Genomic DNA, 71,398 nt, shown 5'->3' with positions numbered 1-71,398 from the left:
CACAGTGGCTCACACCTGTAATCCCAGCACTTTGGGAGGTTGAAGTGGGTGGATCGCCTGAAGTCAGGAGTTTGAGACCAGCCTGGTCAATGTGGCAAAACCCCATCTCCACTAAAAATACAAAAATTAGCCAGGCATAATGGTTCGTGCCAATAGTCCCAGCTACTCAGGAGGCTGAAGCAGGAGAATCACTTGTACCTGGGAAGCGGAGGTTGCAGCAAGCCAAGATCACACACTGTACTCCAGTCCGGGTGACAGAGCGAGACGCCGTCTCAAAAAACAAAAAACAGAAAACAAGCCAAAAAAACTTCATTAAAGAAAGAAAAACATATCCAGGCCAGATTCAGTATGCAACTTCTGCCTTACATATAAAAGGACCCCATGATTAAATGTTGTAGGAAATGCTGGTTTCAAAAAATAAAATGGAAAAAGATAGATTTTTGTTGTTTTTTAATCATGGAAATTCTGAGGGCCTTTCACAGAGCGATGTGTGTTTGAAGCTCCAATTCAGTCTCACTGGCTTCACTCAGCCACAGCATCTTGTCAGGTCAGTATCTGGAGACTGCCATGTGCAGTCATTTCCAGGTGATCCTTTGGCTTTACGTCGGCCAGTGACATTTTCTGGCCCTTTCCACTAAGTCAAGGGATGCATTCTCTAAGGACTCAGAGCCCTGCACACCCGATGCTAACAGCAGAGGAACGCTGGAGCAGAAGCAACCTGCCCTGGCTCTGGAGGGATATTCACATTTTTTTTTGTGCAGCTCACTTGTCTAGATTCTAGAACAGTCTGGGCTGAGTTCAACTTTACCCAGAAGCTGCAGGCCCTCTACCCCTGTCAGCCTCATCTCCTGTCAGTGTCTTCCCCCTTCTTTTTTTCATTCCATATTCAACACCCCGTGTGAAATCTGGTTTAAAGCTCACCACCACCAACCCCTCCCAAAGTATCCCCTGACTTATTTCACCTACTCTGCCTCCCTAGCTAGTCCTGACTACTCCATAGGAAGACTAGGTCCATATTTAGGGCCCAGCAAAGCAGCGAAATTAAAAAAAAAAAAAAAATAGAAAAGGGCAGCTTCAGTAAATTTATCCAGAATATTGCAACTGGAATATCTAGAGAGAAGCTTATAAAATTTCAGTATGCATATGAGCTTTCAGTATTGCCTTTTTTTTGAGACAGAGTCTCACTCTGTCCCCCAGGCTGGAGTACAGTGGTGCGATCTTGGCTTACTCCAACCTCTGCCTCCTGGGTTCAAGCGATTCTCCTGCTCACTTTCCAAATCCTGTTAATTCTTCATGTTACTGGTTTAACCATCTCTTCCTTTCTGCCTTCCAGACCTTACCGCCAGGGCCTTACCTCTATCTCCCTGGAGCTTATTAGGTCTTTTCCTAAGCAAAGGCAATTCTTTTCTGAGAAATCCTAGTGTTAGTTTTATGAACAGCAATTTTTCTAGGAACCTCACCTACTTGGCCTAGCCTGTGCCCCCAAGGGAGCCCCTGGAGCACCTTTGGGGTACTCTTGGGTTCCATTTTGAAAACTGATGGGCTAGATTACTTTTTTTTTTTTTTTTGAAACAAGGGGCTTTCTCTGTCACCTAGGTTGGAGTGCAGTGGCATGGCCAAGGCTAATTGCAGCCTCAATCTCCCAGGCTCAAGCGATCCCCACTGCTCAAGTGATCCTCTGGCCTCAGCCTCCCAGGGAGCTGGACTGTAAGTGTGCACCACTATCTCCCGCTAATTTTTTTTGGTAGAAATGGGTTTCACTATGTTGTCTATGCTGGTCTCGAACTCCTGAGTTCAAGCGATTCTCCCACCTCAGCTTCCCAAAGACCTGGGATTACAGGCATAAGCCACTGTGCCCAGCCAGGCTAGATCATTTTTGAGAGCCTTTCCATGTTTCCAGGTCTATGAGTCTACGATTCTTGCATTTCAAGTCTGTGTGACTGATAAAAAACAGGCAGAAATGCAAAGCTGAGAAGAAGGCTTGGCTTGGAACGGTGATTCTCAAGATTTTTACACTCAGAATCCCTTTATACTCCCTAGGAGAACTTCAAAGGATTTTTGTTCTTGTCCCTTATATCAGTCTTTAAGTGCTGTGTGATCTTGGTGTAGTAATTAGCTCCTCTGAACCTCAATGTCTTTCTTAAAATTAGGACTGAAATATCCACTAGGAAGGACTATGGTGAAAATTAAATGAGATAATGTAAGATCGAAGCAATTTTTCAATTCTGAAGGGTTATGTAAATATTAGCTGTTATTAGTATTATTGGTTCTATTAAGGAGATAATGGAGATGCTGCAGCTGTATGTCACCTTCTCTAAGTACCCAGGAGCAGCAAGAAAGACTGAATTTTGGAGTCTTATCTGGAAAAGACTTGGAATTGTAATACCCCACTTCCTGACCGTAAGAGCCTTGGGTAAGTCACTCAACCTTTCTGAATCATCTCAATTTACTCACCATTGTGGGGGGAAAAAGGAAAATAATACAGGGTTTATTTTCCAGGCTTATAGCAAGAATTTGGAATCATGCCTTGATAGAGCTGGCACCAGGTAGATACTAAAAAGCAAACAAAATCTAGTCTGTGCTTCTCTCCAACGTACTGGTTCACTTAAATCTGCCCTCCTATGCAGTATTTTGTCAGGAATTTTTTTTTTTTTTTTTTTGAGACGGAGTCTCGCTCTGTTGCCCAGGCTGAAGTACAGTGGTGCGATCTCCACTCACTGCAAGCTCCGCCTCCCGGGTTCACCCCATTCTCCTGCCTCAGTCTCCCGAGTAGCTGGGACTACAGGCGCCCGACACCACGCCCGGCTAATTTTTTGTATTTTTAGTAGAGACGGGGTTTCACCGTGTTAGCCAGGATGGTCTCAATCTCCAGACCTCGTGATCCGCCCACCTCGGCCTCCCAAAGTGCTGGGATTACAGGCTTGAGCCACCGCGCCCGGCCAGGAATATCTTTATTTCATCAAAAGTTCACTATAGAAATGTACCAGCAATTCCATTTTAGACATGTCCTTTAAAAATATGTTTTTGGCTATACAATGACTTTTTTTTTTTTCATTGAGGGGATCAGGATACCAGATTCTGAAGGTGGAAATATGTTAAAGACCAGACTTGAATTTAAGCCAGATCACAGGAAGGGAACATGGCATGGACCAGTATGGGAGGCATCTCAGAGAGGGACATTATCTCTCTGAATGAGATTGCTCACCTTCGATCCCACCGCCCTGAAGCCCAGCCTGCTGTACGACACTCAGACATCCTCTGTCCAGTCAGTTGCCTATCCTGGTTGTTGAGTGGGACTCTGACTCGGAATCTGTGCCCACAAATCTGGCCCAAGACTTCCCCCTTTAGCTCTGAATTTTCAGAATTCGAGTCCCTCCTTGGGTTGGGTGCTGTTTTTCAGAAGGCCTGTTTTAAACACTGGTATCACCCGAGAAGAATAACAGCTCAGCATCTGTTCCTCAGCACGCAGCCCTAACAGCTCAGCATGGGTCAGGATATTGTGGAATTGTACCATCATAGAACCCTAAAAGAGGTACTGCAAGGACCTTGGTGATCAACCAATCTAACTACCTTGTTTCACATAAGAGAAAACTGAGGCCAGAGTGATGAAGTGACATTATCAAGGGTATACTGAGTCATTGGCAGTACCGAGAGGAGAACTCAGGTTTCCCCATTTCAGGTCCAGTGTTTTTTCCCCCATATCTGCCATTCATCCCCCCTTCCTATAAAGGGCTATTGAGAACCCATTATGTGCCAGGAATTATGGAGAGAGCTGGGGATACAGAGGTGCCTAATAGACGACTCGGTCTTCATGCTGCCTACCTGTGCACATTGGCCACATGGATTAATGAACTCCCCTGCCCTCTGCCACCATCAGTGGGCACAGAATTGGTAAGTGTTGATGGGAAGATAAATGAAGAAGGATGTCCCTAATACAGGCTGCCATTTACCCATCCACCAATCCAACCTGAGCAGTAACACTTGCTGTGGGGGAATGCACATGAGAATATTGGGAACATGGCAGGAGTGTGTGTGGCGGGGGTGGGGGTGGGGCAGGAAGTAGAAGGAAAAAAGAAGCACAGATCTCTGAAAGCAGGCTTAGGGAGACACCGAAGCCAAACCTCCCTCCTCCTGTTGTAGCTGAAGGAGAGGAAGCAGATGTGTACTTGGGCCAGCTTAATGATGAGTCTTGCTTAAGACTCTACTTCTCTAGAGGATCAAGGAAGCTCTGGCACTGAATACAAGAATAGGAGGAAGCTGGACTCGGCAGCCATTCCCAGCCTCCCACCTCTTGGGTTCAGCAGCTGTACACCTCCCCGCTCCTGCACCCTGGACCCCTCTCTCCACAGGGCTCCCAGCCTCAAACAGTCAAGCCCACAAGTTGGCTGGGGGATAGCTTTCCCAGAAACTAGAAAGCTATGCTTTGCATCTATCCGCTGTGAGTCACTGCCCTCATGTCATTAAGGAAGCTTATTGGAGTCTGATAGCTACAATGAGCTTAAAAGAAAAACTAAAACTTTTTCATGAAATGACAATCACTAGTTGAAAGTTTCAACTGCTTTCCCAAAGCAGTCAAGGGTGGTGTTATTTGAGCATAGCAAGATCGCCTCCTCTTCTAAGAAGCCGTGTCAGAGAGCTAAGTATGTAACCCTGGAGACTCTAGCCCCATTGCCAATGAAACTACGTCACACTAACTCTGCCTCTCCCCGCTCTTGGAGCTGAGGTCTGCGGAGGGGCTTCCAGGGGAGAGAGTTCCTATTCTATAAAAGGCTACCCCTCTCTAGATGCCAGGATGCCTAGACACTAGAGAGGGAAAGCCCTTTATAGAATCCCTCTGTGTTTCTGGCTGCCAGGATGCCTAGGCACTAGATCCCCTCACAGGCCTGAGAGCCTCCCAAAACCACTGTGCACACATATACCCCTGATCCAGTGGGGCGACTGAACTTCTTACCACCATTAGAGTCATTTCTCTGATCTACTCTCTAAAAAGCCCCTGTAAAAATGCAGATCATATACTATACAAAGTATTATACTAGCCTCTCTACTTTTGTGAATTTTAGAAATTCTACAATCCAGTTGAAAAACAATAAGGCAATATTAGCTGGGAAGGGTAATCATTTACTCATTCATGCCTGTTACATTCTGAATTAACATTCAATAAAAGTTTATTGAGCTTCTGCAATGTGCCAAGTCCATCGTACAAGCTTAGTTGGCTTTATTGGGTCCAGGGCTGAATCTTTTGCCTTAAGGCAGTGAATCAGATTCTCTATGGGTGAGGCTTAGGCATTTTACAGTTTGCCCTGGAGATCTGAATGTGCAACCAGGGTGGGGAACTGCTGCCCTCAGGGAGCGATGCACAGAAGGGGAAAAAAGAGCTCCTGGGTAGACTTGGGTCCCAGCCCTCCCCTGCTCCAGGTTGGACCATCTCTGTGCAATGTTAAGAATGCCATTTGTAGGCTGGGCATGGTGTCTCAAGCCTGTAATCCCAGCACTTTGGGAGGCCGAGGTGGGCGGATCACCTGAGGTCAGGAGTTCGAGACCAGCCTGACCAACATGGAGAAAACTCATCTCTACTAAAAATACCAAAATTAGCTGGGTCTGATGGCACATGCCTGTAATCCCAGCTACTTGGGAGACTGAGGCAGAAGAATCGCTTGAACCCGGGAGGCAGAAGTTGTGGTGAGCCGAGACTGCACCATTGCACTCCAGTCTGGGAGACAAGAGTGAAACTCCGTCTCAAAAAAAAAAAAACAAAAAACACCACTTGTCTCTTTGGCTTTCAGTTTGGACTTTCTTCTGGAAAATGAGAGAATGGGACTTGATAATCTTTGAGGTCCTTTCCATAGTCCTCAGCCTCTTGGCCAGAACCAAAAGATAAGTCTCTTTCAACTGCAACATTTTGTGACTGTACAAGTTATCTTGTGATTAGAAGAGCAAAATGGAGACTTTCTGGGAGTCCCTGAAATCAAAACCGGCCAGGCTAACCTTCCTGTCATTCACACAATTCCTTTTACCTGTTTACTGTCCATCAAACTCAGTGTTAAACCACCTTAACAGAAGACGGTGGCAACATCAAGCAAGGGCTGCTCCTAGCTATAAAAGGTGCATAAATCTTCGTAAAGGTCCATATTCCCCAGACCACTTCCTCCACCCGGACATTTATGGAATGGTGAATCAAGGGTTGCCCGGGAAGATCTCTGTGCAGTACTGGCACAATGCAGGTCACAATGTTCTGAGAGGGTTCTGAGCCCTAACCAAGAAGAGGCTTCTGCAGGCCAACCTCCCAAAGGCTTCAGGGAGAAAAATGTCCTTATTCACTTTCTTCTGTCCAGATCATGGTGTGGTAGAAGAGGGACACGTGTCCCCACTCCTCTTTGGCAAATGATAATGCTGGAAGAATTCTGAATTCACCCTTTGGCTAAAATGGGAGATTGTTAATTGAAGAGACATTGATAAATATGTATTCTGAGAAAGAAATTTTATTTTTCATGATAGATCTGTTCCTGAAAACATGGTGTTCAAGTTGAACATATGAAAACAGAACTTCTTTCTTCTTCAATGGAAGTGACACCTAACAATTTGGGTTTAGATTTCTCTGCCTCTTACGTCCACTACTTGATAATGTAGAAACCAGCATTCAAATCCAGGGAAGCAAATCCTTTTTTAAACGATTTGATTAAATTATCTGAGGATAAATTGTGCCTTATTTTTTATTTTTAACTTTAATTTTGGGAGGGAGCTTCACAAACTCTTTATTTTCCCCTTAAGATCCAACTTTTGGTTCTTATGACATCAGTTTCAGATGAGGATGCACAAGTCACTATTCCCATTACTATATTGGGAGGGTGGGGTACTGAAAATGTGCAATGTGGGTGTTGAGTCTTTGCTGGAAGGGTACTATCTGCTAATCCACCAAAGGGAAGGTGAATAGAAAATTCCTAAAACTAAAAAATCAAGAAGTGGCAGTATGTATTTGTTATTTAAAAAATCAAGGTTAATAGCAAATAAATCTACTAAATTGAATTTAAAATGGTGACCTACATCAAGAAATACCACAAGTCAAGTAAAAAGATCAGTGACAAAATGGGAAAAAATATTTGCAACTTAAATGTCAGACAAAGGTTAATTTCCATGGTATATAAAGTTTATCAACAAGGATAATTAAAAAGGTCAACAATCAAAGAAGAATCAGCTAGACATATCAATAATTATTAGAAAAAGAAATGGAAATGACCCTTAATATTATGAAAAGATATTCAACCTCACTTAAAAGACATTCAAATCAAAGCTAAACTGAGATATTATTTTTGACATATCAGACTGGCAAAAATCCAAAATTTAAGAATACACTGTTGGCAAGACTGGGAAAACAGACACTCATGCATTCCTAGTCAGAATGCAAATTGGTTCAATCCCTACAGAGGAAAATTTGGCAATATATAGCAGAATTGTTTGTGCATATACCCTTAACCCAGTAATCTCACTTCTAGGAGCCTATTACAAAGATTGTACTAGTGAAATATGAAACGATACACACACACACACACACATATATACATGTTTATCTTTATACATGGATCTATTTATCTATCTATAGAAAGAGGCAATTTGTTATAGCACTATTTGTAATAGCAAGACCGGATACAATCAGAATGCCTATCAAAGGTGACTGGATAAATAAAGTATGGTATTTCCATACACTGAAGTATTAAAAAACTGCAAAAAGGGAAGAGAAACCTCTCTCAATTCTCCCATGAAGTGATCTGCAGGATATGTTAAGTGAAAAAAAAATTACAAAAAATATACAGTATGCCACTTACATGTTTGCCATGCCAGAAAGCAATAGAGCTATCAAAGAATACTAAGACTTATAAAAAGGACTCAGGATAAAATGGTACAGCCAATTTTGAAAAAGTTTGGCAGTTCCTCAAAAATGTGAACAGAGTTACCACATAACCCAGCAATTCCATTCCTAGGTATATACCCCCAAAATTAACAATGTATGTCCACACGAAAACTCATACATGAATGTTCATTAGCAGCATTATTTGTAATCTGTCCAAGGTGGAAACAATCCAAATGTCTATTGACTGATAAAAGATAAAATGTGGTGTATCCATACAAGGGAATATTATTTATCCATAGAAAAGAAGTACTGCTACATGTTATAATATGGATGAACCTCGAAAACACTGTGCTAAGTGAAAGAAGCCAGTCACAAAAGGCCACATATTGTATGATTCCATTTGCATGAAACGCCCAGAACAGGAAAATCTGTAGAGACAGAAAGTAGATTGGTGGTTGTTAGGAGCTGGGAGTGGGAGGGGGAATGGGTAGTGACTGCTAATGGGCATGTGGTTTCTTCTTCGGGTAAGGCAATTATCCTGCAATTAGATGGTGGTGATAGTTGCACAACTTTTTGAACATACTAAAAATCATTGAACTGTACATTTTAAAAGAGTGACTTTTATAGTATATTGAATTGTTTCTCAATCAAAAAGGTATACACATTAGGGCTGGGTGTGGCAGCTTACACCTGTAATCCCAGCACTCTGGGAGTCTGAGGCAGGAAGACAACTTGAGATCAGGAGTTCGAGACCAGCCTGGCCAATACGGTGAAACCCCATCTCTACCAAAAATACAAAACTTAGCGGGGGCATGGTGGTGGGCACCTGTAATCTCAGGTACTCAGGAGGCTGAGGCAGGAGAATTGCTTAAACCCGGGAGGTGGAGGTTGCAGTGAGCCGAGATCATGCCAGTGCACTCCAGCCTGGGGGACAGAGCAAGACTGTCTCAAAAAAAAAAAAAAAAAGATATATACATTAAATTTTTAAAGTAAATATTCATCGATAAACAACAACACAAAAGGACTAAAGTACCAACATAAATCAGCTTCATTTGCCAAAGGCGGGACAATTTGAGCATCAAAGTAATAACTATAAGTGACTCAAACATATAAAATGTGTTTAAATCTATGGTTTGGCCGGGCGTAGTGGCTCACACCTGTAATCCCAGCACTTTGGGAGGCCTACGCAGGTGGATCATGAAGTCAGGAGTTCAAGACCAGCCTGGCCAAGATGGTGAAACCCCGTCTCTACTAAAAATACAAAAAAAATTAGTCAGGCGTGGTGGCAGGCACCTGTAATCCCAGCTACTCCGGAGTCTGAGGCAGAGAATTGCTTAAACCTGGAGGGGCGGAGGTTGCAGTGAGCTAAGATTGCACCACTGCACTCCAGCCTGGGTGACAGAGCGAGACTCCATCTCAAAAAAAAAAAAAAAAAAAGAAATCCAATATGAAGAATTCCAGAAAACAAATTTATTATCTTGAAAACTATTAATAATGGAAAAAGAAGCATTTATTCTGTCTTTTCTGTACAAACTATGCCTAAGGATAACTAAATAATTGATGAGAGAAGATTCTCTTTACAGAATTATTTAAATTAATAAACAATGAAGGAATAATAGGACATGATCACTTTGCAAAGAGATGAATTATTGGATCTGTGCCATAATTAACAATGGCTGATAACATCACAAAAAGAGAGACAATCACACATTACGTATCCCTGATGGATGCACCCAATAACACCTATGAAACACTCTTGCTAGAAAACTAAACTAAACAAATCTAACCAGAATCTGATCAGGCATCAGCAAACAAAGAAACTTGTTAAACAACTTCACAGGGATGCAATTTTGAAAACATATATCATGGGAAATTCTACAAAACAATCTGGTTTCTTCAACAACAACACTGCAAGGAAAAAAGCATACAAAGGGATGGAAGTGTAATCTGCAAATCACAGACCTACGGGGCACATTAACCAATGCCAATGCATGAACCTTATTTGAATCTGGATTCAAACAAATAAACCACTATTGGTTCTATTCCTCTGGAGAACGCTGACTAATACAGAGATGGTAAGGTGTTGTAGTTATATTTAAGAGTGCTCATCCTTTAGAAATACATATATGAAATACAGATAAAATGATATGATATCTGATATTTGCTTCAAAATAATCTTAGGATGGAAGGAAATAGATAAAGATTTAGATGAAATAGATTGGCTATCTGTTGGTAATTGTTAAAGCTGGGTGATGAAAGCATAGGGTTTCCTCATGGTATTCTCTCTGCTTTTGTATATGGCTACAGTTTTCTTTAGTAAAAAATTAAAAAATGGAAGAAAATGAAAAATAGGAAATTGAAAAATATTAGTAGTGTGTGGGAATTACTTTTTCTCATAACAACTACTGTAGAATAATTTGACTCTTTATAATATGTGTATGTAAAACTAAGTATCTTTTAAAAATTAAAAAGTGAAGAGGACCTACCATAAATACAATATGTAATGGTGAAACTTTAGGTGCATTCTCATTAAATGTAGAAACATCAATGATGCCTGCTCTTTGACATTGTACTGGAATCTTAACCTTCGCAATAAGACAAGAAAAAGACGAGCTAAATAGAATGGGAGAAAAAAATTATTGTTGTTTGCAGACAATACTGTGTGTATAGATAATCCAAAATTATTTACAAGCTGCAGGAAAACTGCTGGATATAAGAGCAAGACACAAAAATCAACATTGTTCCCATATACTGGCAATAACCAGTAATAACTAGAAAATGTGGTATAAAAATATTATATACACAATGGCAACAGAAACTGTAAGATACACAGAAATAAATCTATCAAAAGATGGGAAGACATTTTTGAAGAAAATTATAAAACATTATTGAGGGACATAAGAATAGACCTGAATGAAATCATAAATATATTAATTATCTCCCAAATTAATCTCTAAAGTCAATGCCTCAAACCAAAAGCTCAACAACGGAACTTTTTTGGAAGTCAATAAACTGATAACAAATTTCACCATTTCAAAATTGTGAGAAACGTTTAAAAAATAAGAACAAAGGGAGGCTTGTTTTTACCAAGTATTAAGGCTCATTAGAAAGCTGTCGTACATAAGATAGTGAAATATTGGGACAGGGATAGAAAAATAAATTAATAGAATAGGCCAGAGATTCCAGAAATAGCCTCATATGAAATTTGAAATAATATATTATACAGATGATAGTTGAAAAATGATGGACAATTCAATAAATGGAGTAATTGGTTTGCCCTGTTGGGGAAAAAATGAAGTTAGAGTCTTACTCCACACATAACACAAAAATAAATTCCAGATGGATTAAAGCTCTAAATATGAAAAACAAAAGTTAAATTTGTTAGAAGAAAATACAGGGGGAAATATTTCCATTCTCAAGGTACAGAACACAAGACACAAAAAGCCGAAATAATAAAAGGAGGAATTGATTGCATCATAAATTAAATTTTCTGTGTAACAAATGACCCCATCCAAAGCAAAAAGATAGTGACAGATTAGAGAAAACATTTTCAACATATTAGAATATATAGAGGTCCTACAATTTGATAAGGAAAACAACCTAATAAAAAGTTGAGCAGAAGATACGAATGATTTACAGAAGAGAAAATCCAAACAACAAATAAATACAAGGAAAGATACTCAAAATACTTAGCAATCAGAGAAATAAAAAAGCAAAAGAGATGCTATTTTATAACTATCAGGTTGATAAAAATTAAAAAGTCTGAATGTGAAGATGTTGGGAAACTGAAATGCAGCTGGTTGGACAACTAATTTAGTACAACTAATTTAGAGATAAAATTCAGGATATGGTCCTATTTAGTTGAAAACTTATAAATTATGTGACACAACAATACTTATACTCAGCATATACTTCTAGATATACACCTGGGAGAAATTCTGACACATGAACACAAACAGACATATGAGAACATTCCCTGTAGCAGTTGAAAATGAATGAACTAGAGCTACCCTATGTATCAGCATAGACAGACGTCAAAAATAATGTAGAATTTATTTATTTATTTATTTTTGGAGACAGAGTTTCGTTCTTGTCATCCAGGCTGGAGTGTAATGGCCTGATCTCAGCTTACTGCAACCTCTGACTCCTGGGTTCAAGTGATTCTCCTGCCTTAGCCTCAGCTGGGATTACAGGTGCCCGCCACCACACCCAGCTAATTTTTGTATTTTTAGTAGAGACGGGGTTTCACCATGTTGACCAGGCTGGTCTCAAACTCCTTACCTCAGGTGATCCACCCACTTCGGCATCCCAAAGTGCTGGGATTACAGGCGTGAGCCACCACGCCCGACCATAATGTAGAATTTTAAAAGCAATTTCCAGAATAGTACAATGTATCATTTATTGGGAGTAAGAGAATGGGGACAAACATAGACAGCTGTTTTGAGAAGTTCTGCTGTGAAATGGTAGGGACTGTAACAGCTGGAAGTGGGAGTATAGTGGCTGAGGAGAGTTATAATTTTTTTTTTTTTCTTTTTAATGAACGTTACTAGAGCTTGTTTGCAAATGGGTGGGAATGATCTGGTAGAGAGACTGAAAAATCACCTACAAAGAGCGAAATCCTTTGGAAGGTGGAAGCTTGGGCTCCAAAGCACAAAAGGAGGATGCTACTATACTTTAGGCAGCTAAATGGTAAGTGGCCGTGGGATGGAATGAAGGCCCTGAATTTGTAGGCTGTTGCAGAGATAGAACCTTCAAGAAGTAATGCTAATTGGCTGTCTGGTGACATTATAAAGGGGAGTCTGGTTAAAAGGCAGGACAAAGGCCAGACGCGGTGGCTCACGCCTGTAATCCCAGCACTTTGGGAGGCAGAGGCGGGTGGATCACCTGAGGTCAGGAGTTCGAGACCAGCCTGGCCAAAATGGCGAAACCCCGTCTCTACTAAAAATACGAAATTAGCTGGGCGTAGTTTGATTGTTTGTGATCCCAGCTACTTGGGAGGCTGAGGAGGGAGAATCTCTTGAGCCTGAGAGGTGGAGGTTGTAGTGGGTTGAGATCATGCCATTACACTCCAGCCTGGCCACAGAGCAAGACTCTGTCTCAAAAACAAAAAAAAGAGGCGGGACAAAGGGACTTACCTATGGTCACAGACTCTGCCCTTTCTGAGAGTCTGGGACAGTGCTATTGTCAGTCCTAACCTCTAATTTGCTCCAGGGAGGGTCCTAACAGTCCATCTGGCATACTGAAGATAATGTGAATTCAACAGCCAACACCACACAATACCTTCTCTATTGAGCTGTAAGCTGCCTCTGGACTGGATGGGGTTTTGTTTTTATTCTTACCCTCAACACCAGTGCCTCTCACACAGAATTTAGCCAAGCCGGTTAGGTGCTAAGTGCTGCTGCTGCGCTATCAGAATGGCACACGGGGCTGGTTCTAGACCAGCCTCTGCTGCTTACTCGTTCAGTAATCTTCTTAGAGCAAGTTCTTGAACTTCTCTGGGCCTCTTTTCTACCTCGCAGAGTGGTTAACTGCGTTTAGGATCTTGGAAGCACCTAACGCAGGAAAAGCACATAAGCCAGAAGTCTCTTGGGGAGGCAAACACCAGGAATTTATCCGGCTGTCCCCGTCGGTCAAGCGCACCAGGGTTCTCAGGTCTAGCTCCTTCCACCCCCCACCTCCACAAATATCCTCACTTTTTCTTCCTCTCCCTATGCCTCTCAGTCCCTCCACAGGGTCTGCGATTAGACGTCACTCCCAGGTGACTGGCAATCAGGGATGCCGCCTCGCCAACCTGGCCACCCTTGAAGATTGTGGATCCTGCACCTGCTAGCCGGCTGACAGGGGGCGCGCCAACAGAGCCGCCAGCCGAAGTGCCCCCGGGGGTGGGAGGAGTGACCGCCTCTCACCAACCCGCAGGGATGACTCCACCTGTGGAGAGACGGCCCGAGAGTTCCAGGGTGAGTTCGCAGAGGAGCTTATCTGCCTGCCTGCCTGCGGGTCGGTGGATCCTGCCGGCTGCTGGGTGCTGGCTTGCGTCGCCTGCTTGTCTCGCTCCCTGTCCCTCGTCCGCTACCCACTCTGGCCCCCCTCCCTCCAGCAGCCGGCCTCTCGGTCCTTCCGCCGGGTGGTTGCCTGCGAGCCTCACTCCGCCCTCCTCTGCTGGAGCCAACTGGCGAGCCGCTGGCCGCTGCCCATAAAACCCCACCTGGCTGCTCTGCTGCGCTCCCGCCGCTGCTCACCAGGCACAGCCAATGGACTTGGTTGGGGCTTCCAGCCCTGAGCGCGACACCGACAGCCCCGGACCGCGCCTCCAAGCAGGCTGAAGGGCTTCCGCTCTTGGCTTCCAGAAAAGTTTGGAGAAAGTGAATTTGAGGTGGATTGGAGAGTGGTAGCCCCTCCCCAGCCTTCTTTCCCTTCCAGAAGCCTCACTCTGCACAGCCTCCCCCATTCTTCCCGTCCTGATTCCCCGTCTTCCTGACCCCTCCTTCTCTCTCTCCTGGGTCCCTTCTCCTCACTGGGATCAGCGATCGATGGCAGTCACATTGTCTCCTTCCATATTTCATCCTCCCTCCTCCTCTCTATCCCTGTCCTCTGAATGATTTCCACCTACTTGCAAGCCTTCTCCCTGTCATTCTCACGCTTCTCCTTCCTCTCCGCCTTCAGCCTTTCCTTTGCCACTCCATTTTATCCATCAAACCTCTCCACGTGCGTCCAAATCCTCCCTCCATCCTCCCCTCCCAGCATACCTTGCTCATGGATTCTGGGCCTCTGTGGGATGCCACCCCCACTCCCTGGGGCACCCTCTCTGCCCCCAATGCCACAACACCCTGGTTGGGCCGGGATGAGGAGCTGGCCAAGGTGGAGATCGGAGTCCTGGCCGCTGTCCTGGTGCTGGCCACTGGGGGCAACCTGGCTGTGCTGCTGACCCTGGGCCAGCTGGGCCGCAAGCGCTCCCGCATGCACCTGTTCGTGCTGCACCTAGCCCTGACAGACCTGGCCGTGGCGCTCTTCCAGGTGCTGCCCCAGCTGCTGTGGGACATCACCTATCGTTTCCAGGGCCCCGACCTCCTGTGCAGGGCCGTCAAGTACCTGCAGGTGCTCAGCATGTTCGCCTCCACCTACATGCTGCTGGCCATGACGCTGGACCGCTACCTGGCTGTCTGTCACCCCCTGCGCAGCCTCCAGCAGCCCGGCCAGTCCACCTACCTGCTCATCGCTGCTCCCTGGCTGCTGGCCGCCATCCTCAGCCTTCCTCAAGTCTTCATTTTTTCCCTGCGGGAGGTAATCCAGGGCTCAGGGGTGCTGGACTGCTGGGCAGACTTCCGCTTCCCTTGGGGGCCACGGGCCTACCTCACCTGGACCACCCTGGCTATCTTCGTCCTGCCAGTGACCATGCTCACGGCCTGCTACAGCCTCATCTGCCATGAGATCTGTAAAAACTTAAAAGTCAAGACACAGGCCTGGCGAGTGAGAGGAGGGGGCTGGAGGACTTGGGACAGGCCCTCACCTTCCGCCTCAGCTGCCACCACTCAGGGACTGCCATCTCGGGTCAGCAGCATCAACACCGTCTCACGGGCCAAGATCCGAACTGTGAAGATGACCTTTGTCATCGTGCTGGCCTACATCGCTTGCTGGGCTCCCTTCTTCAGTGTCCAGATGTGGTCCGTGTGGGACGAGAATGCCCCCGGTGAAGGCAAGTGGGGTCTGTGTGGGGGCAGTGAGGTGGGAGAGACAGGAAGAGAGGATGGGGGATTAGGTCAGGGTTACAATGCCTCCCAGGGCCAGGCAGGTGACAAACTAGTGGGGCAATGAAGTAAGATGGTGCCTCCTCCAAGTGAAAAGGGACAGTTATGACTACCCTACCAATGCCACGTCAATACTCATCCAGCCTACCAATGCCATGTCAGTATCTTTTATGTGAAATTTCCAACTTTAAAAATTTTGGTAACTAACAATTTTAAAATGCCGTGTGGTACTAGTGAAATATGGCCATTAGCACATTTGGCCACCAACTACCAATTTGCTGGATGGGCTTTAAAATCATAGAATGATAGCAATTTGTGGCCCATGAACTTGCTCTCTCAGCCTCTTCCCTCCTGCATCTGGACATGCCTTTGAGCTCCTTCTCAACAGACACTTCCAGTTAATTAGACTTGGCACATGAAAACCCTGAAATTTCCAGTTCAACCTCTTCATGTTACTAATAAGGAAACAGAGGCTCAGAGAGGAAATGTTACCAGCTGATGTGGTGAAGTCCCGGGTTCTTGGTGCCACAAACAAAGAATTGGATGTGACACACACAAATAGCAAAGTAGCAAAAGTTTATTAAGCACAGTAACACTCTCAGAGAAGGGAGAGCGGGCTGACCTCTCTGAAATGAGATCGGCATCAGTTTGGTGTACTTTGCACCTTTTTATGTGTTCTTTTTTTTCTCTTCCTGAGCTGCCTAATCTTTAGCCAGCATCTGCCTTTTGATAGGTGGGTTGCTTAGTTACTTTGGCCCTTGTGCACTTGCACGTGGCCTTCATCTCAATTTTAAGTGCATGCATTCTATGCAGTACCTATGCATGAGCTTTAATGAGCTGATTCTCATATGGGGTCATTTTAGGGATACTTTTTGTCTCTAACACACATGCCCATCTCTGAGGAGCTGCCCCTTACTGGGTTGGTCTGGATCTAGCCAACCAAGGGGCTCTTGATTCACTTCATATGACTTTTGTTTTGCTTCAACTTCTGCTTTTTATCTTGCCTCTTGCTCACCCTTCTCTTTATCCTGCTTCTGCTCCTACTCATTCTGCTTTTTATCCAACCTCTAATTCCCTCTGCTGTTTTCCTGCCTCAGAACCATGACTTGCCCCAGGCCTTACAGCTAGGGAGTGACAAAGTGAAGAATAAAGCCCAAGTCTTCTGTCTCCTTGTCTTTTTCCTCAACCTCATTAATAACTCTGATTTTAAAAGTGGTTATAAAAGGAGAGAGACCTTTCTTCTGTGTGAAAAGCAAAATGGAAACCTCTAAGAGAACTGTGCTCCAGCTGGCACATGGGAGGCCTGGCTCTCATCATTTTTCTGAGAGATGAAATGGAGGAGAGATGAAATAGAAGAGAGGAGAAATAGAGGAGAGATGAAATAGAGGAGAGCCATTCATGAATTTAACACAACCATGCAAGAGAAGTGCAAAAGTAATACCAAACTTCCTTCTTAATACAATATCCCTTCTTAATCTAACCCTTTTGACATTGTCTAGGCAAGAGACTATTTGCAGATTATTGTTTAAGCAATGAGCATATTAATTCTAACCAACTGTGGGGACCTCCCTGCTCTAGCCAAGCACAGAATAGAAGGAAGGAGGGTTTCCTAGGTACAGGCACATTCAGCCCTCATGCTACTGAGGAGTGGCCTTCTGTATTTTACATTTGAGTCCCTTGAGACTCATAGAGGTAAAATAACTGGTCCAAAATGCCACTGCTAGTGAGAGACAGAGCTCGGGCTTGAATTGAGGTCTTCATGGGACAAGCTTTATCCAGATCATGGCTTTACTCCCAACATTGTGGCTTAGCCAGTGGCACCGGGGTGAGATGGTCATCTGCCTCTTTATTGAGGAGAAGATGATGCTCCTGCCACTTAGCCAGTGCAGACTTTCCTGCTTGCCCGTGGTGTCCACCATCATCATCAACCTGTCCCTCAACACCTCAGCCCTCGCTTGAGTACAGTGATTTACCACTTACCAAGGACCTCTCTGGGCAAGGAATGCATGGGACAGTGGGTTGTCCCAAAGGGTTATCTTACAGACAATGTGCTCCCAGGAAAATGAAAGCCCTTGAGGCAGAAATTCATTACTTTAAACTTGCTTTCCAGTACACAAAGTTCCCCTCCACCGCATGCTGGCCTCGAGGCCTCCTGGCCCCAAGACTTTGGTCAGAGCCGGCCTGTTTGCTTGTCCCTGCCCCTGTCCCCGACCATCAGCTGAGTTTCTGGCAAGAGGCAACGGAGGCCAGGACTGGGTGTGATGTATCTACCCTCAAGGGCTGGGAAGTGCAACCGCCACTGCCTCTGGCACCTCCACTGCAGCACTGCCTCTGTGGCATATCTCTAGCCCCTACCAAGGCCTGGCTTAGGTGAGCCAAACCAAACAGGCACTCCTAAATGAAGGAAACTGTGGACCTCCTTTGTCCCTGGCTTAATCTTGGACACTAAAGGCACACTGTTGGAGCAGACAGGATGAATACTGTCCCCTCAGCCAAAGCCACTTCCCAAATCTTCCGCAATTTGTAGTTACACATTAACTAGGGAGCAGGCCAGAACTCAGGCAAAACGGAAGGAAGACTGAGTTTGTTTTTGAGGCTTGTCCCTTGTATTAGTCCATTTGCACTGCTATGAAGGAATACCTGAAACTGAGAAATTTATAAAGAAAAGAGGTTTATTTTGGCTTATGGTTCTGCAGGCTGTACAAGTAGCATGGTGCCAGGCTGGGTGTGGTGGCTCATGCCTGTAATCCCAGCACTCTGCAAGGCTGAGGCAGGGGGATCAACTGATTCCAGGAGTTCAAAACCAGCCTGAGAAACAGTGAAACCTCATCTCTACTCAATATAAAAAAAATTAGCCAGGCGTGGTGGCACAATGGTTCACCCCTGTGGTCCGATCTACTGAGGAGGCTGAGGTAGAAGGATTGCTTGAGCACAGGAGCCATAATCACACACTGCACTCCAGCCTGAGGGTCAGAGCGAGACCCTATCTCAAAAAGAAAATGAAAAAGAAGCATAGTGCCAGCATCTGCTTCTAGCGAGGGCCTCAGGAAGCAGAAAGTGAAGGGGGAAGCCAGCGTATCACACGGCAAGAGAGGACAAGAGAGAGAAGAGAGAGGTCCCAGATTCTTTCAAACAACCAACCCATTTCCAACACCGGGGGTTACATTTCAATATGAGATTTGGAGGGCACAAACATCCAAACTCTCTCTCTCTCTTTCTTGAGATGGAGTCTTGCTCTTGTCACCCAGGCTGGAGTGCAATGGCATGATCTCAGCTCACTGCAATCTGCCTCCCAGGTTCAAGCAATTCTCCCGCCTCAGCCTCCCAAATAGCTAGGGCTACAGGTGCGCATCACCATGCCTGGCTACTTTTCTGTATTTTTAGTAGAGACGGGATTTCACCATGTTGGTCAGGCTGGTCTTGAGCTCCTGACCTCAGGTGATCCACCCACCTCGACCTCCCAAAGTGTTGGGATTACAGGCATGAACCACTGCACCTGGCCGACATCCAAACCATATCATCCCTCCTCCACTTCCAGGTGCTTCCCACTCTACCTTCACTTCTGTTCCCTGAACCAGTCCATCCAGGCCCAGATACCTTCAACTTCCCACCTGTATGACTCATGCCCTCTATCAAATGTTTTCGCCCTATGTCTTCCCTTCTCTTGAGCCATGAGTTGCCACACCCATGAACATGCCCCTGGGACATGTGCACAAGGAGCCAGTGTATCTGAAGCTTTCACAGTGCCTTGCAGAGTAGGCATTTGAGCTTTGCCTTTTATTTTGCTGGTTGAAGCTCTGGTGGAGTGTAGGATCTCTACCTTGGAGCTGAAAGACTTCGAGTTGCAGCTGTTATTAACTGTGCTATAAAAACTAGAAAGCTTACTTCTAAGGTTCCCTCCAGTTCTGAAACTGCTTTCACTGATTCTACAACCTCTACTGAAGAGTAAGGTGACTCAGTATGCCGCCTATGCCATGGCTATAACCATGACAGATCTAGCAGGAGGCCAAAGCTCATCCCAGCAGCTTTCCTGTTGCCATGAGGGTTTCATTTAGTCTTTAGAAAGAACATTTTGTCTGGAAGGAATTTTATAGCCTTGACATCCTCACATTTTGACTGCCCAAGAGAGAAATTAGTTTTTCCCTACAGAAAGGTGCATTTCCTAGGCACAATCTAAGAACACAGAACAAGTTCCAGTCTGGAGAGGGATGCTTGGAGGCCCAGTACGTAGAAGCTGCCCCCTCAGCTGCAGGCGGCAATGATGACATAGGTGTCTATAGGGCAGTCATGCTCCACTGACTGCCCCATCAGATCCCCAGCATTGGGCCAGGCAGAGTTGATGCCCACACACTCAGTGACTGAATATAGAATGAGTGGGCCTGCCCCTGAGGAATGGAAGGGGACAGAGTCCAGGAGGCCATGTGAATCCACGATCTATGATGTAAGTGGGGATGGAGAGGGATGAGGCCTGAGCTTGGTTATTTTCCCTGCCTGTTTTACAGAAGTTGCCTCATTCTAGATCTACATCCATTAGGGGACTCAAGGTTTAAGTTTTGTAAAAAAGTTGGTTTCTCCTATCTGGGCTGATCCTATCCCTGACAACATTCCTTCTTCTCAATTAAACTTGAAGCAAACCTCAGCTCCTACCTTCACCCTGCAGTTACACAACAAAAACGAACAAACAAAATCAGCATGGTAAGACTCTGGAGCCAGGAGTCCCAGGTTCAAGTCTCAGCTGTGTGTCTCTCTAATTATAGGATCCTGAATGACTCCCTTCTCTTCTCTAGGACTCAGTTTCCTCATCTGTTCCTCATCTGTGGGGCCTGGACGCTCTCCCGGGTCCCTTCGAGCTGCCATTCTGAGGCTTCTCATGCTTCTCTCTTGGTAGATTCCACCAATGTGGCTTTCACCATCTCCATGCTTCTGGGAAGCCTCAACAGCTGCTGCAACCCCTGGATCTACTTGGGCTTCAACAGCCACCTGCTACCGCGGCCCCTGCGTCACCTTGCCTGCTGTGGGGGTCGCCAGCCCAGGATGTGCCGGCGGCTCTCTGATGGCAGCCTCTCGAGCCGCCACACCACGCTGCTGACCCACTCCAGCTGCCCGGCCACCCTCAGCCTTAGCCTCAGCCTAACCCTCAGCGGGAGGCCCAGACCTGAAGAGTCACCAAGGGACTTGGAGCCGGTGGATGGGGAAGCCACCGAGGAGACCATCATCTTTTAGGAAAGACTCGCTGGGGTCTGGCACTGCCCCCAGGACTAGTGGAGGTTCTCTGCCAACCTCGGGCACTGGTCATGAGAGCTGGGAGGGTGAGGGTTGGAGTTAGAGGAGCCCTGTCTGAAGCGGGGTGAAAAGGCCAGAGTGGGCCCCCTATCCTGGTGTCACAGCTGCCCCGAGAGTGAGGGCTGCCTCATGAGCTCCCAATCTCAGATGCTGGCAGTCGGGGAGAATCAAACTGCCTGTCTCCCTGGTCCTGCCATATTCACAGGGTGTCCATACACACATGGTGTCCCAGATCTAGGCAGGCCTAGGATGGTGCGGTCTAGGGATCCACGGGGGGCAGGAACCCAGAGGTTGGCCTTGTGCTCTGGCTACCTGTCTCCATTCTAACCTGACTGGCACATCTCAGCCTAACCAGGAGAGGGGAGAAGTGAAAAACTGTGAAGAGGACTCTATCTGGATCCTGGATTTTTTTTTTTTTTTTTTTTGGTAGAGAGAAAATTGTTTCATGAAGAAAAGTGAATGGGTATGTAGGGCTTACCCTGTTGTGCCCAGCTGTCTGTTGAGGGGAGGTGGTCTCATGAAGATGCAGGATTCAGTACAGTACCTGGTACCTAGCAGGATCTCTGCAAATGCCAGTTCCTCCTCTCCCCATGCCACCCCCTATGACAGCGTGGATGACAGGGGAAAGTGTTGTCTGTTCTCTGTGGTCTGGTCCACTGTGAGTGCGGGTGGGAGGAAAGAGGGAGGGAAGCAGAAGATGAAAATGGTCATCATAAAATTAACAGCAGGAATAAGCCTCAAGGGCAGCGGGGACTTCTTGCCCTCCCTCCTTTCCCCAACCCACCCCCCAGGGAGTCCAGCCTGCTCCTTCCTCAGGGGCTACAAACAGGGGGCCTCCTTTGAGAAAAGGTGACATTGTTGTGGCTCTGGACACCCTCCAGGCTCTTCAGAGCTTCCACCATGAATCGTATGGATGCTGTGATCCAGTTAGGAGCCCAGGTTTGAATCTCAGTTCTGACTTCAGTATCTGTGTGACCTTGGGTGAGTCACCATACATTTCCAGGACTCAGTCTCCTCACCTGTGTAACAGTTGAGATGATCTCTAAGCGCCAACCTTCCATGATTCTGTAATCCTGAAAATGGTGTTACAGAGAAACACAAAGGATATTGTAAGCAACAGGGTCTAGAAGAGTTGTTGGATTTTGATGACAATGACATTGATATACTCTTTGACTCAATTCTGGTGATGGTGGGTCCCCCCATGGTCACACTGTCCACTTTTGTCCTCATCTGGGATGCTGAATCCTCCTCCAAGGCTGGAAGAGGCTATAGGCCAAGACAGAGCCAAGGTAGACTTTCTGGACTCCAGGGGACTTTTATCGTGGAGTAGCTTCCCCCCCAAATTCTGATTCCAATTGAAGAGAGAGCCTTGCTGGTGGAAAAGACATCAGCTGAAACGTCAGGGGAGCTGCATCCTGGTTCTGCCACCAGCAATGACACACATCAATAAAATGCTGGCCAGTCCTTGCTACCTTGGTTCTGGGAATCGAATAGGACTGTGGATATAAAAGTCATTTGTAAAGTCATGAGCTCTATACTAATGTAAGGAATTACTAATCTAATTAAAAGCTCCTGAGGGAATCTCTAGAGAACACTTTTAGTCTCTACCCTTGACTCCCAGGGAAGCTTTGAGGAATGACTGTGGCTTTGCGGATATACTTCTTTAAGAGGCCACTCAGCTCTAAGAAGCCTCCTGAGGCTTTCTAAAAAGAAAAGAGCCTTGCTGAATGTTGTGAGTGAGCAAAGCATCCCAGTCCTTCAGTGCTAGAGAACTGGAGAGTGAGACCCTAATGGGACCAAGGCTCAGGCATATGGGAGGACCCACTCTCTCCCCCTCACTGAGTTCTGTTGCCCATATCAGCCCCTGACATCCAATACTTCTTCCCTGTCTATCTGCCCTGGTGAAGTGGGCTTAGAAGCCTTCCATGCCAGCCAGAGCTCTTGAATCTGCTCCCTTCCCTGCTTACATAAGCAGCCTCCCCGCCCCCTTGCCCCATCTTTAGACCACAGTTTCTGACCCTAATGCCTAGAGTTGGTAAATCTTTGTTCTTCATAATGACTGGGAGGTAGAAAGAACACCAGCTGTGTGCCCCAAAGACCTCACCCCTTTTCTACCTGTATCAACTTAAGCAAGTTGTCCAATCTCCCCGAGCAATGCTTTCTTCACTTATTAAATAGAAATAGCAATGCCCACTTTGTTAGGAGGGATTTGTAAGATTAGATTAGAGATAGAACACTCAACAGATGTTAGAGAGGGGAACAACGGCCTGGCTCCAGATTGCGTCTGGTAGATAACCTCTGGGGTCCTGACCCAGGAGAGTCTACAGTTCAGAGAGGAAAAGAGGAGACAGACCTGGGATCGAGGCTAAATCACCTTTCTTGTCTACCCTTTGCCTTCTATAGATCCCCTCTTACTACTGTGGTATTTTCTGTTTTGCATTGCACAAGAAGAATTTACTTAGAGTGGTGGCTTTGGAGCCCTACTTGTTCCTCCCATGGAAAGGCTACAGTTGATCTTTTCCAGAAAGCTGGTTCTGTCCTGTGATCTGGCCAGTGGGGAGCGACCGCACGCTGGCTGGGGGCCTCGGGAAACCATTCCAGGAAGCTCCCGAAGGAAATGGTGGATCTCACTGGATCTATGAGTGAAAGTTCTGCAGGACCTATAGGAGGCTCGCCTGGCCAGTCTGGGCCAGAGGAAGAGCCTTGGATAGGGTTCAAGGAGGAGGGGCCCTGTGGAAGCAAGAAGGAGGCTCTGTGCTCTCTGGGGTGAATCCCATTTCTGACAGCTAACCCCAAGAGAAACTGAACAATGCCATCTCTGCTGGGGCACTCGTCTAAAATGTTTATATCATCCTGTGACTGTGAATGACAGTACTTTAGTCCCTTAAAACCTATGTACAAGCAGGACATGAGGGGCAGATGGGACAGAGAGCAGGGCAGGAGGGGTTCATCGATTGACTACGGGGATTTCTCAGAATCGTTTCTTACACTGTTTGGTACAGGCCAGTACTTTCCCAGATAATGTGTCTGTGTTTTGTATGTAAATAGGTCTTTTATCTACTACAGGGCTATGGATTCAGCCCAGGCTGTAGCAGTTTATTCCTAGGTCAGAAACCCAGGTTGAAATGCACCAGTAAAAAGATTTAATATCCAGGAAATTCCTGTGCATCTTTAGTTTTCTAGGTACAATGATAATGGGATGTGCAAGATAAAATTAAAGTGTGTTTGTCTTGAGTGAAGGGGTGAGGTGGTTGGGGGAAGGGGCCACCGTGCATCCAGTTTAAGTGGGAAAAGCAGAGTGGCTTCAAATTTGTCATGGGGCCACAAGGTGGCAGTGTGGAGCCAAAAGTGGGCCTGGCCTGGGCTGGGCTTGGCTTGGCAGCTCCTGCCTAAGAATCAGCGTAAGGCCCTTTCTCTAGCCAAATATTGCTGAGATCCAGTGCACATTCTTTAACTCTCCTGGAGAATACGAAGCAGTAATGACTCACAGGGAAGGCTAGGAAAGTCATCCAGGCACTTAGCTTGTGAATCCTCAAGTTCCAAAGAGTCTTGGTCCCTCACTTGACCCGGTTCTCCTGAGATACCTGGACATACACTTGGTTCTCTCGAAACCCACGGAGATTTGGCAAGGCAAAGAACAAGAGGTTTCTATTGCAAGGTGAGGAAATGAGTATAGGAATTCCTGTCCAAAAAGCAGCAAGACACATAGTCAGTGTTTGAGGGCCCTAATAGGACCTCAAAAAGCCACATGAGCTATAGTTACTTTACGGATTCTGGTTTAGAATCTGGAGGTATGGGTTAGGAGGCCTCCTTGAGAGTGCCTCGGAGCCCAGCAATCTGTCCCAATTCCAGAAGCAAAGAAACCCACTGATGTTGAGCATAAAATACCTCCTCCCCCTAGTAGGTCTTGGTGGCTAATAAGATGCTCATGGAATTTTGCTGCAGTTCCCATGGTATGCATTTGGATGCTTGCTCCTTTAGAATAAGAATTCATTGAAGACAGGTCACATTTATTAAGGTCTACTGTGGTCTATATTCCTAGGTCATTACTGGCATGTAATCCACCATCTAGTGGTTGTCAATAGCAAATCAGTTTTTCTGTGTCTTATTATCAGATACTTTTGGAAAAATCTTTGTCCAGTCCACGTCCTTGGAGAAACCCAGTGTGAAACAGTATGATTGTTCCTGGGAGGTACCAATGACATATAACGTGGCAGAATGTGACTTCATTGAACTGGAAGCTATGCTCCTCAAAGGGTGGTTACTCATACAGGTGACTATTTGTATCGATTTAGACAGCTCACCCTTGAAGCTCATGGAAATATGACCAAAAAAAGGCCATTTTATTTCTAGGTGGCTTGCAGTGACTTTGAGGATTAGTTCAATTTGTTAGCTGGCCCCAATCATTAGCTTATTGGCTCAAACTCCTCAGGAGGTGACATCAGCCTTCCTCTGTACTTATGAGGGCATCTGAGCAGTCATGTGCACTATTGAAGTTCTAAGCTCTTGGTAGAGTCACACGTTTAAATCTACTGTTAAACAGCACTCTCCAAGAATGCCCTCACTTTATAAGCAATCAGGGTGGGTTCTAATATTAACCTCCATGATATATTCACTATCGAATGTCATATTTCTGAAGAGAGTTTATTATAGAGCTTAATTAGATGGTCTATAATCATTCTACAGCCTCTGGTCTCTGGTCCCCCTGACGTCACCTCCCTGTGCCAGAGTATCACAGCAGCCTCTGAGCCCAGACACAGACAGTTCTCCAGACAGTGCCACTCAGGGCTGCCCCTCAAGCATTTATTGAGAGCCTGCAGCAGGTCAGATCTGTTCCTTTACCTTCTGCCTTTTTTCCCATCTGTTGATTTTCCACCCTTTTTTTCTAAACTGAGATCAGAAATCACCTCTTTCTGGGATGTTTTCTCTGATTAAGGCTGCCTGATTCTAGCATCCTATTCCCTGGATCTGTGTAAATACTGATAGGCTCTTGTTTCATTGTTCTGTGTTCATTGTTTGTTACATATTGTTTTGTACATGTTCTCTGGCTCTTTCCTGTCCCCACAATTAGGTCATAGATGCCTTGACCCCACCCAATCTTCTTTTTTGTTGTTCTCTCTCTTAACACCCAAGGCCTGTCCCAGAATTCTGAGGAAAGCAGGCAGTCTGTTTACTCTCATCCCATCTTCTGGTGGGAACTGTCTCAGCAGTGTCCCTGCAGTGTCTCTTGGGTGCACTGTAAATTGTCTATATCTCTTCAGTACACTTTTGAATTTTTTTTTTTTTGAAACGGAGTCTTGCTCTGTCACCCAGGCTGTAGTAGTACAATGGCACGTCTCGGCTCACTGCAACCTCCACCTCCCGGTTTAAGCCATTCTCCTGCCTCAGTCTCCCGAGTGGCTGGGATTATAGGCGTACACCACCACAACCAGTTAATTTTTGTATTTTTAGTAGAGGCAGGGTTTCACCATGTTGACCAGGCTGGTCTCGAACTCCTGACCTGAAATGATCCAACCACCTTGGCCTCCCAGAGTACTGGAATTATGGGGTGAGCCACTGCGCCTGGCATTTTTTTTTTTTTCCTTTTTTTAAGAGATCAGGTAGGGTGCAGTGGCTCATGCCTGTAATCCCAGTGCTTTGGGAGGCTGAGGTAGGAAGATCGCTTGACGTCAGGAGTTCAAGAACAGCCTGGGCAACATAGTGAGACACTCTTTACAAAACAATTTTTAAAATTAGCTGGGCATCATGGCATGCACCTGTAGTCGCAGCTACTTGAGACGCTTTGGCAGGAGGATCATCTGAGCCCAGGAATTTGAGGTTACACTGAGTCATGATCATACTCCTGCACTCCAGTTTGAGTGACAGAGACCCTGTCTCTAAAAGTAAATAAATAGATAAATAATAAATAGAAGAAATCAATAAGAAGTAGAGTTTCACTTCTTGATGGGACAATGTTGCTGTTATTATTTTTGGTATTTATTCCTCATTCTACCTGTCTAATCAGTAGACTCTGTTGTGTCCCTTTAAGAAAAGCTTTGTAAAGAGAAGAATGACAATGGTAACTAAAAGGTGAAGGGACAAATAAACCAGCAACATTTTCCAACCCCAGAAACCCAAACCAGAATCATCCCCTTACATCACCTTGGGGAAGAATAACTCAGGAGGAGGACAGCCTGCCTGCTGCTCTCAGGGCCAGGGCTAAAAAGGTCATCCACAGCCAGCAAATGGAGCACAGTTAATAAATCTCAGATGTCTGAGACCTGAATGCCACTGGTCTTGGGTTTGAATTTGACTAGGAATAAACCTAGGGTTTCAATTCTGGGGACATGTTTGTTTAGCTATTATGAGCAAAATTTCTTTTTACTTCATGTCTTAATTAGCCGTTGGAGAAAAATACTTCTCTAGTCACTGGTTACTCATGTTATCAATTTTAAAGCATTTTAATTCTCTGTGGTTTTCTAGGGCTAGGATATCTGAAAAGGATGACAAATTTTTCTTCATTTCTAACTTTTTTTTTTTTTTTTTGAGACAGTGTCTCGCTCTGTCACCCAGGCTGGAGTACAGTGCCACGATCTTGGCTCACTGAAGCCTCCAACTCCCGGGTTCAAGTGATTCTTCTGCCTCAGCTTCCCGAATAGGTGGGACTACAGGTGCCCGCCAGCAAGCCCGGCAAAGTTTTGTATTTTTAGTAGAGACGGGTTTCACCATGTTGGCCAGTTTGGTCTCAAACTCCTGACTTCAAGTAATCTACCTGCTTCAGCCTCCCAAAGTGCTGGGATTACAGGCATGCACCACCATGCCTGGCTCCAATTTTTCATAGTTCTTGGTTTTATTAACTGTTTTATCACACTGATTAGAACGTCTAGAACAATGTTAGATAACAAAGGAAATGGCAGGCTTGTGGACATTCTTACTTTGTTTCTGACTTAATAGGACTGTGTCTAGGAGCTTACAGTTAAATATCATGTAATCTCCTGATTTGAGATAAATCATTCTTAATTGAGTTAGCGAGTGTCCCTGTATTCCTACTTGTTTTTTTTTTTTTTTTTAAACCAGGAATGAATCTTAAATTGTATTAGATTGAGCTTTGGGAGATTTTTCTTGGAATAAGAGATTATGATGCTGGTTGATATTTACCAGAATTCCATTTGTCATCTTTGGCTTATAAGAAACAGCAGATTCAAAGGTTGATGGATGGTGGGCTTTGTAAATGCACTATTTAAAGTTCTGAGGGCAGAGGAGGATTACTCAGCAAAACACGTCACTGAAAACGAGGAAAACTACAGGGTTAGGCAACAGGAAAAGAAGAACTGGTGGTGGTTGCTATTTTATTTAAAACTTTTAAAGAAGTTGTTTATTGCCAATAATTAAAGAGCTCAAAGAGAAGTCATTTAACCATGAGATTGCCAAGTAGAACTCTACAACAGCTGATTAAACCTTTTTAAAATTTTCCCTGGGGAGAGACTTCACCACTGTCTCTGCTAATGGACTCCATGGTTCTCATACTTTACCTGAAAGTTCTTCCTAACATCTGATCTGAATCTTTCTTGCCGGGGCATAGGCCTGTTTTCACACCCAAGTCTTGTTTTTGTTTTTGAGGAATAAACAGCCTTTATTGGGTACAGACCAGGAGTCCATGGGTCTTGGGGACCTCTGTGTGTTTGTCAGTTTTCTTCTCCACATTCTTTTTGGCCTGTTTCCATAGACTTGTGAGCTCTATGCCTTGTTTAAGGGGGGAAAAATGGCATTTCCCTACAAATTAAATGTAAGAATCTGTAGAGAACTGGACTCCATTAAAAATATCTGGAATTTATATGGTCACTTGATTATATTCTGCTGGTTCAGACAGAGCAGGGTTGACAAAATACCAGAAATTGGGACTGTGGCTTTCTGGATTGACATTGACATAATCTGTGATTTCCTTTATGTTCTCATAGTCCAGGGTGGAGTCATTTTTTAGTTCTTCAGGGGCTGAAAAGATGACTTGTGTGTAATCCACATCCTCGGTGTCCTTAGGAGAAAAGCAGAGATATGTGGGTCAAGATCCCTACCACGTTTGGAGGATATAAGACCCCAGGACTGAACTCTTACTCAAAGAGGTTTGCCCATGGCTTGGTGGGGAAGATCTGGGTCCAAGTAGCTGTGTCTGAGAGCAGTCCAGGGCAGTGAGGAAGAGTACCAGTGACTTTGTTCCACCTGTCTGCAGGGAATGGGATTACAGATGAGCAGGTGGAGGCAACAGGAAGATGCTGAGACTCAATTCAAGTGAGATCAGGACTCACAGCAGACTTTAGCCCAATGACTGGGGCATGGGGAGAGGGTTTCCCATCGGCACTTTCATTTTTATAGTCTGTTCAGACCCACTTTGTTTGGGTGATCCATGCTGATATGGGTTATGGGTGGAAGCCTGACTCCCCGCACCTGAAGATGCTGTAATGACTCAAGAACCCCTCTTTTCTTGCTCCCACTCCATAGCTGGGGCAACCTGAGTTTTCAGTGTTTCGCAGCAGGAACCCCCAGATGGCATATGTTGGTCTGAGATCAATGGGCACATCCATTACCTGGCAGGCGGGAGGCGAACTGCAGGAGCTGTCTGAGCTATCTGAGGATGTGTCGTTGCCATCTGGGGAGAAATAGAAACGGTTCCTCTTCCAAAGCAAGCCAGAGGGTGTTAAGAGAGGATAGAGACAATGGAAGGGAGAATTGGCTTATTATCAGATAAAGACAGAGGCAAAGCCAGCAACACAAAGTGGGGTAGGAAAGAGAGATACAGAGACCCCAAAAGAGGAAGAAGGAGAAACAGAATAGGGCAAGAGTTGGGGGAGAGAAAGTCTCCAAAAATAGGCAGGGACATGTCCAAGAGGCCAGGCACTGCCGCTTCGTTCAACTCCATCTAAAACTAATTTTAAAAAATACACTAGGTTGACTGTGCTTGGAAAGGGCTGTCTTCTAGAAAGAAAAGTCAGGAGGAACATGCAGGGACAATGTGGCCCAATGCAAACAGCCTTGGCCTCAGAAGTTACACCTTCTAGTCCAAAGTTGTCACTAAATCTAGGCAGATCACATCTCTTTTTGTGCCCTGGTTTTCGTCCACCCCAAGACAAGAGGGTTGAGCAAGGGTCTCTGAGGTCCCTGCCAGCTAAACAATCCCTGATTCTAGCCAGGCTCTGGTGAAGCTTTGGGGCCAGGGGTTAGGGTAAGGCCAGTGCCTCTCCAGTTCTGCTGAAACATGCATATAAGCAGCACCTTCAGGTCCCCACAGGCAGGCACTGAGGCCATGTCTCAACTGAAAAGATAAAATCAGGAGACAGCAAATTCAAACCAATCAAGAGATAAACCAGTGGAAGAAGTGCAATCTCTGGTGAGTGAGCCCCCATCCAGGAGTTGCCTTGTTGCCAAAGCAGTCATTTCCACTGTGAATCGTAACCTATTGGCTCACTTGCAGGAGGGCGATATAGATTTGAACCAGCAGCAAGATTCACATTTACACACTCAGATACCCATGCAGATCTAAGACCATGAAGAAGGGTCCCTCTAGGGACTGTGGAGGAGCCAACTAAGGAGCCAGTCAATAACACTGACATAGCAGCAGCCATGGTGGAGGCAAGCAGAAGCGGGTGAAATTCTAACTCCACTATTAGCTGATCATTCCGAAGAAAAGATGCCACAGCTTTACAAAGAGAAGAGCAGGGACATTTCCCAAGCCCCCTGCAATCATTTGCACACGATTAAACCTGGAGAAGAACTTAGACCCACACAAACTCAGCAGGAACTCCCCCACAAAGTAGAATAAAACAGCTTTCTGAAAAAAGTAGGCTGGCAAGGCTGTCCTGATGTGGGTGTGAGGAATCCTCAGCCTAGAGGTTTGGGCCTGCAGGGTTGCTGTAGGGAGGTCCTGGGTGTCCAGACAGAGCAAAGTAAGCACCGAGACAAGTTCTCCCCTCAACCCCTTACTCACTCCTGTAAAAGGGATCAGACATTGGAATGTCTCTTTCTGTCTGAGTCTCCTTCATCTCTTTGGCAGCAGGTGGATGATGGTGGGCAGGGCTGGGCCTGGGGACCTGAAGCCTGGCCGCTTTCAGTATCTGTTCACTCTGGTGGACTAGAAGGGAGAAGGGAGGGATCAAAAGTGGAAGGTGGCCAGGTGCAATAGCTCATGCGTGTAATCCCAGCAATTTGGGAGGCTGAGGTGGGTGGATTACTTGAGGTCAGAAGTTCAAGACCAGCCTGGTCAACATGGAAACCCCATCTCTACTAAAAATACAAAATTAGCCAGGCATGGTGATGTGTGCCTATAATACCAGCTACTAGGGAGGCTAAGGCAAGAGAATCGCTTGAACCCGGGAGGCAGAGGTTGCAGTGAGCTGAGATTGTGCCACTGCACTCAAGCCTGGGGGACAGAGTGAGACTCCATCTCAAAAAAAAAAAAAAAAAGTGGAAACTGCCTGGGTTCGGCACATCGGCTCTTGAACCAGTGCCTTCTGAACACTGCCCTCAATAAAGCAAACCTTTCAGAAAGATCCCTTCAAACCTCAGCACTGCTGTGCTTAAAACCCTGCCGTGGTTCTGCACCTCACTTGGAAAAAGCCAAGTCCCAGCCTCGGAGGGCTCACTCCTCCCTCCCCTCTGGCTTTCTCCTGCTTCTCTCTGCCCGCTCCAGCTGCCTGGCCTCTTTGCTCTTGCTACTGTGTGCCTAACACGTTCCTCCTTCAGGCCTTTGCAGGTAGAGCTCACGCCTCACTCCCTGCAAGTTTATACTCAAAGGTTAGCCTCTCGGTGATGCCAACCATCCACCAAGCTGTATCTACTCCCTTGCTCCATTTTTCCTCCCTGGCACTTACCATAATCTAGCATATACATGTTTTACTTGTTTATCTTGTTTGTTGTCACATGGAATGAAGGATTCCGAGGGTAGGAATTTTTGTTTTGCTCCCTGTTGTATAACCTAGGCCCAGAGAGTGTCTTAGATCCTCAAGAAATATCTGTTGAATGAATGAATGAACAAACGGATGAATGAAGCTCAACTTAACTAGAGAGACCCTCAAAACATCACCTTGCCTGGTCCTTTCTCTTAGCACAACCAAAGCAGCAGCATCTTGCCTTATTTTCCCTAATTGAAATGCCTTTCCAGGACCGAGCTTCACTACCTTCTATTGTATATCAGTTCAAGAATTTAATCTCTAAGTCTAGCCATATTTCCTTCTGTTGTAATTCAAGGCCATTTCTTCATGTTCAGTCCTTTGGCAGTGATGAAGAAAATTAATTAGACCCAGGTTACACGAGCACTTCCTCATAGGCATTGCAAAAGCTGTGTCTAGGCAGAAGGTCTGGGTAGTGGAAAGATGTGGATGGTCATTTCCAGCCAGAAATAGTTGGTTAAAAGGTGAGGTCAGAGTGGGGATTACCCAGTTACAGTTATGGGGTGGGGCGGGAGGTGCGGAGGGGGAAGGATTTGGCTGGTGGGGCCTCTGGTAGGTTTTTGAGTGACATTTGGGAACTCCAAAGGGGTCTTGTCCTTCTGGAGGCTCAAGAATTGTCTCTGAGAGTGACTAGGAGGTAAGAGGATGCTGAGCCAGTTACCAATTTGCCTGCTGAGCAGGTAGTTGATGACGATGAGGAGGCAGGCCTGTAGCAAGAGGGACACCACCGCAATCACTAAGCCATGCCAGACCTCCATGACCCTGTTGGGAAAGAAAAAGGGGCAAAGTCAGAGATTGCAGAGATGTGAATACAACTGCAAATCTATCCCTGTCCCCGCTGGAGGCAGACATCTGGCATTGCTGCATGTCCCAGGGTAGGTCCCTTTGCCTCTCTGGACAATAAGGCTGGGGGAGCCAGGAAGGGTGGTATGTGTGCTTGGAAGCCAGCTACACCAGTTAGCTTGGTGGGAACCCTGCCCCTGCTCTTCTTGGGCCTACTCACTCTGTCAGCATGATGAGCTCCTTGCTCATAAGTTGGGGCTCAGGCACTTTCGGGAACCGCCCTGGCACCTCGTCTCCCAGTAGTGCCACCGGCAGGGTGCTGGAGATCTGCAAGAGGTAAGGAGCTGGTCAGGACTCCATGGCTCTTTATACAAATTTCCCTTGGGCAAACTCAGCTACTTGAAGATCAATTGTGACACATGCCCAGTTTATTCATCATACTTGCTTCAGTCTCCACTTTCCTGCATGATACATTCTAGACACTTCTCCTAAGGAAATTTAATGAGTAAAGCGCACTTAACATTTTCACTCCCAAAGCTTTCTGTCTAGTTTGGTTTATAAAGGTGGATTCAGAATCCAGATATGAGTTCCTTGTTTGGTATAGATTCAGCGTGTGAAAGGGGTAGGTGGGGAGTGAAAAGCAGCAATGTCCTAGATGGGAGAACTCCCCTTCCTGTTTGGGCTGGAGCTCTCTCTCCACTCGTCCCTGCACCCAGTGCCAAGAAGCACCACAGGTCACCTTGTTACCAGCAGGGCTTCTGGGTTCTTTCTGTAGGAGAGCTGTGACTAGTTGCTGGTAAGGAGGGCCGCAGGGAGGCAGGAGGCAGGGACCCTGGGGACTGACCCAGACAGCGAACGAGAAAAGACTCCAGGAAATTACCTGCCTCTCACCTTCTCGGAGTCCTTAGACAAATTGATAGAAAATCCGTTATTGCCCAGTGATCAGCAAACTCCACAAAGAAAGTTCAGTCAAAATTGACTTGGGCCAGGTAGGATGGCTTGCCCCTGTAATCCCAGCACTTTTGGAGGCTGAGGTGGGCAGATCACTTGAGCCTAGGAGTTCATGACCAGCCTGGGTAACATGGCGAAACCTTGTCTCTACTAAAAATATAAAAATTAGCCAGGCATGTGGCATGTGCCTGTGGTCCCAGCTACTGAGGAGGCTGAGGTGGGAGGATCGCTTGAGCCAAGGAGGTTGAGACTTCAGTGAGCTGTGATGGTGCTACTACATTCCAGCCTGGGTGAGAGAGCAAGACCCTGTCTCAAAAAAAAAAAAAAGGGGGGGGGGGACTTGTGCACAAAATAAAAAGTGTAGAGCCAACACACTGGAAAGAAAACACAAACATGATTGCAATAAAGCAAGACAGGGATTTTTCAGAAAAAACAATGATCTTGAAGGATTTGGTGGCTTGATTGAAAAAGGGGGAGAGCTGTATTGAAAATGTCCTACTTTTGTCTAATTTTGGATGAGCCCCCCCTAAGATAAATTTCAATACAGATCCTGATTTCTCAAGCCTCATCTGGGGTTCCTCAAGACCCCTGCCAGGGCAGCTGCGCAAGGAAGACTGGGCTTTACCAGAAGAGCTTTATTGTATCATGAAAAACATGAAATTTGTGGAAGGGGGCTAGAAGCTAGCCCAGTGTGTTTGAGAAAGCAACAATGTTCCACTTTTAAAGGAATTCTGGTGCTTTAGTATTGATTGTCTAATATTGAATGTCTCATTTGTCCTTAATCACAGATACGATTCTCCCCTTGAGGGGGTCGGCCAGTAGGTTGCCTGGGCTGTCTTCCAATACTACACTCAAAGCTTTTATTTTTTAAGGCTCCTCTTCTACTTTATTTATTTAAAATTACGCAACTAGTAGACATTTGTCGTCAAAGAATTAAAAACAAGAATGAGCAACGCGTTTTAGAAAATCGCCCCAAATTGAGCCGGACACAGTGGCTCATACCTATAACCCCAGCACTTCAGGAGGCCGATGCAGGTGGATTTTTTGAGTCCAGGAGGTCAAGACCAGCCTGGGTAACATAGCAAGACCCCATCTCTACAAAACATACAAAAAAATTAGCTAGGTGTGCCTGGCACATGCCTACAGTCTCAGCTACTCAGGAGGCTGAGGTGGGAGGATCACCCGAGTCCAGGTCGAGGCTGCAGTGAGCCATGATCATGCCACTGCACTCCAATCTGGGTGACAGAGTGAGATCTGGTATCAAAAAAAAAATTACCCCCAATTTTTTTTTTTGGGGGGGGACGGAGTTTCACGTTTTTGCCCAGGCTGGAGTATAATGACACGATCTCGGCTCACTGCAACCTCTGCCTCCCAGGTTCAAGCGATTCTCCTGCCTCAGCCCCCCAAGTAGCTGGGATTACAGGCATGCACCACCACGCCCTGCTAATTTTGTATTTTTAGTAGAGTCGGGGTTTCTCCATGTTGGTCAGGCTGGTTGAACTCCCGACCTCAGGTGATCCGCCCACCTCAGCCTCTCTAAGTGTTGGGATTACAGGCATGAGCCACCACGCCAGGCTGAAATTACCCCAAATCTTATTCCATATCCTTCCAGAAAATTGTCTAAATATTTTCACGAATGTAAGTGCAAGTATATATGCAAATATGTGTGTATACAGAGACAATGTCTTTAAAACATGGAATCATACAGATTGTTAGCTTTTTTTTCTCTCTTAATATATCGTAAACATGTTTTTTGGTCAGAAAAACCCCCATTAAAAGGCTCCAACCTGGCTATCCACAGGCCACATTTGACACCTAATTTTTGTCTGATGAAGTGCTTCAGTGATTTGAATTTGTATGTCCCTAAAATGGGATGTGATTTCTTCACTTGCTGACTAATCCCTAAAGGCATTTGAGTTTGCCACCTTTGAGTTTTACAGTATCATTTCAAATTCCTACCATTGCCCTTGATCAGTGTTTCTCGACAGTATCTGACATTTGGAGCCAGACAAGTCCTTATTGTCTAAAATTGTTTTGCAGACTGCAGGTCATGGAGCCTCCTGAAAGCCCCCCAGTGTAACAGGCCAGTGTAATGGCCAAAAGGACCCCAAATGACCCTACACATTTCCAAAGGCCCCCCTGAGGTAGGAGGATGTGCTCCCAGTTGAGAATCACTGAATTTGATATATGTTCCATTATTTTAAAATTAATACCTTATTTTGGCCCTTTATACAAAACTAGATTGCCTACACCTTCTTCCACATTTGAATATATTCTGAGCATATACTCAGAGCATATACTTTGGGAGAGCGAGGTGGAAGGATCACTGAGGCTGGGAGTTTGACAACAGCCTGGTGACAGAGTAAGACCGTGTCCCCTCTACTAGCCAAATGACACAGAGCAGCTCGTCCAAATGAAAACAGTAAATAGTATGGATGTCCAACAGTCTTAAATACTTATTTCAGTTCTGTTCCCTTCTAGATGTGAATTACTGAACTCAGGGTCTTGGTTTAATAATTTCTGTATCTATAAAATGAGAAGAATAATAGCTTCCTTCTTCACAGAGTTCTTGCATGAGCTCAGTGATTCATGCTGTTTGTAAAGACCTTTACACAATTCCAGGAACATAGGAGGTGTCAGCCTCGGAGCCCAAGCTAAGCCATCATATCTCCTGTGACATGCAGGTGTACATCCACATGGCCTGAAGCAACTGAAGATCCACAAAAGAAGTGAAAATAGCCTTAACTGATGACATTCCACCATTGTGATTTGTTCCTGCCCCACCTAACTGATACGATATAGTCTCCCCTGCCAGTAAGAAGGTACTTTGCAATATTCTCCCCTGCCCTTAAGAATGTATTTTGTACGCCTATGCCAAACCTATAAGAACTAATGATAATCCCACCACCCTTTGCTGACTCTCTTTTTGGACTCAGCCCGCCAGCACCTAGGTGAAATAAACAGCCTTGTTGCTCACACAAACCCTGTTTGGTGGTCTCTTCACAGGGACGCACACGACATTTGGTGCCTAAGACCTGGGACAGGAGGACTCCTTCAGGAGACCAGTCCCCTGTCCTCGCCCTCACTTCATGAGGAGATCCACCTATGACCTCGGGTCCTCAGACCAACCAGCCCAAGGAACATCTCACCAATTTCAAATCGGGTAAGTGATCTTTTCACTCTTCTCCAGCCTCTCTCCCTACCCTTCAATCTTCCTCTCTCACTACCCTTCATTCTCCCTGTCCTTCCAATTCCAGTTCTTTTTCCTCTCTAGTAGAGACAAAGGAGACACATTTTATCTGTGGACCCAAAACTCCAGTGCCGGTCATGGACTCGGGAAGATAGTCTTCCCTTGGTGTTTAATCACTGCAGGGGTGCCTGCCTGATTATTCACCCACATTTCATTGGTGTCTGATCACCACGGGGACACCTGCCTTGGTCATTCACCCACATGTCCTTGGTGGCAAGTCAATTGCAGCGATGCCTGCTTTGGCTGCTCACCCACATTGCAGCCCAGGGCTGCTCACCTCCCGCCCCCTTCTCCGTATCTCTACCCTCTCTTTTCTGTAGGCTTTCATCCTTCACTATGGGCAATCTTCCACCCTCCATTCCTTCTTCTTTTCCCTTAGCCTGTGTTCTCAAAAACTTAAAACCTCTTCAACTCACACCTGACCTAAAACCTAAATGCCTTATTTTGTTCTGCAATACTGCTTGGCCCCAGTACAAACTCGACAGTAGTTCCAAGTGGCTGCAGAATGGCACTTTCCGTTTGTCTATCCTACAAGACCTAGATAATTTTTGTCGAAAAATGGGCAAATGGTCTGAGGTGACTGGCGTCCAGGCACTCTTTTACACATTGGTCCCTCCCTGCTCCCAATGCAACTCATCCCAAATCTTTCTTCTTTCTCTCCTGTCTGTTCCTTCAGTCTCCACCCCAAGCTCTGAGTCCTTTGAATCTTCCTTTTCTATGGACTCATCTGACCTCTACCTTCCTCCCCAGACTGCTCCTTGCCAGGCCGAGCCAGGTGCCAATTCTTCCTCAGCTTCTGCTCCCCTACCCTATAATCCTTTTATCACCTCCTCTCCTCACACCCAGTCCTGCTTACAGTTTTGTTCCGTGACCAGCCCTCCCCTGCCTGCCCAACAATTTCTTCCTAAAGAGGTGGCTGGAGCTGAAGGTATAGTCAAGGTTAATGCTCCTTTTTCGTCATCTGACCTCTCCCAAGGCAGTTAGCATTTTGGCTCTTTTTCATCAAATATAAAAACCCAGCCCAGTTCATGGCCCATTTGGCAACAACCCTTAGACACTTTACCGCCCTAGACCCAGAGGAGCCAGAAGGCCGTCTTATTCTCAATATGCATTTTATTAACCAATCCCCTCCTGACATTAGAAAAAGCTCCAAAAATTAGATTCCGGCCCTCAAACACCACAATAGGACTTAATTAACCTTGCCTTCAAGGTGTACAATAATAGAGAAGAGGCAGCCAAGCGACAACGCATCTCTGAGTTACAGCTACTTGCCTCTGCTGTAAGACAACCCACAACCATGTCTCCAGCATACAAAAACTTCAGAACATCCAAGTCACAGCTCCTTCAAAACTTCCTAGTGGACCTTGCTTCAAATGCCAAAAGCCTGGTCACTTGGCCTCAGAATGCCTGCAGCCCGGGATTCCTCCTAAGCCGTGCCCTGTCTGTGCAGGCCCCCACTGGAGGTCAGACTGTCCGACTCACATCGCCGCCGCTCCTAAAGCTCCTGGAGCCCAAACCCAACGTTCCTTGGCTGAGTCCTTCCCAGATCTCCTCGGCTTAGCAGCTGAAGACTGACGCTGCCTGATCGCCTCGGAAGCCCCCTGGACCATCACAGACGTGGAGCTTTGGGTAACCCTTACAGTGGAGGGTAAGTCCATCCCCTGTTTAATCGATACAGGGGCCGCCCACTCCACATGACCTTCTTTTCAAGGGCCTGTTTCCCTTGCCCTCATAACTGTTGTGGGTATTGACGGCCAAGCTTCAAAACTCCTTAAAACTCTCCCACTCTGGTGCCAACTTGGACAACATTCTTTTACACACTCCTTTTTAGTTATCCCCACCTGCCCAGTTCTCTTATTAGGCTGAGACGTTTTAACCAAATTATCTGCTTCCCTGACTATTCCTGGACTACAGCCACATCTCATTGCCACCCTTCTTCCCAACCTAAAGCCTCCTTCGCATCTTCCTCTCATATCCCCCAACCTTAAGCCACAAGTATGGGATATCTCTACTTCCTTCCTGGCAACTGATCACACGCCCATTATTATCCCATTAAAATCTAATCACCCTTACCCCACTCAATGCCAATATCCCATCCCACAGCACGCTTTAAAAGGATTAAAACCTGTTATCGCTCGCCTGCTACAGCATGGCCTTTCACAGCCTATAAACTCTCCTTACAATTCCCACATTTTACCTGTCCAAAAACCGGACAAGCCTTACAGGTTAGTTCAGGATCTGCGCCTTATCAACCAAATTGTCTTGACTAAGCACTCCGTGATGCCAAAGCCATATACTCTCCTATCCTCAGTACCTCCCTCCACAACCCCTCCATAACCCATTATTCTGTTCTGGATCTCAAACATGCTTTCTTTTCTATTCCTTTGCACCTTTCATCCCAGCCTCTCTCTGCTTTCACTTGGACTGACGCTGACACCCATCAGGATGAGCAACTTACCTGGGCTGTACTGCTGCAAGGCCTCACGGACAGCCCCCATTACTTCAGTCAAGCCCAAATTTCTTCCTCATTTCTTACCTATCTCGGCATAATTCTTCATGAAAACACATGTGCTCTCCCTGCTAACTGTGTCCGGTTAATCTCCCAAACCCCAATCTCTTCCACAAAACAACAACTTCTTTCCTTCCTAGGCATGGTTAGGTGCTTCTGCCTTTGGATAACTAGTTTTATCATCCTGACTAAACCATTATATAAAGTCACAAAAGCAAACCTAGCTGATCCCATAGATCCTAAATCCTTTTGCCACTCCTTTCCACTACTTAAAAGCAGCCCTAGAAGCTGCTTCCACAGTAGCTTTCCCTAACTCATCCCAACCCTTTTCATTACACACAGCCAAAGTGCAGGGTTGTGTGGTCAGAGTTCTTACACAAGAGCCAGGACTGCGCCCTGTAGCCTTTCTGTCCAAACATCTTGACCTTACTGTTTTAGCCTAGCCCTCATGTCTGCGTGTGGTAGCTGCCACTGCTTTAATAGTTTTAGAGGCCCTCAAAAATCACAAACTATGCTCAACTCACTCTCTACAGTTCTCATAACTTCCAAAATCATTTTCTTCCTCACACCTGATGCATATACTTTCTGCCCCCCTCCACTACCTCTCAGCAAGCCAAACTCATTGCCTTAATTTGGGCCCTCATTCTTGCAAAGGGACTACGTGTTAATATTTATACTGACTCTAAATATGCCTTCCATATCCTACACCGCCATGGTGTTATATGGGCTGAAAGAGGTTTCCTCACTATGCAAGGATCCTCCATCATTAATGCCTCTTTAATAAATAAAAACTCTTCTCAAGTCTGCTTTACTTCCAAAGGAAGCTGGAGTCATTCACTGCAAGGGCCATCAAAAGGCATCAGATCCCATAGCTCAGGGCAATGCTTATGCTGATAAGGTAGCTAAAGAAGCAGCTAGCTTCCAACTTTTTTCCCTCAGGGCCAGTTTTTCTCCTTCTCATCGGTCACTCCCACCTACTCTCCCACTGAAACTTCCACCTATCAATCTCTTCCCCCACAAGGCAAATGGTTCTTGGACCAAGGAAAATATCTCCTTCCAGCCTCACAGGCCCATTCTATTCTGTCATCATTTCATAACCTCTTCCATGTAGGTTACAAGCCACTTGCCCACCTCTTAGAACCTCTCATTTCTTTTCCATCATGGAAATCTATCCACAAGGAAATCACTTCTCAGTGTTCCATCTGCTATTCTACTACTCCTCAGGGATTGTTCAGGCCCTGTGACCTCCCTTCCCTACATATCAAGCTTGGGGATTTGCCCCCGCCCAGGACTGGCAAATTGACTTTACTCACATGCCCCGAGCCCGGAAACTAAAATACCTCTTGGTCTGGGTAGACACTTTCACTGGATGGGTAGAGGCATTTCCCACAGGATCTGAGAAGGCCACCATGGTCATTTCTTCCCTTCTGTGGGACATAACTCCTGGGTTTGGCTTTCCTACCTCTATATAGTCCGACAATGGATTGGCCTTTACTAGTCAGATCACCCAAGCAGTTTCTTAGGCTCTTGGTATTCAGTGGAACCTGCATACCCCTTACCATCCTCAATCTTCAGGAAAAGTAGAATGGACTAATGGTCTTTTAAAAACACACCTCAGCAAGCTCAGCCTCCAACTTAAAAAGGAGGACTCTGTCAAGGATAGAGCCCCAAAACTCGCCAACCAAGCAAGTAATTACGCTGAACCCCCTTGGGCATTCTCTAATTGGATGTCCTGGGTCCTCCCAATTCTTAGTCCTTTAATACTTGTTTTTCTCCTTCTCTTATGTGGACCTTGTGTCTTCCGTTTAGTTTCTCAGTTCATCCAAAACTTTATCCAGGCCATCTCCAATCATTCTATATGACAAATGCTCCTTCTAACAACCCCACAATATCACCCCTTACCACAAAATCTTCCTTCAGTTTAATCTCTCTCACTCTAGGTTCCTATGCCGCCCCTAATCCTGCTCGAAACAGCCCTGAGAAACATCACCCATTATCTCTCCATTCCATCCTCACAAATTTTCACTCTCCCAACACTGCACCACTATTTTGTTTTATTTTTCTTACTAATATAAGAAGACAGGAATGTCAGGCCTCTGAGCCCAAGCTAAGCCATCATATCCCCTGTGACATGTATACATTCCACGTATACATCCAGATGGCCTGAAGCAACTGAAGAGCCACAAAAGAAGTGAAAATAGCCTTAACTGATGACATTCCACCATTGTGATTTGTTCCTGCCCCACCTAACTGATACGATATAGTCTCCCCTGCCAGTAAGAAGGTACTTTGTAATATTCTCCCCTGCCCTTAAGAATGTATTTTGTACGCCTATGCCAAACCTATAAGAACTAATGATAATCCCACCACCCTTTGCTGACTCTCTTTTTGGGCTCAGCCCGCCAGCACCTAGGTGAAATAAACAGTCTTGTTGCCCACACAAAGCCTGTTTGGTGGTCTCTTCTCACAGACACGCATGACAGGAGGCACTCAGTAATTAGGTATTATTCAACCCTAAAATCCTCCACCACGATGGTGACTAGAATTATTAAAAATTGGATTGGTCTACTTTAGAAAATTTAGGCAGGCAGGGCATGGTGGCTCATGCCTGTAATCCCAGCACTTTGGGAGGCCGAGGCGGGCAGATCACAAGGTCAGGAGATCGAGACCACGGTGAAACCCCATCTCTATTAAAAATACAAAAAATTAGCCGAGCGCTGTGGCAGGTGCCTGTAGTCCCAGCTACTCAGGAGGCTGAGGCAGGAGAATGGAGTGAACCCGGGAGGCAGAGCTTGCAGTAAGCCGAGATTGCGCCACTGCACTCCAGCCTGGGCACAGAGTGAGACTCCGTCTCAAAAAAAAAAAAAAAATTAGGCATTTGTTTTGAGTACAGTTTGGAGATAAGATCCAGGACAGGATGAGATATGAAAATTATGGCAGATGTCATTATTTAAGTGGCCAATGGCTCTAACCACAATGAGCAGGTTGTTCCTTGGGGTCTAATTACAGACTTCTGATCAGACAGTCAGCAGCAACATCTGCTCACTTGTGCACACGCGCGGGTGTGCACACACACACGCCCCAAATAACCAGGAAATGGGCAATTTAAGGTAATTATGTTGTGAAAAAGCACATGGACTATGTGAGGGTTTGATATGCCTTGTTCCATCCTCGAGGTAGGGACGGTCCTGTCCTCTTAACGCTGTGCTGAATTTTGGCACCCAGACCTCACACTAATGTAGTGCCCTGCCAGGCACCTCAAAACCAAACTTCAGACTGGGCATGGTGGTTCATGCTTGTAATCCCAGCACTTTGGGAGAGCGAGATGGAAGGATCACTTGAGACCAGGAGTTTGAGAAGAGCCTGGGTGACAGAGTAAAACCGTCTCCCTCCTCCCCCCACTAAAAAAAACCCCACTTCGTCCCAATGCTAACAGCATTTATTCTGTTTGCTTCAGACTTGTAAGTTAAGGCTGGATTCCATTTTATTAAGTTTCCCTCCTCCACTGATACAGGAGCTTTCTCATGGCCTTTTCAACAGGTGCAGCGTAACATCAGGGGGGAATAAAAAGACACCCACTTTCCTGCCAGACACCATGCTTTCTTTGGATAGGTTTATTCTAGAAAGAATGGTTTAAAACAAGATCACAATAGAAGATGATTTCTATGAAAAATCATATGGATTAGGCCAGGCGTAGTGGCGCACACCTGTAATCCCAGCACTTTGGGAGGCCGAAGTGGGGGGATCACGAGGTCAAGTGTTTAAGACCAGCCTGGCTAAGATGGTGAAATCCCATCTCTACTAAAAATACAAAAATTAGCCAGGCAAGGTGACAGGTGCCTGTAATCCCAGCTACTGGAGAGGCTGAGGCAGAGAATTGCTTGAACCTGGGAGGCGGAGGTTGCAGTGAGCCAAGATCACGTCACTGCATTCCAGCCTGAGCGACAAAGTGAGACTCTGTCTGAAAAAAAAAAAAAGAAAGAAAGAAAGAAAAGAAAAGAAAAATCATATGGATCAAAGTAATTATAATCAACATTGTCAGCTGACTTTATCCATCTTTTCAAATGAAGTAGCTGTAAACTTTCTTTGCTGTCTCCATTAATTTGTTGTTTTTAACATTAGCTAAGGTGAAATGGAAAGAGGAAAAAAAGAAGGGAGAACAAAAGAAGGGGAAAGAAGGGCGCTAGGGCCTGCCTTCTCCGGGCTCTGTCACTTGCTAACAGTGTGACTTTGGACAGGGAGACGTCTCCTCTAGACCCTGGTGAATTAGGGAGCTTGGCAAAGTACTCCTAAGGCCCTTTTCAGCCCTGAGCATCCTGCTCTTTAAAGGTTGGAGTGAAGTAAGGTGAAAAGAAAGCAAAGCTGGATGGAAATGGAAATTTTAAAAAGAAAAAAATCTTTATTTCCATTTTGTAATATCCAGCCTCCTCCACATTGCTACACTTTCTCCCCCAGTTTAATATGCAGTTTCCAATAATGAAGAAAAGGAGGAAACACAAATAAACCAAATTAATAATATAGGGACTACTAATCTCAGAAACGGAAGGGATTAAAATTTTTCAACAAAAATGAGGTACCAAAAAAGAAGAGATTTAAAAAAATTGTTAGACTACAAAATTTTTTTGATGAAATCTCAGTAAAATGGATAGTTTCCTAGAAAAATATAAATTAACAAAATTGATTCCATATGGCAGGGAAAACTTAGACCAAAACCAAACCAAAATAACAAAAAATAAGTTTAGGAAGCAGCATGGTATCTAGCCGTTAAAGGCAAAGAACCTGGAGTCAAACTGCTTGGGTTCAAATCCTAGCTCATTCTCTGTATGAGCTTGGCCTGGCTATTTAACCTCTCAAAGCCTCAGTCTTTTAATATTTAAGATGGGAACAATAACTATTTTTGGGACTAGATAAGACAAATATAAATGACAACTACTTCTGAGGATGAAATTAGATGAGCTACGTGAAATGGTTATTAGAACTTTTGGCACATAGTAATAAGCATCCAATGAATGCAAGCTATTATTATTTAGAAATTAAAAGCATTGGCTGGGCCCAGTGGCTCACACTTGTAATCCCAGCACTTTGGGAGACTGAGGCAGTTGAATAGCTTGAGCCCAGGAGTTGGAGATAAGCCTGGGCAACAAGGCAAGACCCCATCTTTATCAAAAAGAAAAGAAAAAAAAGAGAAAGAAAAAAGAAAGAGAAAAAGGAAGAAGAAAGAAAGAGAGAGAAAGAAGAAGGAAGGAAGGAAAGAAAGAGAAAGAAAGAAAGAAAGGGAAAGAAGGAAAGAAAGAGAAAGAAATTAGAAGCATTATCAGACTTATCTCCTCAAAACCTGTCTAGATGGTTTGACAAATGAGGAGTTTCAAACTTCTAAGGAACACATAATTATTATTCCATAAGCCAATACAGGGCACAGGAAGAGAGAAACTTTTGGGTCCATCTCATTTATGAATACAGAGGTATATAATGGTAATATCAAGAAGTTAGCCCAGAATGTTGAGGAAATTGATTATAACAAAGATGGAAACTAACACTGAGTATTTTCCATGTGCCTTAATCCTCTCACTCTACAAAAATAGACATTCCCACTACTTCATAGATGAGGAAACTAAGGCTTAGGAAGATTGAAAAATTTGCCGCTTTGCCAGCTGGAAGACTCATGTTTCCTAAACCAAAGGACTCAAAATCCTAAATCCCAATCATGTCAGGAAGCTGTCTTTTATATAATACAAATGCAACATTGATCAAATTTTTAAAATTATGATCTTGGTAAAGTGCCAAAATGTGCTGGATAAACTGAATACTTATTACTGATTTTCGAAGTTAATAAAAGTATGACAATTGTTTCTTACTATAATAAAGAATATAAGTTGGTGCAGTATTGATTACTGCATAATCAGTATCTGACAAAATGGTAAATTATTTTAGCAACTATTTGAGAGCAAGGGTGTATGCTGCAACCCTTATCTGAAATGAGTACTAGAAGTTCTAGTTTCTGGAAATGGAAAGTTCCTCCAATCTCTAATAATAATAAGGGTATTGAGTATTTATTGAGCAAGTTTTACGTGGCAGACACTTTTATATACATTAACTCATCCAATTTCCACAACCACCCCAGGCGGTAGATACTATTATTATTTTTTAATTAACAGAGGACAAAACTAAGACACAGAAAGGCTACCTAATATGCACAAGATGACAAAAACAGTTCATCAGCCTTTGTGCTCAGGCAGGCAGGTGCTGGAGCCTGAGCTGTCAGCTGCTACAGTAACAAAATGGAAGTATAGTTTTGGGCAAGGAGAAATCAAATTCATTCTTATTTGTAAAATACATGATTTTATACCTAGAAATCCCAAAGGAATTCATTGCAAAACTAGAGGAATTAATGAGATTGCTCAGTAAAGTCCTGTAGATATAATAAATATTCTAAAATTACCAGCTATTCTTACTATTATACTAGCAACAGACATAAAAGAGAATGGGGAAAAATACCCTGAGATTTAGCAACTACAACAATAGAAATACCTAAAAATAATATTAATTATAAGAAAATTATTTTGAAGAAAATAAAAATTCATTGAGAGATATAAAAGACTTAAACTCATAAAAAGACGCTATTTCAGATTGAGAAGCTGTAACATTTAAAAATCACTTTTAAAGTTAATTTATTGGGTTAATACAATTCTAATAAAAATTACAATGAGTTTTTTATAACTTGAGGTTACTCTAAAATGTATCTGGGAAAACATAAGAACAACCAAAAAGAGCGGAAATGTTTGAAAAGGAATTGTGGGCTGGGTGCGGTGGCTCACACCTGTAATCCCAGAACTTTGGGAGGCCGAGAAGGGTGGATCACCTGAGGTCAAGAGTTCGAGACCAGCCTGACCAATATGGTGAAACCCCATCTCTACTAAAACAATACAAAAATTAGCTGGGTGAGGTGGTGGGCATCTGTAATCCCAGCAACTCTGGAGGCCAGGGCAGGAGAATCACTTGAACCTAGGAGACGGAGATTGCAGTGAGCCAAGTTTGTGCCACAGCACTCCAGACTGGGGGATAGAGCAAGACTCCGTCTCAAAAAAAAAAAAAAAAGAAAGAAAAGAAAAGGAATTGTTGTAAGGTAGATTTCTGACTACCACTTTTTAAGAGTAGTGTAGATTTGAAAAAGTGTGCTACTGTGTACAGTAAATGTTATAAGAGTAGTCCACAAAGCAAGTGGAGGAAAGGAAATCATTATTTAGCAAATATTGGCCCCAAGACGATGGTTTAGCTACCTGTAAGGAGAACGAAAATAACTTAGATCCAGACCCTAGATAGCAAAATGAATTCCAAATGGATTAAGGAGGTAAATATTTTAAAATCGAGCCATTAAAATTAGAAGAAATTAGGATTGAATATTACTATGTTTAAAATATTTATTAAATCCCCAGATGAGAGAAAACTTTCTCAGTTTATAGGCAATGGAAGAAATCACAAAGAAATACACGAAAAATAGATTTGGCTCTAAACTATTAGAACTTCACATGTTAACAAAATTTAAAGGCAAACAGAAAAAAAAAAACAACCTGAAACAAGTAAGGCAAACCACAGTTTTAAAGATTTTGTATCTTTGGCTTATATAAATTGTTAAGAAAAGCACTAGGGCCCCCAAATAACAAATGGGTAAAGAGTGTAGAGCAGACAATTTGCAAACAATCCAGAACAGACCAAAGCTGTTATGCAAAAGAGCTCTGTACAGTGTCATTATAAAAGTGAAAAATGGGAAGCAATCTAAAGAAAAAAACAAAAACTGGAGAAATGAGGATTGAGGCTTCAAATGGAGGACCATGTGGTCATTTAAAATTACATTTAGGAAGAATTCATCTGGAGAAAGAAATCTGTTCTATGAAAATGTACAATGCAGTTGTATTTAGCTACATAAGATATAATCACAATTTTGTAAAAAGTGAACATAAAGCCGGGCATGATGGCTCATACCTGTAATCCCAGCACTTTGGGAGGCCGAGGTGGGAGGATCACTTGAGCCCAGGAGTTAATAGAACATTGAGATGATCACCTGAATATCTGAATTTCAATCAATCAAATATTTATCAAGTGGTCCATGCACATGATCCTGTGTGAAATACTCTTGATGGAGCGAAGAAGAAAAGGCCATTTGCACTTTCAAGAGCTCATTTGTACTTGGAAAATCAAGACATTAATATGTGAAAAGTCAAAAAGCGGAAGAGATGACGCAGGTGAAGAATAATGAATTGTCAGAAGGAGTGGCATCAATAGTGCTTTATAGTTCAGAGGAAAAAGAGATCTCCAAGCGGTAGAATGTTCAGGGAAGAGTCACTGAGAGGAAATTATTTGAAGGACAGGCAATGGATGGATGGAAGGAGAGAGAAAAGCAATCTAGCTAAACGTGTCTTGCCAACCCTGGCTTTGGGGCAGCTTTAGTGGAATTGATTGTCTTCTAACAAAGTTAGATTTATATTTGACCACACGTAAATAGCATAATGTGGAAACAGCTGAGTATACTGCAAAGAGACCCCTCAAGTGAGTATGGGCAGCTGGTCAGGTGCAGAGACTCAGTGGCCAAATAGATTGTGTTTAGGACCTCAGCTCTGGCCTTCCTAGCTGTGAGTTGCTTTATTTTTCCAACTTCGGGGTTATATCTGTAAATGGGGATGGCACCTGTTTTGTGTTTTTTTTTTTTTTTTTTTTTTTTGATAAGGTCTTGCTTTGTTGACCAGGTTGGAGTGTCCAGTGGTGCAAGCACGGCTCACTGTGGCCTCAACCTCCTGGGTTCAAGCAATCCTCCCACCTCAGCCTCCTGAGTAGTTGGGACCACAGGGGCATACCACCATGCCTGGCTAAGTTTTTAATTTCGTAGTGACGGGATCTTGCCATGTTGCCCAGGCTGATCTCAAACTCCTGGGCTTGAGCAATCCTCCTGTCTCAGCCTCCCAAAGTGCTGGGATTACAGGTGTGAGCCACCGTGCCTGGCCTGTTTGGTGTTTTTAACTCAAACATGTTTTGTGTTTACCATGTGTATGCCGGTATCACAAAAAACATTTTGCATCAATTATTTAATCCTCAGAATAATGACCTTATGAGGTAGATACTATTGTTCTCCCAATTTTACATATGAGAAAACCAGGTTCTAATCCCCCGTGGAGGGGACAGAATTCAGACACAGGTGGTTTGAGGCCAGAGCCTTCACCACATTGCATTCAGTATTGAAAATGCTGGCCAGGCATGGTGGCTCACACGCGTAATCACAACAATTAGAAAGGCAGGGGTGGGAGGTTGGCTTGAGCTCAGAAGCTTGAGACAAACCTGGGCAACACAGTGAGACCCCATTCTCCCCAAAAAGAAAAAAAAAAAGAAAATGCTTGGTAGAGAGCCTGGCATATATGGGTACCAGGGGATGATCCTTGTACCAGAACATTCAACTCAAAATTGTCTTAAATTTATAAATACACCCATTTCCATAAGGCCTTGTAAGAACACTGGGCCCACTTATGATTTTCAGGTGGGAGCAACACAATGTACAAAACCACGAGGTCCTGGGACATCCCCGGTCCTAAACAATGCCTGTTCCTATGACTGTCAATGAGTCACTCACCAGGGAACAGAGAAGGTCAAAACGCCAGGCTGAGGGAAAGGAGGGATGGAGTCTGCCAAATATCATGGGGAAAAGGCCAACAGAGGGTTACAGGATCACCTTCATTCTCATATCAGAGAAATCTTGCCTGGATTCTCTTTGGTTCTGATCACCATGTCAGGGGCCTCACCTCATAACCCCAGGTGGTTGTGAGGCTAGGGCTCATCTGGGATATGGCAGGAGAGCTTAGATGAACATTCCAGCTCAACAGCTTTATACATTCCTTGGGCATGTTATTTCCTCTCCCTGAGCCTCAGTTTCCCTGTCTATAAAATGAGAGGGGTGGGCTAAATCAATTTAGTTCCGACATTTTGTTATTTTATAATTTTTCTAAAATGGACTGAAAAGTGAGATTCAAATTAATGAGAAAGAGCAACTTTGAGCCTCAAATAGATAAACCACATCTCCAGTCACACTTACTTCTAGGTATAAGCACTGCCAATTTCTAGCAGGGAAGCAAGTCATCCAGAGTTTCTAATTAGTAATTTTGGGGAAAGCAGTTTTGCAGGAAACTATTTGAGATAAATGCAATGTGGATGCAACTTCGTTCCAAGACTAAATCAGCAAGAACACAAAAAGTTGCAAGCTACTCAAGCAGTATTCACGGATTCATTTTGCTAGTTCCCACAAAACTCCAGATGAACTGGAAGGGGTCAAATTATTCTGTTTCATCGATTGGCCTACTAAATTTTAGGAAAACTAGGCACCTTCTACAGATTATGCACCTTGTTGGCTGAGACTGCATATATTACACTCCACAATTCATAGCACAGTACTTAGAGACACGGAGGGGACAGGGGTGGAAAAAGCATTTCAATGTGTAACATTCTGTACACATAGCCATTAAATCAATTTCCATATAATAAATGTTGTTTAACCTTGGGGGAGCCACTTAATGTCTCAGAGTCTCACTTTTCTCCTCTTTCAACTGGGCAGTCAAATGTCTCTTTATTTGACTTATTTTCCAGTTGAAGAAACTAAGGCAGCAAGGTGTTAAGGGTCTTGACTGAATCAGTGAAAGAAAACTCTTCTGGAGAACTTTAGCACAGAACAGTTAGACCAGGCGTTTCTCCATCTCTCCAACCCGGGGAGGGTGAGGAGCTCAGAATTATTAGGAGGGCTACATGAGACCATGGAAACGTTCAATACCATTCCTGCCTCCTTGTCAGAATTCAGGGCCAGTGCTGGCTTCATGGGCTTGCAACCCGTGCAGACTAGTAGGGCCCTGTGCTCACAAGGACCCCATGATTGGCCTAATGCTTTGTGCCTGTCATCTTTAAATTCATAATAATTTTTGAGTAAGGGACCCCAGATTTTCATTTTGCATTGGGTTCCACCAATTATGTGACAGATCCTACTCAAGGCATTGAATTGGGTAGAATTGCCAGTGTTCACAAAATAGGTCAACACACAGAACAAGAAGCAGGATCAGCCCATCCTTGGGTACCTGATACATGCTTCCCAGCACCGCAATGTCTGAGCCCCTCCCAGTTTGGAGAGATGGAGAAAGGCCTGATCTAACTCTTCTGTAATGAAATTTTCCAGAAGAGTTTTCTTTCACTGATTCAGTGAAGTCTCTTAACACCTTGGTGCCTTGGTTTCTTCACATGGAAAATAAGGCTCTTAATAGCACTTACGTCTTTAGGGTTGTGAGGAATAAATGGGCCAATCTGCGTAAAACTCTTTGAACAGTCCCTGGCAGATAGTAAGCTCTATATAAGGGTCAGCTGTTTCTGTTTTGTGCTGTTATTAGCTTTTCCTTGTCCAGATGCTCACACGGCCTTTTTCTTTGATGGTGCACATTCTCTGACCTCCATTCATAAAATTTTAAAACTCCCAGGCTGGCTCTCCTCCATCCACACATACTAGTCCTTTGCTGCTCAGAATGTTTTCTCAGGGAAAACACTCCTATGGGATGTTTATGGGGTAGATATTCTCTGAGATCTGGTTCCCATTTGACCTAAAAAGGAAACTTCATAGCTGCTATTGGTGGAGCACTGTACTGGCACTAAATGTACGTTGTCTGAATCCATGTAGCAACCCTGTAAGGTGGGTGTTTTATGCCCATTTTACAGATGAGGAAGCTAGAAACTGAGGCTCACAAAAGGTTAGCAGAGTGAGGATTTGGAACCGGTTTTTGCTGGACCCAAAGTCCATGTACCTTCTGGCCAGATCCCCGATGGCTGCTGCTGCTAGTGCAGACAGATGTCTCAGGCACAAAAAATTCATGTTCATGTCCATAAAGTGTAATCTTAGGCTCACCGTAAGCTGATTGCAGGCTGAATTCCGCACCCTGGAATCTCAGCACATAAACAGAGAATCCTCTCTAAAACTTCGACACATACATGTTCGCAAACAAATGCACATTGCAAACTAATTAAAAATCCTGTCTCCACAGACAGTACTTACCCCAGGGCTATGAGCTCAGCCGGATCCTAGTCTGTGTTTCAGCGACGCCCTAATGGAAACACCTCCCCGACCCGACTCCAGCCCCTACCCAGAAACTTCTGTGTCACTGAGGTCAGTCACAAGTGTTTCAACATTTCCAACAAGGCGGGGACACTGCCACTCAGAAGATAGCAATCTCGCTCGTTGAGTACAGCAGGGCAAAGGGAGAGATGATGCCTGTCTCTTTTGGCCATGCTCTGCCCAGCTCCCTGGTACAGACAGTTTGTGTAGATGGAGATTAGTAATCTCTTTTTCTCCCTGTGGGCACCATTTAAATACTGCAAATACACACGCAGCCAGGTAGAGTGGAAAGGGCACTAAAGGAGGAGTTAAGAGGCCTGAGATCAAGTCCCAGCTCTGGCACCAATGTGTCACATGAGCTCAGACAATTTGCTTTCCCCTAAAGGGACTCATGTTCTTCCTCTATAAAATGAAGAAGTAGGTCTCAGACATTAGCAAAGATCCCTTCCAACCTAGCTCATCTCTGAATCTATATGTGATGTAGTCAAAGATTAAGTGAGTAGGGGAAGTAGGGCAATAGATAAGAAAAAATTTTTGAGGACGACTTCTTTGTCATCAAGCATCAAATGAGGCCAACCAAAAATGGCTGTTACAGTTTGTATGATAACAGCAGGAAGGGAAGGAAGGCTGATTTCAGGCTCTTTGGGAGGGGGGGTCTAAAACCCCAAAATAGAAACTTAAGAGGAAAGAAGAATGGGAGGAGGATAAAATGACCCAGATATAAAACAAACAAAGAAAACAGATTTGTAGGCCTCTACGATGTCAGTCCCTTGCTGTGAACAAATTGCCTGGTGCAATTTGAGTAACAGCTTCTGAGTTAGATATAGTCAGGTTTCAATCCTGGCTGCACCACTTGGTAGCTGGGTGATGTGGAAAAAGTTAGTTAACCTCTCTGATTGTCAGTTTTTTCATCTGTAAAATTGGGTTGATAATAAATACCTGATTTTTTTAAAATCTCATAAGTTTGTTTAAGGTTAAATAATATAAATAAGTAGACAAAGCACTTAACAGAATATCCTTCTGTAGTGAACAACAGATGGTAGCTATTAACATTTTTTTTTTTTTTTTTTGAGATGGAGTCACCCTCTGTTGCCCAGGCTGGAGTGCCATGGTGCGATCTCAGTTCACTGCAACCTCCGCCTCCCAGGTTCAAGCGATTCTCCTGCCTCAGCCTCCTGAGTAGCTGAGATTACAGGTGCACACCACCATGCCTGGCTAATTTTTGTATTTGTAGTAGAGACGGGGTTTCGCCATGCAGGTCAGGGGCTGGTCTCGAACTCCTGACATCGTGATCCACCTACCTCGGCCTCCCAAATTGCTGGGATTACAGGCGTGAGCCACGGCGCCCAGCTGCTATTAACATTTTTATTCTCAAAATGCAAGTCAGAAAGCCACCCCTTGGGCTGAGTCCGTTTCAGGGTTTTATGACCCACTGATGTATCACAGCTCACTGTGGAATTACGTCTATAGCTGCAGTTTGCTTCCCTTTGCAGAGTTCATGTTAAAAACATGAAGCCCCTTTATCACTCATGATTTAAGGAAAGCACTGGTAGCCATGTGGAGTGATTTCCTAACTGGGCTCTCCACCGGCTCTAGGTTTGCCCTGCCAGTGTCAATACACACTTCGCTCTGCTCCTGACTCAGCCATGGACACTAAGTAATCCATTCTAGCTACAGCTAACTGAGGTGATGCTAAGATGCTTGGCTTGCTATTTCTATTTCTATTATCCATTCACAGGAACCCAGTGTAGATATGGCAGCACCCAATGTCGCATAACATGCATGCAGCTCTAGCTTCTGTGTGGATCACTCTCAGACCAGAACCTTCCATCATGCTACTCCAAGATTCACAAGATCATAGGGTTGTTAAAGATCTTTGAACATGACGTATTTCGGTGTCATTTTAGAGATCCTCATTTGATTAAGGACAGTGATGGGGCATTTTTATCACATGTCAGAGATAATGATTCCTTTATTTAAGCTACACTTTTGTGAACACTCTTGCTAGGACTGCATTGCAGCAATATGCTTCCATCTTTATAAGACACATCAGAGTTTATTAGAAAATCCACCTGACTTGAATTTCAATGACCTAAAGATCTGAGGCATTTATCCTCTCTGGACTACATTTTTCTTATATCTCATTATAAGAATTTTGGATTGGATCATTTCCAGCATCCTTTCTGCTCTAAAATCTCACGGTTTTGTGTATTACATGTCATCCACAACTCTGCTTTAAATAGCAAAGTCAGAATAATTGAAGTCTGTGCCTTATTCTCTGTTTCCCCACCAGCCGGGATTATGCCTGTACCTAGCACGTGCTTGATACATGTTTATGGCATGGATAAATGAGTGATTTAAGGTGCTGTATTACATATGCATGGTGTATACATGCATCGTGTCCAGTGCTTACTACATGCAAATGCTTGCTGATGATGAGAAGATAATTTGCTCAAAACTACTCTTTAGCCTGTAGTTCCAGCATATTGGAAGGCCAGGGCAGACAGACGCTTGAGCCCAGGAGTTTGAGACCAGCCTGGGCAACATACATATAGAGACGAGATTTTGCTATGTTGTGTATATGCATGCGTGTGTGTGTGTATGTATTTTATATATGTGTGTGTGTGTATATATATATAAATTGTGTGTGTGTATATATATATGTGTGTGTGTGTATATATATATAAATTGTGTGTGTGTGTATATATATATATGTGTGTGTGTGTGTGTATATATATAAATTAGCTGGATGTGGTGGCATGTGCCTGTAGTCCCAGCTACTCGGGAGGCTGAGGTGAAAAAATCGTTTGAGCCCGAGAGGCAGAGATTGCAGTGGGCCATATCACGCCACTGCACTCCAACCTGGGTGACACAGTGAGGCCCTATTTCAAAAAGAAGGCACTTTGCCTGCTCCTGCTCAGAGGCTACTGGGAATGGATTCGCGCTGATGCTTCCTACTGAGGTCTGGGTTCAGGGCTCCATCTGCCAAGCCCTGGGACATGTGGCCCCCTTGTCTCTGCTTTGAGCTGACAGACTCCTGCCCCGAGGGTAACATGCTAGGAGAGATCAAACAGTGATAAGTGAAGTTATAACATCTGTAACATCAACAGGAAGCTCTTTTCACCCACTGGAAAAAGAACTTCTGATGGAGGTCGATAACACACTTTCACCTCCTACCCTACCCACTAGCCCATTTTGTAAGACAACGCCTCCTTTCCAAGCCTCCCCACTCTGTGCATAGTCTCCACATTTGTGGGACACAATGTTTCACAGAAAACACAGCTGCTGTGTGTAGGATAACTGTTTTCTCTATTTTAAAGTAGGGAATGTTATGTCAACAGGATGGGGGATTTTTTTTTTCTTTTTTTACCCAAGCCCCAGGCTTGCAAAATAATAATAAGACTGCATGTGCAGCTTTCATATGAGGTGTCAGAAATAGGATTGGGGAATTTTTGACAAGGGAGAAAAAAACGCTACCCTCTATGCAATCACCCTAATACATTTTTGCCTAATGCCTTGCCTGCATACTTGCATTTAAAAGAATAGATTTCCACATTATAAGGAAGGATCATTTAAAACCCACCATTCTGGTTATGTCACCCTCTGCTCAGAATTCTCCAGTGGCTTCCCTTTGCAATTAGGGTGAAACCCATGGTCCTGAACAAAGTCTATAAGGCTTGTCCCTTCTGATAGTCGTGTGCCCTTTTAACTGTATTTCTGCCACTTTGCTTTCTTTTCTGTCTTCACATGCTACCAGGCTTTCAGGATGTTTGCAAATGTGGGTGCCTCTGCGTCCAAACAGTTTTCATAGTACTTGTAATGGCTGCTAAATATTTTGCCTTGCTGGCGGACCAGTGCTTTGGGAGGCCAAGGAGGCAGATCACGAGGTCAGGAGTTTGAGACCAGCATGACCAACATGGTGAAGCCCCGTCTCTACTAAAAATTCAAAAATTAGCCAGGCATGGTAGCACACGCCTGTAATCCCAGCTACTCAGCAGGCTGAGGCAGGAGAATCGCTTGAACCTAGGAGGCGGAGGTTGCAGTGAGCCGAGATTGCACCACTGCACGCCAACCTGGGCAATAGAGAGAGACTCCATCTTAAAAAAAAAAAATTGCCTTGCTGATATAACCCTAAATTCCTAACCATTCCTTTGGGTCATCATTCAGTCATTCCCAGGGTTTTACTATTGGCAACTACACTGTGATGGATACCTTTGTACATACTACTTTTCTGGTTTATTTTAGATTATTTCCTTAAAGTTCCAGGATCAGATATTGAAGTTAAAGGAAACATTTTTACGGCTCTTGCATCATATTGACCTTCTGCTTTCATTTCAAGTCCGTTTTACTACACCACTAGCAGCATTTGAGTGTATCTATTTCACTGCAACCTAGATAGCAATGAATTATCATTTTTCAGTAATTATATCTCCACCAGTTTTTAAATGTATTTTTAAAAATCTATTATTAGCAATAAAATATTTTACTATTTTTCAGCACCAGCCACTATATCAGCTGCTTTATATATACTTCTTTAATCCTCAGAACAACCTTACAAGGAATATATCATGAACACTATTTTAAGATGAAGAAACTCAAGACTGGGGAGGTTAACTTGCTCAATGTCACAGAGTTGTGCAAGTAGCAGAATCAGGATTTGAATTCAGATCATTTATTATTGTTATTATTACTTCAAAAGCCATTTGCTTTATGCAATATTTGTCTGCCTTCTGCATCCCCCCAGCTAGTTGGCTTTTTGCACAGTCAACATGTCATGGCTTAGGGTGCAGTCCAGCAGGTCTAGACAGAATGACGACATGGTTTCATGTGTGTCTTTAAGACAGCATTCTATAGACAGACGCTTCCTGCCCCCCAGGCACCTCTACCACCCTTCCCCTGCCTTTCAGAATAAACTTTTCATTGACTGAAGGCCTCACTCCATACACTGAAATTTAACCCTAATGACAGGTGCATTAAAATATCCACCTTACAGAGTTGTTTAAGATTCAAAGAACTCATATGAAGTACTCTGTTAACTAGAAAACACTACAAATATCAGGCTTTGTTATATAACTTTATTTTATTTTTAGTTTTTTTGGAGACAGGGTCTCACTCTGTTGCCCAGACTGGAGTGCAGTTGCATGATCATGGCTCGCTGCAGCTTCGACCTCCTGGGCTCAAGCCATCCTCCTGCCTCAGCCTCCTGAGTAGCTGGGACTATAGGCCCATGCCACCAAGCTTGGCTAATTTTTAATGTTTAAAAGCATTTAAAAAATATTTTGTAGCTACAGGGTCTCACTATGTTGCCTAAGCTGATCTCAAAGTCCTAGGTTCAAGGGATCCTCCTGTCTCAGCCTGCCAAAATGCTGGGATTATAGACATGAGCCACTGCACCCAGCCTGTTACGTAACTTTAAATATGGGTTAACTATGCCTTACTCAAGATGCTTATGACCAGAAATATTTCAGATTTTGTCGGCGGGGGAGGGTTGAATTTTGGAATATTTTCATATACATAATGAGATATCTTGGGGATGGAACCCAAGCCTAAACAGGAAATTCACTTTTGTTTCTTATGTACCTTATATACATAGCCTGGAGGTAATTTTATGTAATATTTTGAATAATTTTCTGCATGAAACAAAGTCTGTGTACAGCAAAACCTCAGAAAGCAAAGGTGTCACTATCTCAGCACCCATGTGGACAATCTGGCTATTTGGCATCACCATCAATCATGGCTCTGAATTTACTTGCTACTGATAAGCAATCATTTTCTTCCACTTATTCACACATAAGTACTTAAAAGAAAAAAATATAATGTGCCCTTAATGCAGTGAAAAAACAATGTGTTCAGGGTAACTAAGCAACTACATAGCATCCCTATAATACCTGTACCAGCTGTTAGACAACAGCAGCAACAAGCATCCCAAGGCTTTCAGTCTCCACTTACGATGTTGTAGCCTCGAGTTCCCAGGCTCAAGCAATCTTCCTGCCTCATGTGGCTAGGCCTACAGGCACTCACCACCATGCCCTGCTAACTTTTGAATTTTTTTGTAGAGACAAGGTCTCACTATGTTAACCAAGCTGGTCTCGACCTCCTACCCTCAAGCCATCCTCCCTCCTTCCCATCCCAAAGTTCTGGGATTACAGATGTGAGCCACTGCACCCAGCCTCACCGTGTTCTTTATAAGCACTTCTTCTGCAGTATTAATGTCACTTGATGGTCACTATTATCATAATCACCTTGAATCAGAACCATTTCAGCTATTTCACCATTGGTCAATGAATGAACAACCGTAGACCCATGAATGTTAAAAAGTTCTTTGACATACACTTCTTCCTGCTTACTTACAGACTCTGAAGGTATATATTTTGCATATGTAAAGAGCTTAGACATCTTTTTTTTTTCACTTGACATAAGGAATCCTTCCAGGTCGTCGCCTGTTCATCATCCTCACTGAACATAGTTGCAGGCCAGAGTTCATGCCAGGCACACACAGTTGTGTTTTTGTGTCGTTGTTTTCCAAGCCCTGGCAACAACCTCTTCTCATCATCGGCAAATGTTTGCAGGTAGTAGGGACTGGACACGATGCATGTATACACCATGCATATGTAACACAGCACCTTAATTCACTCATTTATCCATGCCACAAACATGTATCGAGCACATACTAGGTACAGGCACAATCCTGGCTCGTGGGGATACAGAGAATAAGACACAGACTTCGATAATTCTGACTTTGCTATTTAAAGCAGAATTGTGGATGACATGTAATACACAAAACCATGAGATTTTAGAGCAGAAAGGATGCTGGAAATGATCTAATCAAAAATTCTTATAATGAGGTATAAGAAAAACGTAGTCCATATAAGCCATCCTTCAGTTAAATTCCTTTTGAAAACCTTCCACACCCACACCTCTGTTCACTGCTTCCAGGATGCTGTTCAAGAAAGTGTTTTTATATTTATTCTTTCCTGGTCTAAGGATATGCTGGTCACGTGGCTGAATTAATGAAGTCACATTTGGGGGAAGTACATGGCATAAACATTTTTGATGAGAATTTCAGCTGGAAGATGAGCAGAACAGTTGTCAAAGAATAACAAAATCTTGCAGTTGTCATCCAGTCCAACTTCCCTGCAGTTGGCGTGAACCTCTGGTACAAAAGGTTTACGAAACCATAAAAGATGTCCCTGGGCTGGGTGCCGTGGCTCATGCCTGTAATCCCAGCACTTTGGGAGATCAAGGAGGGTGGATTGCTTGAGCCCAGGAGTTTGAGACCAACTTGGGCAACATGGCAAAACCCCGTCTTTAAAAAAACATACAAACATTAGCCGAGGGTGGTGGCACATGCCCGCACATGCCTGTAGTCCTAACTACTTGGGAAGCTGAGGCGGGAGGATGGCTTGACCCCAGGAGTTTGAGGCTGCAGTGAACTGTGATCATGCCACAGCACTCCAACCTGGGTGACAGAGCAAAACCCTGTCTCATTTAAAAAAAAAGACTCCCTGGTGATCCATGTTTTTCTGTTAGCATAATAATGGACTGGTAAGAAATTCACTTATAGAAAACAACAAGCTTTTGCCTCTCACAGCAAGTGTACACTTATGCACGCCTGTTGCATTAGCACATCTAAGCACAGTCATCCTCTCCTTGGCATCCTTAATTCCTATAAGTGCTGTCTCATCAGCTGTAGTCAGTGTCTTTCTGGGGCAATAATGCCAAGACAGTGATGTTTCATCAGCATTAAAGACTTGTTCTGGCCGTGCACGTGGCTCATGCCTGTAATCCTAGCACTTTGGGAGGCCAAGGCGGGTGGATCACTTGAGGTCAGGAGTTCAAAACCAGCCTGGCCAACATGGTGAAACCCTGTCTCTACTAAAAGTACAAAAACATTAGCAGGGCATAGTGGTGGGCACCTGTAATCATGTTTCTACATTCATCAGTTTTGTATGTTTGGACCTTTGTACATTGAATTTGTCCTTTCCTCCTTCTGGGCTAGATTTTCTTCCACTGTTTTGTGCCAGTTTTAAATTCCCACCTAGATCATCAGCTCCTTAAGGAAATGAAAAATTAGGGAGAGCATGATATACTTATTTGTTGAGTTCCTGTTTGTGAGGATCTGTTGCTAAATGGTACCTGAGACAGGTTCTGAAAAAAGAAAAAGGTATTAACTCACAATGGCTTCTTCCATCTAATGATGGCAAAATGGCAACTGATTTAGTTCAATTGACCAATGGGAAATAATCCTTTATAACATAAGCAGTTATAATCAATCTAATAAGTTGTTCATTTTTTACACTTTTTTCTTTTTCTTTTCTTTTTTTTTGAGTTGGTAGTCAGGGGGCGTCTCACTTTGTTCCCGAGGCTGGAGTGCAGTGGCATGATCATAGCTCACTGCAGTCTCAGCCTCCTGGGCTCAAGGGATCCTCCTGCCTCAGCTTCCCTAGTAGCTAGGACCACAGGCATGCACCACCAGGCCTGGCTACTTATTATTATTTGTAGAGACGTGGTCTCGCCATGTTGCCCAGACTGGTCTTGAACTCCTGGCCTTAAGTGATCCTCTTACCTTGCCCTTCCAAAGCATTGGGATGACAAATGTGACTCACTGCTCGATGCCTTTTTTTTTCTTTCTTTTTTTTTTTTTTTTTGGCATTTTTGACAGCATCTTATAGTTTACAAAATATTATCATATAATATCATCAGTATGATGGCTAATATTGAGCGTCAATTTGATTGAATTGAAGGACACAAAGTATTGTTCCTGGATATGTCTGTGAGGATGTTGCCAAAGGAGATTAACATTTGAGTCAGTGGACTGGGAGAGGCAGACCCACCCTCAATCTGAGTGGACACCAGCTAATCTGCTGCCAGCGTGGCTAGGATAAAAGCAGGCAGAGGAACCGTGAAGGACTAGACTGTCCTGAGTCTTCCAGCCTTCATCTTTCTCTCGTGCTGGATTCTTCCTGCCCTTGAGTATCAGACTCCAAGTTCTTCAACTTTTGGACTCTTGGACTTGTACCAGTGGTGTGCCAGGGGATCTCGGACCTTCAACCACAGACTGAAGGCTGCACTGTCAGCTTCCCTGCTTATGAGGTTTTGGGACTCCAACTGGCTTCCTTGTTCCATAGTGAGACTTCACCTTGTGATGGTCTGAGCCAATACTCCTTAATAAATTCCCCTTTATATATACGTCTGTCTTATTAGTTCTGTCCTCTAGAGAACCCTGACTAATAAAATCAGCCAGTACCTATCAGTGCCATTATTATTTCCATTTTACAGGTGAGAAAGCCTGGACTCACAGAAATTAGTTACCTTGCCAAGTGTGGTACACAGTTGGGCCAAGATTGATGGCTGATAGGACAGGGGTGAACCAGTGGTGGGGAGGGCAATCTGGCGTTCAAGGGGCGCATTGTCTATGGAGGATTTAAAAATAATAAAACCAACTAAAGGCAGTCTGCTTTTTATGATCACCAGGCACCAGCAATTCTAAATTTCAGTGATAAAATACTCCTCCTCAGTGGACATGAGAAGCTGGCTTCTCCTATTCCCCAGTACAGTAGAAACATTAAGAGAGCAAGCGAGCCTCATTTCCAGATATGTGGGTGATTTCTCTCAGGACTGTGCAAAGCATTTCATGTTCCAAGTCCCTGCCTTTGTTAAAACATAGATGTATTTTTTTTGGGGGGATGTTCAGAGCTTTCCAGAATTATGCTTTCCCAGGAGAAATAACAACAGTCACGTAGCCAAACGTCTAGCAGTGCTTTTGCCTACTGAACAGAATTTCCTGAGAATCTTCTGGAAAAGCAGCACCCGGTTTCTTATTCTGCAAAATGCACTCAGCAGCTCCTCTGAGAGAAGCGTGTATATAGGAGGATAGCAGGAGAGAAAGGCAGTTCTCCCTGCCAGGTGGGTGACGGTCAGGGGTATGGACCCTTCTACTGAGGGTGAGCTGGTAGAATTTCTCTCAGTGCTTAAGACCTAGGAGTTTATCATTCCCCTGACCCCCTGGCTTTAGCTGGAAATGTCCAGAATTCCCCCATCCTAACTGAGAAGGGCAGTTGCTTGCCCAAAACCCACAAAGACTAATTCTGTAGTGAAGAATCCCTCAACTGCTAGGGTGACCAGCAGCCCAGGCCTGAGGGCTTTCCTGGAACCTGAAACTTTCAATGCTAAAACTAGGATGGTCCCAGGTCAACCAGGAGGGTTGGTCATTCTTCTAGTTGCTGAGATTTTGAAATCAATATTTACTGTTCATTCTACTGTTATTGGCATTGCCTTGAGCCCTGGCTTGGGACACTGGGGGCCTGGGCAGTATCTTTATTTTAGATATCTACAGAAGCCAGAACAAAGGCAAGCTTACCTATGAAGCCTAGGAAGATCCTGCGGTAGGTTTTCTCAGCAGCAGTGTGATGGACATTTGGGGCTGGATAATGCTTTTTTGTGGGGCTCTGTCCTGTGCGTTGAAAGATATTTAGCAGCATTACTGTCCTCTATGCATTAGATGCCAGTAGCGTGTTCCCCACCCAGGTGTGACAATCAAAACACATCTTTAGGAATTGCAAATATTCACTGGGATGGGGGTAAGGGTGGCAAACTTACCCCCAGTTGGGAAGTACTGCCCATGAGAGACATTTCTTGCTACCTCATTAAGCATTTGGAGCTGTTGAACACAAATCAAGGCACTCAGAAAGTGCATCCTGGCTTCGTCCTGGGCATAACCATCCTATTTGCCACATAAAAGTCTAGTGGCTGCTCTGCACCCTTTCTGGGTAGAAGCAGAGTTAGTTTGGTCATGGGGGCCCCCGTGGGACAGTGTTGCCCAGACAGGTACCCCTTTAAACCAGTTCTTCCCACAGGCGTGTCACAAAGAATACTTCTTGTCCTGTGGGATGTCCCCTGGGGAAATAAAAGATAATTTGAAGAATACTATACGGACATTCACAAAGTACCTTATACAATGAATGCTTTGAGAAGTGCTGAAATAAAGAAACCTGTTTAAAATTTCCACCAAGTTTTACGCTGAGGTCAACCGATCCATTAAGATTTACATACAATTGGCTCAATCCCTTGAACTGTGGCGTCTTCAGATACTCTAGGACCCACCCAGAGATTCTGAGAATTTCCAGAGGGTGTATCTTCTCAAGGTCACTTCGACTCTGAGTTCAGCCTCCCCTTAAATTCTCCAGCTCATTCATAGTGCACCTCTTACCACTTCTGCCTTATTTCTGCTCTATGCTGATTGAGTTGTGGATTTCAGTCGCCTCTTCATGAATTTTCCTTCCCCAAAATACCCTATAAGGCATGTCTGTGTTCAGTGGCTTTACGGAGGTTTGTGGTGGTGAAAGCCTTTTACATCGCCATGATTTTCGCCTCTTTTCCCCCTCAAAACTTTCCTTTTATCTCCCTCACCCCCTCCACCCCACCCCAACTCAACTCTTCTCACTTTATTGTACAAAACAACTTTGCTTTCCTCTCCTTATTTGGTCTTGAAACTACTTTTACATTTTCAAAGCCTTGTTAACAGGTAGCCATATAATTCGTTGTCCAAACTATGACACTTTTGAGAGTGAAAGTGGGCCTAGTAATAACTTCGCTGGCCGACAGGTGTACAGCAGGAAAGTCTTAGGCAATCAGGTCACATGGGCTGTCTGCCCTGCACTTGCAGGTTATCAACACAGAAAATGCGCAGAAGCACAGAAATGTTAGTTTCCTTTCTAGCTTCTCCTCCCCTCTCCAGTCCCCGTAAGTGGAATGGAACCACGGAGTATGTATTTTCTTATCGGTGTGAACCATTCCACCCTCCTTAGAAGACAAAAGTAGCTGTCATCTGTTGCAGTGCAACTGGCTGGGGGTGGAAAAAGATGGTAAAAAGAATTTACCAAGACAGTAGTGAGTTAAAGAAAGCAAGCTTACTACAGGGAGAATATGTTGCAAGGAGGCAATGGGCAGCACAGCAGAGAAGGGGCTGTCTACAAAGAGGCAGGGACTGGAGGGAGGTTTTCTAGGGTTGTACTGGAGGGGCTATGTGCAGAATGAGGTCGTGCTGTTGGGGCTATGTGTAGAGCGAGGTATTTGGGAACAGGATGTCGTGCCAGTGGGTTGTCAATGATTAGCTGTCCGGCAGAACAATTGCCCTCCCCACCTGAGGCCCCCTCCAGGTTGTTGCTCACTTATCTTATTAGGAATCCACATCATCAGCTTTTGTTTTAAATGAAAATTTCTTCTTCTACATTATCCTTTGCTTATTCATCATTTCCCAAACTTATTTGATCGTAGGTCTCATTTAATCTCTCTATCCCTACCCCCATTAATATCTCTCATAACATCTCTCATAACTAGAAAAATAAGCTTTGGGAAACTTTGAGCTCAGAGCTAGGAAGAACTATCTACATTGCCACTAAAATCTCCTTGGATGAAGACAGGATTAGGGTGGAGAGATCAGGAATCATGTTCTAGCATCCCCTGTGGAACCAGAATAAAATCTGATGCCTCTGACAGACTGAATGGATCCCTCTTGGCCCAGATTCCCCAGAAAAACTTTAAGTTTCCCTGGCTTTGATGAGATAGGAGGTTAGACAAGCCTCAGTACCCCCTCTTTTTGTTGTTACCAGGCTTTCTAAGAGATAAACAGAAACCAACACCTGAAAAACAAAGACTGGAAGATCCTTCCATGGATTTCAGCAGATCACCTGACACCATGGCCCGACTCCACTCCTTTATCACCGGTTCACCATGAAAACTGAGCAGCCTGACAAAGAATTCCATCCTGTCCTGATAACTGACCACCAACCACTGACCGGCTCTGGGTGGTTTACAGAGATTAAGTGCAAAGTGGCTTTGTGCCTTATGTTTCACCTTTTGACATACAGCGCCTAAATTTACTGCATTTTAACACTGTCTCTACAAACATGGATCATGTGTAACATATATTTTTATGCACTACATATGCATTAGGACCCCTCATAAATATTTATAAGATTGTCCTATAACCTACTGAATACGTATGTACAGCCAAACTCACTAGGCATAAATCTCAGCCTCTTCCTTCTGTCTCTGAAGTGTCTGCTTTCAGTTCCAGCCAGAGGCTTCACTTCCCTGCCTGCAGGTTGTAACCTTTTTTTTTTTGAGATAGAGTCTCACTCTTGTTGCCCAGGCTGAAGTGCAGTGGTGTAATCTCGGCTCACTGCAACCTTGACCTCCCAGGTCCAAGCGATTCTCCTTTCTCAGCCTCCCGAGTAGCTGGGATTACAGGAGCATGCCACCATGCCCGGCTTATTTTTGTATTTTTAGTAGAGACAGGGTTTCATCATGTTGGTCAGGCTGGTCGCAAACTCCTGGCCTCAAGTGATCCGTCCACCTCGGCCTCCCAAAATGCTGGGATTACAGGCGTGAGCCAATGCGCCTGGCCCAGGTTGTAACCCTTTATAAGAAAGTTCTCCTTTTTTAAAATTTACAGATATCAATAATTTTAAGTAGACACCCCTATAAATTAGGGGAATATCTAGTTAGCAGATAAGAGATTCGCAGATAAGAGCAACGAGATTGTAGAGAGTGGTAGAACCAGAGGCATATGCCTCTAAAGACCAGGGCTCTGGACGGATTCTTCATGGAATATGCTGGGAAACACTGCCTCCAATCACTGATTCCCAAACTCAGGTACTGATTTGAATGAGAATCTTCAGAAATCCCTGGAGGGACCAAAGGTGCTGAACATATCCAGCCAGCGGTCTTCCAGGACCCTCTGTGTTGTGGCAGTCTAAACGGTGGTTCTTCTTTTGGGTCCCTCTGGTCCTGAGCCAAGCCCAGTCCTGGCTAAAGCAGATACAGGCCACTAAAAAACCGAAACACCGATGGTTGGGTCCCCACTGCCTTCTGCACCCCTTCTGTGCAATGTCCCATGCTCCCCACCCTATCACCAAGACCAGGCCAAGCTGAGGGTACAGGACAAGCAGCTGCCCATTCTGAGACCGAATGTGGATGGAGAGGCGTGTTCCCAACATGCTGGTCCTGGCGAGAGGCCTAAGACTTGTTGAGTCCCAGATCCCTGTTGTCCCACAGGCAGGACTTGCCTGTCCCTGTCTTCTCACCACCTCTAACTATCAAGCCCATTAGACTTCTCCCTAGGTGGAAGAAGATGAAAGAAGAGGTGGGGTTGCCAGAGCAAGACTCAAGGTAGAAGACTTCTGGCCTTGTTAATCTTTGACCAACCTCCCCAGGCACCTTTCCCACTGCCACCATTGGTCCAGTCTGTGGGGTCCCTGCCAGAGACTGACCTCAATATGGATTTCTCTCTTCTGCCTGGTGTCCTGCCTTCTAGCTGTCTCCAGAGAAGCATGCAAGTCCTTTTGTTTTGAGGGTTTAACCACTGGGCATTCCTGCATTACTACCTTCTCTACTTCTACTCTTGCCCCTACAGTCTGGCTCAGTACAGAAAAATCTTTTCAAAACACAAGCCATGCTTGAAACTTTCCATTTTCCAAGCCCCCTCCTAATAAGTGAAGAACTCTGACTCCCTCCACATCGTTGCTCTGACCCCTGCCACTCCCCAACTCCACTCCAGACACATTCACCTCCTCGCTTTTCTTTGACCATGCCAGGTACACGTCTACCTCAGGGCCTTTGCACTGCCTTTCCTCCTGTCTGAAATATTCTTTCCCTATTTATCATCAGGTGTCACATTCTTACCTTTTTTTTAGGTCAGATGTCAGTGAGGCCTTCCCTGAACACCTGATATAAACTAGCAACCCACTCTCACCTCCTACAAGGAAGTGTAGGGTAGAGAATGCTTGCTTTATTTCCCCATAGCACATCCTACCATCTGACATTTTGTGTGTTTGTGTGTTTCTTTGTTCATTCTAGAAGGTAAGCTCTGTGAGGACAAGGCTTTTTCTGTTGGGTTCACTGCTGTATTGCCAGGACCTAGATCATGGAAGTGCTTAATGAGTATTTGTGAATGATGAAAAGAAGGAGTGAATCAATTGTAAAGTTCCAGTCATCTACCACAGTTCCCACGGGAGCTATCTCTGGCCAGTGATGACACACAGCACACTTCCCGCTTGGCACTCCTTCCCTGCCCTCTTTCTCAGGTGGCCCCCATGCTTCCTGGGAGCTCACCAATTCCTCAGTAAGAAGCACTTCCCAGGCACCTGCAGCCCCGCTGTGCCTCCTCCCCTATACCTGGCATATTGTCCAGCAATTGTACTGTGCAGACACACCAGGCAGTCAGCCACGCACTTGATCACAGACATGAGCATGACTCCTAAGTTGACTCCCACGGGGTGTTAACTCCTGACAGGGCAGGACTGGAGAGACAAAAGCAGCTGGGCCTGAAATGGTCTGAATCCCCCTCCTCCGCCCTTTGGCCCCAGGAGGGGCAGGAGCTCAGAGGGTTCCCTTATTGGCCAGTCTGTCTCACCCTCTGCGTCTGGGGCTGGGGGTGGTCTGGACGAGCATGTCCGGTGTCTCTTGTATGTCACTCCTTTCTATTCGAACTGTACTTTGATTTTAATAAATTAGAAGAAATGTCCGGCCATCCACCTCCATCAGAATATGTTTTTATGTTTTTTTGTTTGTTTGTTTGGTTGGTTTTTTTTAGAGATGGAGTCTCACTCTGTTGCCAGGCTGGAGTGCAGCGGTGTGATCTTGGCTCACTGCAACTCCTGCCCCCTGGGTTCAAGTGATTCTCCTGCCTCAGCCTCCCAAGTAGCTGGGATTACAGGTGTGTGCCACCATGCCCGGTGAATTTTTGTGTCTTTAGTAGAGACAGGGTTTCACCATGTTGGCCAGGATGGTCTCGATATCTTGACCTCGTGATCTGCCTGCCTCAGCCTCCCAAAGTGCTGGGATACAGGTGTGAGCCACTGCTTCCGGCCTATGTATTTTTTTTTAACACACACATAAATCTAAAGCAAAGGGTATGCCAAGATCCAGCTGGGGTCAGGTCTGAGCCCCACTCTGAGCATCTCGTTGGCTTTCCATCAGTGGAATACAATGGAGGCATATTCCACTTGGTCTGGCGATGTCCTCCTGGGGTGATGAAAAGGGGGCATGTTGGCATAGACAGCAAAGTCGTCCTCCTTCTGGGGGGCCAGGTTGATCACGTTAGAATATATGGCATCAGCATGGCGGGAAAGATCCTTTAGAGACAGAACCCTGGTTAGAGGCAGACCGCTGGGCCCCAGGGACTCCCAAAGACACAACCAGGCACTAGGCTGTCCCTACAGGACAGCAAGTAGAATGCTGAGTTCTTGCTGCACAAGCCTTAGATCTCAGTTCTCAGAAACATTTCTTCCAGATCTGCCCCCTGCCTCATCCCACCACCCTCTGTGTGGGGTCTAGGTAGGAAGCAGCAAGGAGGCCAGGAGCCCCCCTCTACGTGCGACTGGACTAGCTCCTTACCAAGGACTTGTGGGGAAAGTTGGTCTGATGCCTCAGTTGTTTCTTAAATAGTGCTAGAAAAATTGATAAACTCAGAGTTAGTCTGTGTTGGGTTAATAACCATCTTTACTTGGTTGTTTGCTGGATTTAGGGCTTAACTTCAAAATGCAAAATCCACCTCACTCAGCCTATTGGGCCTCTGAGACTAAGTTAAAGTCCCAGGAAGACGACACAGGGGAAATGAGTAAACTTTATAATTTATAATTTCGTTTATTATTTAGAAGAGATTATTTGACATCAATATTTCTTTTAGCTGAGGCATATAGACCATAAGCGTATATGCAGATGGCTTGTACTATATATCGCTTTCAGCATGAAGAACTTGTATGATGAGTAAGTCTTATTGCTGTGCACAGAGTCCCCAACAACTCTACAGAAGAGGTCTTATCTTCATATCTCCTTCATGTTACCCTCCCACTACCTGCCCCCGACTCCGACAAGGCTGCCCATAGGAATGACACCCCAGTCTCTGCCCCTAGTTTCTCCTCTCTTCATTCCCAGTTCCAAGGCCAGCTTGTTCAACTCACTGTCATGCCTCCATTTCTTCAGGGTCATGGACAAGAGACCCACCAGGAGCAAGATGAGGGCCACCGCAGCAATGGAGCCAGAAAGGGCTGTGGCTGCTGTGCTTAGGCTGAAGGAAGCAACCAAGAGACACGAGGACCATCCAGCTGCTCTGGCTGGCTTTGGTGACCCTCCACAAAAGTGCCCTGGGGCCTCCTCACCCCTGTAGGAGCTTTCCCACTTCCAGGCTTCCACCTCCTTAGTGGCCAACCATCTCCTGCCTCCATTTTAGCCCCTCTCTTCAGCTCTAGCCTCCATAGCCGTGGCCCCACTCACACCATTCCCCACAGATCCCTTCCCCAGGAGCCCACCTTCCTCCTTCATGGGTTCAGCCCTTCTCTCACCCACCTGCTGAGTCCTTCAGGGTTAGTCTCTGGCTTCAGGGTGGTGATGTTCTCTGCGTAAGGGAAAGGAGAGGAAAGTAATATGAAGAGATATGAAGGTAATTCTTGCACACCTATGCAAACGAGCTCTACAGAATCCTAAATGGTAATATTAGCTACTGTTTATTGTGAACTTAATATATACTAGGCACATTCATTATCTTGTTTAATCTTCATAAATAGACTTGAGATAGGAACAATCATTATTCCTATTATACAGTAAAGAAAAACAGCTCTCGGGGATCACACTTGCTCAGAGTTATAGGGCTGATAAGTGGCAGAGTTCTGACGTAAACCTCCATCTCTCTGACTTTAAATCGTATGTTCATACACAGTACATTCTGCTGCCTCCATGTGATTGGTTCACTCCAGAGCTCTACCATTCTTACCAAGGGTTAGCAGATACGATAGGAGGTCCAGAAAAAGAGATAGCCAGGATGGTGCAGTCTAGGTACCTGGGGGAGGGGCAGTGGTTCACGCCTGTAATCCCAGCATTTTGGGAGGGGCACGTGAAAGGGTTGACAGGATCAGGACATAGGCAAGGCAAGGCCAGTAGAGCTACCACTAGGAAAAGGTGGCAGGCATGAGAGCATGCCCATGCTCTGGTGGGGAAGGGGAGAATTATTCACACCAGGAAAGAATTTCTCCTTCCTCCAGGGATGGAGACAAAGCCCATTCCCACTCCAGCCACATTCCGTCTGTAGATTCTCAGAGCTAGAAGGAATCTTAAAATCTCCCATTGTATAGGTGAGGAATCTCAGGGGAAGGCACTTGCCTGAGGCAAGTACTGTAGCCAGGACTGGAGTCCGCATTTTGACTCCAAACCCAAAGCTCTCTTTACCTGCATTCAGGCTCCTTCCTGTTTATTCCTCATAAAGTGAAGTTGCATGATTCAGCCCTTATAGTGTGATACCCTACCTTGTTTTAACCTGAATTGACTCCCTTAGTTAGGATAGCCAGACAGACTCCATCTTGGCTCCTTCACCTACAGCCCCTTACTCAACCTCCTTCCTCAAGGACTTAACTTGTGCAAGCTGACTCCCAGCACATCCAAAATGCAATTAACTGATAAGATGCTGTGGCAAGCTATATCCGCAGTTCCCAGGAATTCACCCAGTTAATAGCACCCGGAGCCCCTGCGTTTGTGTCCGGTTGATAGCACCCAAAGCCCAGCGTCTATCACCTTGTGATAGATTTAAAACCCCTGCACCTGCACCTGGAACTGTTTGCTTTCCTGTAACCATTTATCCTTTTAACTTTTTGCTTACTTCTGTAAGATTGTTTTAACTAGCCCCCCCTTTCTAAACCAAAGTATAAAAGAAAGTCTAGCCCCTTCTTCAGAGCCGAGAAAATTTTGAGCACTAGCCATCTCTCTGTCGCCAACTAATAAAGGACTCCTGAATTCATCTCAGAGTGTGGTGTTTCTCTATAACTCACTTGGTTACAACAATAGCAGATAACACCTCTCAGACCACAAGTCTTGGGGAGCTGGCTGCACAATGCAGAGACTGCAGCCAAGGTGGGGTGGGGGGAACTCATTGGATCACTAGGGCAATTTATTAGCCACCTTGGATAAATAGCATCTGGGAACACAAATACCAAGTTTTACAGTCTTTGGGGGCACCAAGGCCAGATGGAATACTGTTGGGTATCCTAACAGTTCCCTTCCTTTCTGCCTTTTTCCCTGTCTCCCTTCTGAGTGACATAGCTGACCTCACCAAGTTTCCCTTTGACAGCTACTGGATGGAGGGTAGGAAGGGGTCTTGGAAACCAGACCTTCCCAGTGCCCAGGGCACCAGCCATGAATCACACAAGATGAGGCACCAAGTCACAGGGTATGATGTATGGGGGAGTGGGGTGGGGCAGATAACACACATAAGCCCTGAGCAATGAGAGGGGAACTTGGGTCACCAGCTGGGGGAGGCTGGTGGGAGTGGAGCACACCTGTTTACAGCAAGGGGGAGACAGCATGAGGGTGTCTATGCAGGGCTAGAAAGGCAAGTACCTATCCTGGGCAGGCAGAGGAGGTGGGTAGGGGCGAGAAGAACAAAGGAGGATGTCATTGAAAGTGCCTGAGATTTAAAGTTCAGTGACCTAGGTCTCAGACACTTCCTAACTGTGATCTTAGGACAGACACTTAACCTTTCTGAGCCTCATCTGTGAAATGGACAGAATATGAATACCTACCTCATGGAGTTCTTTAAGAACTCAGTGATCAGACTATTATTTAACAGTAACAACAAGCCAGGCGCAGTGGCTCACGCTTATAATCCCAGCACTTTGGGAAGTCGAGGTAGGAGGACTGCCTGAGCTCAGGAGTTTGAGACCAGCCTGGGCAATATTAGACTAGACCTTGCCTCTACTTAAAAAAAAAAAAAAAAAATCCAAAAATTAGCTGGGTGTGCTGCTGCATGCCTGTAGTCCAAGCTTCTTGAGAGGCTGAGATAGAAGAATCACTTAAGCTAGGGAAGTCAAGGCTGTAGTGAGCCATGATCACACCATTGTACTCCAACCTGGATGACAGAGCAAGACCCTGTCACAAAAACAAACAAACAAACAAACAAACAAACAAAAAACAGGAATAGCAACCATTTGTATTGGTCT

The 71,398-nt window shown here is 44.9% G+C and overlaps 2 protein-coding genes, 1 long non-coding RNA gene and 1 other non-coding gene across 4 annotated transcripts; 1 reads left to right on the top strand and 3 right to left on the bottom strand.

The window, feature by feature from the left end:
• The first annotated feature begins 14,438 nt into the window (after window positions 1-14,438).
• AVPR1B (arginine vasopressin receptor 1B) lies at window positions 14,439-21,310 on the top strand. Its single transcript, XM_023187029.2, has 2 exons — window positions 14,439-15,539; window positions 20,480-21,310. The coding sequence occupies exons 1-2, from the start codon at window positions 14,600-14,602 to the stop codon at window positions 20,812-20,814; spliced, it is 1,275 nt and encodes a 424-aa protein (XP_023042797.1). The 5' UTR covers window positions 14,439-14,599; the 3' UTR covers window positions 20,815-21,310.
• A 6,865-nt stretch (window positions 21,311-28,175) lies between these two features.
• RHEX (regulator of hemoglobinization and erythroid cell expansion) lies at window positions 28,176-51,466 on the bottom strand. Its single transcript, XM_023186934.1, has 6 exons — window positions 51,351-51,466; window positions 32,797-32,903; window positions 32,455-32,555; window positions 30,833-30,976; window positions 29,436-29,497; window positions 28,176-28,885 (listed from the first exon to the last, which is right to left on the bottom strand). The coding sequence occupies exons 2-6, from the start codon at window positions 32,823-32,825 to the stop codon at window positions 28,685-28,687; spliced, it is 537 nt and encodes a 178-aa protein (XP_023042702.1). The 5' UTR covers window positions 32,826-32,903; window positions 51,351-51,466; the 3' UTR covers window positions 28,176-28,684.
• Window positions 51,467-54,782: 3,316 nt separating this feature from the next.
• LOC111522841 lies at window positions 54,783-54,868 on the bottom strand. Its single transcript, XR_002725351.1, has one exon. It is a non-coding gene; the product is annotated as a small nucleolar RNA SNORD60 (small nucleolar RNA).
• Window positions 54,869-66,996: 12,128 nt separating this feature from the next.
• On the bottom strand, window positions 66,997-68,810 carry LOC111522681. The gene is made up of 3 exons (XR_002725299.2): window positions 68,760-68,810; window positions 67,809-67,861; window positions 66,997-67,546 (listed from the first exon to the last, which is right to left on the bottom strand). It is a non-coding gene; the product is annotated as an uncharacterized LOC111522681 (long non-coding RNA).
• Between the last annotated feature and the right edge of the window lie 2,588 nt (window positions 68,811-71,398).

The sequence above is a fragment of the Piliocolobus tephrosceles genome, chromosome 1 (assembly GCF_002776525.5).
Source record: "Piliocolobus tephrosceles isolate RC106 chromosome 1, ASM277652v3, whole genome shotgun sequence".
Taxonomy (NCBI): domain Eukaryota; kingdom Metazoa; phylum Chordata; class Mammalia; order Primates; family Cercopithecidae; genus Piliocolobus; species Piliocolobus tephrosceles.
Note: the sequence above shows the minus strand (reverse complement) of the source record. Positions and strands in the feature narration are given on the sequence as shown.

Excerpts from the sequence above, each read along its gene's own strand:
- AVPR1B (XM_023187029.2), top strand. The coding sequence starts at position 14,600 with ATGGATTCTGGGCCTCTGTGGGATGCCACCCCCACTCCCTGGGGCACC. Across the intron at positions 15,540-20,479 it reads CGAGAATGCCCCCGGTGAAG|ATTCCACCAATGTGGCTTTC; the intron begins GCAAGTGGGGTC and ends CTCTCTTGGTAG.
- RHEX (XM_023186934.1), bottom strand. The coding sequence starts at position 32,825 with ATGAGCAAGGAGCTCATCATGCTGACAGA. Across the intron at positions 30,977-32,454 it reads CCTGCTCAGCAGGCAAATTG|TCCACCAGAGTGAACAGATA; the intron begins GTAACTGGCTCA and ends TCTCCCTTCTAG. Across the intron at positions 28,886-29,435 it reads GTTCGCCTCCCGCCTGCCAG|GACACCGAGGATGTGGATTA; the intron begins GTAATGGATGTG and ends TTTTCTCCTAAG.